The sequence below is a fragment of the Ips typographus genome, linkage group LG5 (assembly GCF_016097725.1).
Source record: "Ips typographus isolate SLU linkage group LG5, UJ_Ityp_2.0, whole genome shotgun sequence".
Classification (NCBI taxonomy): domain Eukaryota; kingdom Metazoa; phylum Arthropoda; class Insecta; order Coleoptera; family Curculionidae; genus Ips; species Ips typographus.
In genome coordinates this window covers 13,726,214-13,798,302 of record NC_138426.1, presented here as the reverse complement: position 1 = coordinate 13,798,302, position 72,089 = coordinate 13,726,214, and the positions used below count along the sequence as shown (strand labels likewise).

The window sequence follows — 72,089 nt, the reverse complement described above, 5'->3', positions numbered from 1 at the left end:
CTTGTGATTAATTGGAACAGGTACAGAAAAAGCTAACTCTATTTTACTTCAGGAGCTGCTAAAGATATATGGTTTAGTTTTCGGGAAAAGAGGAATTTACGTCCGAACAATACCAGAATTCGCAGTTGCGTGTTCCAACCTCAAATATATTGGTTTTGTTAAATACAAATTGGTCTAGGTAGAGGATTAATATACGCAGTTACAGGACAAAATCCCTATTAAATTTGCTCAGTTTCTAGGGCTTCATATTCTATAAAATAGTCAACATAATCAAAATTTTACATTACGAGTGTCCCTAATTATGCCCGATAATTTGCCTAAATTTAATTGCAACAATAATTATCAAATCAGTTCGGCTTTAATTTACATGATTACTATTGTAATTATAGCCTCCCGCATAAAATGCCTACAAAACAAACTCTAACCGGACCTCTAAATAGATTTAAAAGTAACACATGCATTTTCAATCACCAAAAACACAATAAACGGAGCGACATAGATCGATCTATTGCAGTTTTTTACTTGGAAATGGGCTTTTATGTTGCCATATTGGGAACGGAAATTTTCACGCAAAATTTGCCTCGATAATCACACACATATTGCAGAATGGAATGTAGAAGGATAGAGTTCTTATCCAGTTAAATAGAGCTTCTTGAAAATACGCGAAAATTTAGTTTATGTTTGAAAATTTGTTGATTTTAAGTCCACATGTGCGGTATTTGCGTAACTGACAGTGACTATTTTGAGACACTCGTTGCTTTGACCCTAAATTACTCCCTTATTTGACAAGTTATGTGAAAATGTTATAGAAAACAAAAGATAGAGCATATTTCAAGCTTTCCAAAAATATCACCACATGAGTTGATTGATAACACCGTTTGGCCGCTAGAGAGCATCAAATTTTCTTTATCATAATATCACATATTATATTGTAAATATTGTTTAGTCAGATTTCATGTATCTCTTAATCCGGCCGAGCTTCTGGCAAAGAAATGGTTAAATTGTTAAATTTTAGGTCTAACTCTGTTAGTTTTTGAGATATCAAAAAACCAACTGCACCAGCGTCTTTTCCGGGAAATTTTAACATAAAATGACACCGATATGACAACTGTAACGTGACAAATAAAAAAGTTGTATTTTTTGACGGTTCCATGCCGCCATTTTGAATTTTCTGTCAAAATATTGACTTGCACCTCATTTTAAAGGAAATTTCACATAATTTCAAGAAATGACAGACAAAATGGCGTCCCCGGTCGCCATTTTGAATTTTCTGTCAAAATATTGACTTGCACCTCATTTTAAAGGAAATTTCACGTAGTTTCAAGAAATGACAGACAAAATGGCGTCGCAGGCCGCCATTTTGAATTTTTTGTCAAAATATTGACTTGCACCTCATTTTAAAGGAAATTTCATGTAGTTTCAAGAAATGACAGACAAAATGGCGTCGCAGGCCGCCATTTTGAATTTCCTGCCAAAATATTGACTTGCACCTCATTTTAAAGGAAATTTCACGTAGTTTCAAGAAATGACAGACAAAATGGTGTACCAGGTCGCCATTTTGAATTTTCTGTCAAAATATTGACTTGCACCTCATTTTAAAGAAAATTTCACGTAGTTTCAAGAAATGAGAGGCAAAATGGCGTTCTATGCTGCCATTTTGAATTTTCTGCCAAAATATTGACTTGCACTTCATTTTAAAGGAAATTTCACGTAGTTTCAAGAAATGACAGACGAAATGTAGTCCCCGGCTGCCATTTTGAATTTTCTATCAAAATATTGACTTGCACCTTATTTTAAAGAAAATTTCACGTACTTTCTAGAAATGACAGACAAAATGACGACTCTTTAGCTCTTACGGTTACCTAGATCCCAGTACATGTTAAAAACCAATTTGGGACACACTGTATAAAGCCCTTAAACGGTTAATTTTAATATGTATTGAGCTTCGTATATCCATTTTGCACAATTTGTAAAAGCCCAGGCAACCAATTAATTTGCTAGAAAAATAAAAGTTTTTATCAGTAAAACAGCAAGTAATTTGCAACTCATAAAAATGTAGCACTAAAAAGTTACTTTAGTGTAAGAAACTTACAATTATATAACATTACAGGTTTTTGTGTAATTTATACGCAATCTCCTAATCAGGTTTATTTTGATCATTACGTCAAACGAGGACTTAAGTGATAACGTTACGAAAATTGATTTTTTTGGTTTTAAGCACTGGCAAATAGGATTCAAGGGAAAAAATGAATCTTGCAAGTCATCAAAATAATATTCTATTTTCGAATAATTCAAAATATAATACAGCTACAGGATGGTCAATGTTCAGACAAAAAATAGCTAATTTCCTCGGTTCGATGCGATTTAATACAAATTTATTTATGTAAAAAATCTTCAATAATGATTTGCACAGATAACATAACCTGATGCTACATTAAATTTTGTATAAAATCTATGTACATACTTAGTTTGCCACTCAGCTCACCCGATATCCTTTTAACTTTCGAATAGTTAATATAAATTGCTATCATAAAATTAGTTTAATTACATTTGGTTCTACGATAAACCTAAGAAAAAGCACTACTGTTTTAGAATCCATTTCGAATTTGATCATAAGAAGCATAGTGATAAAAGTGTTTTAGTGAAGATGTCTTTGTTGGAGGAACCTAAATTTTTAATCAAAAATTACAATCCACAAGGTTGTGATGCTTTTGAGGCTTCTAACAATTTGAAAGCTGTGGCACCAAATCAGTTTACTGAGCTTAAAACGTTGCTGGCAAGTTTGGCTGAGTTGCAAACTTCCACTCTAACCACTCAACCAATTGATGGGTCTTCTCTAAACCAAATCATTCCACATTCAACAACGCTGAAGTTTAGTAACAATTTTGGCATTGCAGAAGCTGTCGAGAAACTTCAACCAGAGTTCAAAAGAGCCATGAACTTAAAACCATTGTTTGTGCAAAGTATTTGGTCTTATCCTAACAATAGTTACGTGAACAGTAAAGGTAATAAAGTTGTGTTTTTAAAAGTGTCGTCTGATCAGCAAATAGTAGTACCACCATTGTTTGATGCTTTGCTATATATTTTTGCACTTAGTGACGAGAAATTTAGGCAACAACACTTTCACCAACTAGTCAGTTATTACTTCAAACAGCTGCAGTCACAACTGGAAATCACCAGAAGTTATCAAGAAGCTCTTACAGATGCTCTTCTTCCTGTAGTTAAATTGAAACTTGCTGTGGAACTAATCAAAGAGGATTCTGCTCAAAAAAAACTTGAAGAACTTAGTACCAACTTGGAAAACTATTTCAAATACCCCATACTAAATCAAGAGGACATTTACGAAATCGTACAAAACAAACTTTCGTCGAATATTTACGATTTACTTGACTACAAACTGAACCCTTTAAGTGAAATAAATGGACATTTGGGAGAGTATTTCCATTTAACTATACAACTACGTCACGAAAATGAAATTAAACAATTTAATCTGTTCGCCAAAATCCTTATGTTCTTTAACGAAACTTTTAAGGAAATAATAGAAAAGGGAGCAGGAAAAAAAGAAGACTTTTTCTACAACGTTTTGTGTCCAATGTATCGTTCTTATGGACTTGATGATCTAATGGATTTTGCCCCTAGGTGTTATTTGTCCAAACTGGCTAAAATTGTGCTAGACGACTTAACAAAAATGAACTACAACAGCATGGACTTAAACCAAGTACTAGATATTGACAGTATCAAAACAATTCTAAGCAAAGTGGCCAAACTTCATGCATGTTCTTTTATACTTGAAGAACTTCTTTCCAAAGAAGCTGGAAAAACTATAAGATTTGAAAAGGATTACTCTGAATATTTTGAAGAAATTGTTTTAATCAAAAATGGAAATTTTAGCAAATTTGTTAATGGCATGTTACCTGGTCTGTATAGAAAAAGAACCCAGCCTGATTGATGGATTGAACCTAAACAAAAATGAACTGTCTCAGAAATTTCTAAAGTTAATAGACTCAATTTACAGAAAAGTACAACCTTCACAGAAATTAAGAAACGTGATTAATCATGGAGACTTATATGTAGGAAATATACTTTTCAAACACCACGACAATGGCACCCTAGAAGATGGATTGCTGGTGGATTTTCAAGTATTACGTTTGGTTCCTCCTGGTTTTGAAGTCCTATTTTTTGTCACATTGTCTAGTGACAAGGAAGCCAAACTCCACATAAAAGAGTTACTCGATTATTACTACAAACAACTCTCAGGACATTTGCAGCGCTTTAACTTAAATCCAGACGAAATTTACTCCAGGGAACACTTTGACCAGGATATCAAATATGCCAGATCAGCTTCCAAAATTGTTGCATTTCAGTACGGACAGTTAATATATCTGAATCCCGATTTAAGGAAGGAAATCACTCGTGATAACGAAAAAATGAAATACTACTACGAAGACAACAAATTTGAATTAATGGAGTTGTTATGGGAGGATTCGGATTTTAAGGAGAAAATTCTTGATTTAGTGAAACACATCATTGATGTAATAAAGGATGGGGATGTATAAACTAGTAGTATAAGTTGTTAATTTTTTGCTCAACAAAAAATATTTACAACTCAACAGCCTGAATACATGCAATTTTCCCAACAGGTCAATTGATTGATTGTATTGGTTGCCAGGAAAAAAAACACGGAAAATTAATTTTATTACTGCAGCATATAACATATTGATTGAATGCTTTTTTTCGGAGGTAATAAATCTCTTTAAAACGTAATAAATGCGGTTTGGTTTGAAAATTCAAATATTTTATTAAACTGCCGGCAATTTGTAATCAATCAAACTATAGTTGCCCAAAAGTTTATATAAATAATAGTTATTGTTTTACATTTTTTGCTTGTAATTATTGTATTTAAAATTGTCATGTTAATAAATATTATTCAAAGCAGTGTTCAAAGTAAATCTTGTTTTATTTCTAGGCATTTTCTTGAATTTTGCCAAATAAGCTTATTACGGCGGGTTGAATGGGAATTTCAATGGGAACTAGATCGGGCGGTCCTGGAGGCACTTAACCTCAAAAAATTCGCAAAAATGGCGGTTAAATGCACTAATCATTCATTTTTCCCTATTTAGGACCCAATTATCACATTTTGTGGGAAAAAAGGTCATAACCTCAATTTTGGTGCAATTAAAACGAAATCCACTATTTTGGTGGTATATTGAACCATCCTGAAAAATACTACAAACTTTAAGCTACTTTTTGGTAAAAAAATTAAATTTTTAAGTTAAAAACTGAAATTTTGATGAATTTTCAAAATTTTGTCTTCAATTTTGCCAATTTATTGATTTTCGTCCCATAAACATTCATCTGTTTGATGAACAATATTAAACAAAATTGAAGACTGACATTTTTCAAAAAATTACACAAAATACTACAAACTTTGTGCTACTTTTTGGTAAAAAAATCAAGTTTCTAAGTTAAAAACTGAATTTTTGGTGAATTTTCAAACTTTTTCCAATTTATTGATTTTCGTCCCATAAACATTCATCTGTTTGATGAACAATATTAAGCAAAATTGAAGACTGACATTTTTGAAAAAATTACACAAAATACTACAAACTTCAAGCTACTTTTTGGTAAAAAAATCAAATTTTTAAGTTAAAAACTGAAGTGTTTACTTATCAATTTTTCGTTAATTTAGCTCGTCTTATTGGGTTTGATTTGATTTTTGTCACTGATAAAAATAAATTAAATCATTAATTTACAAACTATATTAAAATCATAAATTGCAGCCAGAGAGCAATTTAAGTACATTTTGACAAACAGGTGAACCTAATACAATAGAGTAATCCAGTAAGTAATTGCCCAGTCAATTGCAATAATGGATACGGTCATTATGGTGCAGTTTGCTAATTATTGTGCCCGACGCCATTCATATTTAATTGAACCAATTAAACAACAAATTATTTCACCTCACAATTCTAGTTCAAACAGCAATGTGAACATCAAACAAAGTTCTAGTGCGGAAAACCTGGCTTTACAGAATTATGGTCACACACCTCTTAAGGAAGTTAATATAATGATGTGTGATGAAATTAACATCTTATTAGGTCCAACATTGTGTGGAAAGGTTTCAGTTATGTAAATTATATTCGATGAATGACATGGAATTTAATTCTAAACCTTCTTCTTGAATTATTATTAAATTAAAAGTTGCCTAGATTGTGAACAATGTTGTGTAATAAATGTCACAAATATTTGAAAGTCTGCTTTAACTTTTTTGAGAAAGAGTGTATCGTCTGCGAAAACATTTACCTAAAAGACCTGCAAATACATTTCTAGAGTTCTGAAAACTGTCATTTTAATAATATTCAGGCTAATTTTTAATCATTCAAATTTTACACTAATTGCCACGTAATAATGTAATTGGATTTTCCAGAAAAAAGTCAAAACGATTTGCTATTTTGTTGATAACACTTAGTGCAATCGAAATTACTTTCAGTTTGTTCCAATTGCAGTTTTCTGTCTGATATAATAAAATATCATCCAAAAGTACCAGCTAAAATTGTTTCAAAAAGGATAATTAATTTGCTCCTGCTTCCGTCAATTTAAATAGCAATTTATCTCAGTCGTTAGTTTGCTAGTTAATTAATTTTTTGCCTTCATTTTTCAGTTAGGGGACTTGCAAATATCTGTTTACAAAAGTTATTTTTGGAGACATGCAGCTTTACCTTGGTCATAAATCTGCGTTTAGCCTCATACCATCTTTGGAACCATTTTTATTCCTGTAACTCAAAACAAAGAAAAATATACGTTATGAAGTGATCAATCTTCAAGAGGATTTGCCCGTCAGTTTTTCCGTTTATTCTAAAAACGAAAAATACTCACCCCCCTTACTCTCAAATTATTCCTGTTGCGACTTTTACGTATTTAAACGAAGATCTGCTTTATTTGATTTTACCGTTTAAAATGAGAGAAGATTTATTTACTTTAATTTAGGGGGAGTTTATAAACCTTAAACGTTAATTATTTTCAGTTTATATTTATTTATTACTCGTTTTTTAAAATACTGTAAATTTCAAGCACAATGTTAATAAAAAGTGTCATTACTATTAAAACAATCATATAATTAAAAGCCTCATAATTTCCGGAAACACATTCAATTAAATTCTACATTTAGCTTAATAGATATTACAATAGTTTCTAGGGAAGTTATGACAGTGTCTAAACTCAATTTTAACATTTGCAACTTTGGTTAAAATTGTAAGCTTAAGGGTTAAAACACTATTCCTGTCTGTTCGTTAATGTGATTTTCTCGTTATAAAACCACCCTAAAAACTCTTTATACTTAATTAAAATTGTACTTTTGCCCTTCAGCCCCCCGATACAGTTACTAAGTATATACCCCAAAAAGGGGTATAAGGTCGGCCACTCAATATGCAAATTAAGCCGCAATTTCAAAGTCAAAACTTGCCTGGATCGATCATTTTCATTCAGTTTAATCCGTCCGTCTATATTAAAAAATTATTCCGGTGTATATTTTAAAATTTATACAAAATTTAATTTTAAGGGTAAAGGATTATTTTTAAGCTATGTCAGTGGGTTTGATCATCAATAATTTTGTTGTTGTTTTATACTTATAGTGTAAATTGTCAAAGCTGCAGTTTTGCTAACTCACTGTTTGATAGAACTTGAAAAAATCAACAAAATGAGTCAAAACTAGTATCTCCAGCTCTACGCGTTTTCGAGATATTAAATTTCAAAAAATAGTTAAAAAACGACTGTTGAAAATAATAAAAAAATCTTCACTGGAACGTCCTTTGGTTTAATATGTCTTTTGCTGTGCATTAGAACCCTCATGGAGCAAAATAAAAAGTTGCCAAAATTGCACTTTTTGCAAAAATGTCAATTTTTCAATTTTTGAATGATTGTAACTTTTTTATTTGAACTCGTATAGATTTCCCTCCACCGCCATTAGAAAAAGGATACAAAAAACTACAAAATGAGGCAAAACTGGCCTCTCTAGCTCTTCATGTTACCGAGATATTGCATTTCAAAAAGTAGTAAAAAAACACCCCTAATACCCCCCCATTCTTTCAATTTTTTTGAAAAATTAAAAATTTAAAGTGTTTTTTTTTGTACTTATTTCACTTAATTTAAGGTCCTTTGGTATAAATATGCCCTTTACTGTGCATTGGAACGCTCCTAGGGCAAAATAAAAAGTTGCCAAAATTGCACTTTTTGCAAAAATGTTAATTTTTCAATTTTTGAATGATTGTAACTTTTTTATTTGAACTCGTATAGATTTCCCTCCACCGCCATTAGAAAAAGGATACAAAAAACTACAAAATGAGGCAAAACTGGCCTCTCTAGCTCTTCATGTTACCGAGATATTGCATTTCAAAAAGTAGTAAAAAAACACCCCTAATACCCTACCGTTCTTTCAATTTTTTTGAAAAATTAAAAATTTTTAAAGTGCTTTTTTTGTACTTATTTCACTTAATTTAAGGTCCTTTGGTATAAATATGCCCTTTGCTGTGCATTGGAACCCTCCTAGGGCAAAATAAAAAATTGCCAAAATTGCACTTTTTGCAAAAATGTCAATTTTTCAATTTTTGAATGATTGTAACTTTTTTATTTGAACTCGTATAGATTTCCCTCCACCGCCATTAGAAAAAGGATACAAAAAACTACAAAATGAGGCACAACTGGCCTCTCTAGCTCTTCATGTTACCGAGATATTGCATTTCAAAAAGTAGTAAAAAAACACCCCTAATACCCCCCCGTTCTTTCAATTTTTTTGAAAAATTAAAAATTTAAAGTGCTTTTTTTGTACTTATTTCACTTAATTTAAGGTCCTTTGGTATAAATATGCCCTTTGCTGGGCATTGGAACCCTCCTAGGGCAAAATAAAAAATTGCCAAAATTGCACTTTTTGCAAAAATGTCAATTTTTCAATTTTTGAATGATTGTAACTTTTTTATTTGAACTCGTATAGATTTCCCTCCACCGCCATTAGAAAAAGGATACAAAAAACTACAAAATGAGGCAAAACTGGCCTCTCTAGCTCTTCATGTTACCGAGATATTGCATTTCAAAAAGTAGTAAAAAAACACCCCTAATACCCCCCCGTTCTTTCAATTTTTTTGAAAAATTAAAAATTTAAAGTGTTTTTTTTGTACTTATTTCACTTAATTTAAGGTCCTTTGGTATAAATATGCCCTTTGCTGTGCATTGGAACCCTCCTAGGGCAAAATAAAAAATTGCCAAAATTGCACTTTTTGCAAAAATGTCAATTTTTCAATTTTTGAATGATTGTAACTTTTTTATTTGAACTCGTATAGATTTCCCTCCACCGCCATTAGAAAAAGGATACAAAAAACTACAAATTGAGGCACAACTGGCCTCTCTAGCTCTTCATGTTACCGAGATATTGCATTTCAAAAAGTAGTAAAAAAAGACCCCTAATACCCCCCCATTCTTTCAATTTTTTTGAAAAATTAAAAATTTAAAGTGCTTTTTTTGTACTTATTTCACTTAATTTAAGGTCCTTTGGTATAAATATGCCCTTTGCTGGGCATTGGAACCCTCCTAGGGCAAAATAAAAAATTGCCAAAATTGCACTTTTTGCAAAAATGTCAATTTTTCAATTTTTGAATGATTGTAACTTTTTTATTTGAACTCGTATAGATTTCCCTCCACCGCCATTAGAAAAAGGATACAAAAAACTACAAATTGAGGCACAACTGGCCTCTCTAGCTCTCCATGTTACCGAGATATTGCATTTCAAAAAGTAGTAAAAAAACACCCCTAATACCCCCCCGTTCTTTCAATTTTTTTGAAAAATTAAAAATTTTTAAAGTGCTTTTTTTGTACTTATTTCACTTAATTTAAGGTCCTTTGGTATAAATATGCCCTTTGCTGTGCATTGGAACCCTCCTAGGGCAAAATAAAAAATTGCCAAAATTGCACTTTTTGCAAAAATGTCAATTTTTCAATTTTTGAATGATTGTAACTTTTTTATTTGAACTCGTATAGATTTCCCTCCACCGCCATTAGAAAAAGGATACAAAAAACTACAAAATGAGGCAAAACTGGCCTCTCTAGCTCTTCATGTTACCGAGATATTGCATTTCAAAAAGTAGTAAAAAAACACCCCTAATACCCCCCCGTTCTTTCAATTTTTTTGAAAAATTAAAAATTTAAAGTGTTTTTTTTGTACTTATTTCACTTAATTTAAGGTCCTTTGGTATAAATATGCCCTTTGCTGTGCATTGGAACCCTCCTAGGGCAAAATAAAAAATTGCCAAAATTGCACTTTTTGCAAAAATGTCAATTTTTCAATTTTTGAATGATTGTAACTTTTTTATTTGAACTCGTATAGATTTCCCTCCACCGCCATTAGAAAAAGGATACAAAAAACTACAAATTGAGGCACAACTGGCCTCTCTAGCTCTCCATGTTACCGAGATATTGCATTTCAAAAAGTAGTAAAAAAACACCCCTAATACCCCCCCGTTCTTTCAATTTTTTTGAAAAATTAAAAATTTTTAAAGTGCTTTTTTTGTTCTTATTTTACTTAATTTAAGGTCCTTTGGTATAAATATGCCCTTTCATGTGCATTGGAACCCTCCTAGGGCAAAATAAAAAATTGCCAAAAATGATACATTAGTGATTTTTTTTTGCGCTTATTTCACCTAATTTATTATTAATGTCCAACTGCTTTTAAATCTTTTTGTGATCCCATAGAACTGGACAGCTCGACACTTAAATACGGTGAAAAACCGTCTAAAGCTGAAAAGTGAGTCAAATTTTAGGAGTAAAGCGGACAGCTGCGGCAGGTAAATACCTAGAGTTGGCTCATAATTTATTTCTGCGAAACGGCACGATGAAAACGTACAGAAAGCAGTGGATAAATAGCCGGGGCTGCCTAATTGCAAAATACGAACCCCTGTCGTCCCGTGACATATCCGCTTTACATAGTTAGTGCCGACCACCAAATTTCAGCGCTCGCATTAATCACCGAAAGTTTAATACGTATTGTCGCACATATTATGACGATGGGGATTTCAGTTTATTAAACGTAAAACTTTAACGAACGTTTGTTTTGTACTAGCTGCCCCTCGTTAAATCTAAATAAATTGTCACGACGATGACCCGTTTCTCCGTTTTAGTGATGTTCGTTTGCCGACCGCGATTGTTCTCCCTTTTTCTGCCCTAATAAAACACATTGATTAATACAGAAAGCACAACACACGGAAATCACTTTGAATCATCAAATATTCATGAGAATTGAGAAATTCTTTTGTCAACCCAGTATGACACTGAGGGTGGTAATTTTTAACAGTTAAAAGTTAAATTTTAAATCTGTTTGAATCCCCCAAATGCAAACCTTGTTTCTTTCTTTTCTTTTTTTCTTTAGAAAAAATTGGTTTTAAATTTCTGGTAGGGTCACCCCGTATATTTGATGGTAGTCTAGATCAAATTAATCCTCTGTTACTTTAAATTTTTATCTTCTTAGCAGCCTTCGTTTTAAGTCCCCCTTGGTTTTAAGGTTTTATGGTGCAAACAAAGTGTGACGTCACTATGACGTAATTTGACAGACCCGCAACTAAACCCAGTGTCAAATTGCGTCATCATGACGTAGCAATCCCGTTGTTTGCTCCATAAAGGCTCAAAATAAAGGGGACCTAATTAATTAATTTATATTTGCAGGGACAGTCACACAGTATACCAACTTTCTTAATTCAAACCTGTATATTACCCTCTGTATATCATTTAAATTAAATAAATTAATTTAAAGACTGCTCATAATTTCGTTTGAGGGAATGATATAAAATAAATTTAAATAATTTTTTTTAATTATTCATCACTCATGTTTTTTGAAAGGTTTACCCACCTATAAGTAGGGTAGGAGTAGAAATAAAATCAGTAGTTTTCGAGATTCCAGACTTTTTGGACACCCTGTATAATGATTTAAAATGTCGGAACTAATTTTGCAAATCTCGTTCATAATAAAAGTATTAGCATTTTAAATGAGTAACTTTTCTAATCATTTCTTCGGAAACTATTAAAAGGTGCATAAAACCAAGTCGGCCATCTTAGTTACGCCCGATAATCTAACATAAGCAAACTTCCGTTTCAATTAAACTTCTTTGCTAATCTGGCATTAAAGTAAAGCCGTAGAACACTTACCGTCTTTACGATCCCCTTGAAATTTCTCCCGATTTACAATCAGGATTCCTGTAGAGTTTATTAGTTTTAGTTCCTTTTGTTTATACTCTAACACTGTATAGACAAAAAACATCAATCAATTTTTTTATTTGAGTTGACAACAGATTAAGAATTAAGTAAATAAAATGATACAAAGTTATTCATCAAACTATACTTAAACCACCTGGTATGTACCCATTTTAAGGTTAATTAGGTCAAAAAAAGTAAATTGGAAATGTTATTGGCATTTATTACAATACCGACACTGCATAGTACAGAGTGTTACATTTTGTGTATTTAGTATTGAAAATGTTACAATTTGATTTGATTTTTTTCAGGTCAAAAATACTGCAAACCTTGTTAATTTTAATTAAGGTGGCAAACGTGATACGGAAGAAAAACTGAAATTTATTGCAAGCAAAATATAAAGAGTGCTTATTGTTTGAGCCGCCGCCAAAGGAAATATGAAGTGCTAAAGCTTACAAAGCAAGATACTGATTAAGCAATCTGAAAAAGGGTCTCGCTGAACTTGACGCGCCACTTGGCAAAACCCTTTAGAAAGCGTCAGCCTGAAAAGTAGCAATCCGAGTAAAAATCCTTTTTTAATTAAACTTCTTTTCTAATCTGACATTAAAGGTGAGCTTAAGAACACTCACTCGAGCAAAAACTTCGTTTACGACCCTCTGGAAATTCCGCCCCACTTCCAACAACACAAAACTCTTACTCATGTAAAGTTTAATGGCAATAAGAAGTCTTTTGTCCCTGGTCCTCCGAGTTCGTTCTCCAAACTCCGGGGCTCCTTAAATTTATCTCGCTTTTCAATTATGTCTTGCTTCTTCGGTTTTACGTCATATTCGCAAGTTTACGTTAACGACTCCTTCTTAGAAACTGGATTATCTTTCTGAGCTCACTGTCAGGAAGTTTCAAATTATGACCCTGAAATACTTTTTAAACGACAATAATTACTTAAGAAACTAGGCTATTCGAGTTTGCCGAAACTGGTTAAATACCAGCATGATGGTAAGAAAGAATATACAGCTTTGAGTTGCATTATTTAAAAGCCCTTTTACGTGCTATTTGGGCTGGAAAGGTCCTGTGGGTGACAGTTTCTAGTGAGTGACGTAGAAATTCAAAACTTATCCATGCCACCGACGATGCTGTGATTTAATTAACAGACTAACATTTTCTAAATAACAGCAAAAATCAAGATAAAGCACGTTTATTGACAAAGAATTTTCATATATCAATCAACCAATTTAAAAACCGAGAGGAGGTTTATTTTTTTTAAGTCTCAAAATGAATTATATTATATAAAATTCGTGGCCCTCATCACTGTTATATGTCTTAAATATTTTAAATTTAAAGACAATTCCAGAATAAATAATTAAGTAACTTTGTTAAAAATAATTGAATCAGAAAACTCTCTACCCTCATCGATCTGAAAGCTGCAATTAAATAAGTTTCCATGTTGAGATCAGACGCTAAAGGGCGACAAAAAGGCGTCGCAATATTGATTAAGGGATATTTGAATGGTCTCCTATTCTATTTTCTAGCCTTTTAGGAGTATGAGTACAAAGTAATCTATTTTGCATTTATTGTTGAAACTTAGAGAAAAATCTGGTCTAGCAATAAAAAGTGTAGAAAAAAAGTGATAAATTGCCGACACTTTGATGCTTGTGAAATATGAAGATAAAGAATGAAAGGAGAAAACGATAAATCTAACAATATGTAGCCTGTCTTTTAGGCTAATAGTTAAAGTAAAACTTTCTCTTTTGGTAAAAATAACGCATAAATAAATTCAATTAAAACAAAAAAATAGATCATACAAATAATTGTAAAATAAAACATTACTAAATTGAATATAAGGGTTATAGATAATGATAGTCCAATAAATCTCGCGTTGCAATAAAACGTTTCCACTTTTCCAACCTTTCCAGTTTTCCTGATTAAATCGCTTTTTTACGACTATCTAGTAAAATCTGAATATTTATGTAGCAGATAATGGGGCGGTGCTACAAATCAGAAAGCTCACCCATTAAATTTAAGATTTGCGTCAAAGGGCTTCCGCCCTGCCGAATTTGCTTGCATTTTTCACTTTTATCTCGCAGTCGCTACCCTGAAAATAGGGCATAATTATTATTCTTAGGACAACTGATATTTTTCATTTTTATGCAGTTTGGGACATTTATTTTTGTTTGCGCAACAATTAATCAATTTGTTTTCGTTACATTGTTAAATTTCTTTAGTGTCATATGCTTAAACTATGATTTAATATGAATGTTTGGTTGCCTAATTCTGACTGACAGGACAACACAAGAATTGTTAGGTTATTTATGTTTGGTAACCAAAGTTTAAGACGTGACTGTTTTTGACAATGTCCACTGGCTTTTACAGTGTTGCAACCTCTAAAATTGAATTATCCAGGTCACGTGACGTGTATTTTGCAATTTAAGTTTGTACAACTGTCTAAATTTAATTTATCAATTTTTCTAAGTTTAAACTGCGTTTTGAAGGTCACGTGACTGTTTTTGACACTGTCAACTGGCCTTTACAGTGTTGCATGCTCAAAAATTGAATTATCAAAGTCACGTGATGTGTATTTGGCAATTTAAGTTTGTACAACTGTTTAATTTAATTTATCCATTTTGCAAAGTTTAAACTGCGTTCTGAAGGTCACGTGACTGTTTTTGACAATATCAACTGGCCTATACTGTGTTGCATGCTCAAAAATTGGATTATCAAAGTCACGTGATGTGTATTTGGCAATTTAAGTTTGTACAACTGTTTAATTTAATTTATCCATTTTGCAAAGTTTAAACTGCGTTCTGAAGGTCACGTGACTGTTTTTGACAATATCAACTGGCCTATACTGTGTTGCATGCTCAAAAATTGGATTATCAAAGTCACGTGATGTGTATTTGGCAATTTAAGTTTGTACAACTGTCTAAATTTAATTTATCCATTTTGCAAAGTTTAAACTGCGGTTTGAAGGTCACGTGACTGTTTTTGACACTGTCAACTGGCCTTTACAGTGTTGCATGCTCAAAAATTGAATTATCAAAGTCACGTGATGTGTATTTGGCAATTTAAGTTTGTACAACTGTCTAAATTTAATTTATCCATTTTGCAAAGTTTAAACTGCGTTTTGAAGGTCACGTGGCTGTTTTAGGTCACGTGACTGCTTTTGACAATGTCAACTGGCCTATACTGTGTTGCAAGCTTAAAAATGTAATTTTATCCAAGTCATGTGACGTGTATTTTGCAATTTAAGTTTGTACAACTGTCTAAATTTAGTTTATCCATTTTGTAAAGTTTAAACTGCGTTTTGAAGGTCATGTGACTGTTTTTGACAATGTCAACTGGCCTTTACAGTGTTGCAAGCTCAAAAATTAAATTATCCGGATCACGTGACGTGTATTTTGCAATTTAAATTTTTACAACAGTCTAAATTTAATTTATCAATTTTCCAAAGTTTAAACTGCGTTCTGAAGGTCACGTGACTGTTTTTGACAATGTCAACTGGCCTTTACAGTGTTGCATCTGTCTAAATTTAAAATACCAATTTTTCAGCTGTTTTTTTTAAATGATAGGTGTCTTTATTTGACACGTGCTAACTTGGTTACTATGACAGTTAGAAGATTCGTTCAAACGTCAAAATATAACCTGTAATTTCAGACAACCGTACAAAAATTATGTTTTGTTTGAGTTTGGAAAAACAGACATTGACAAATATTTTATTGAATCATTTATCCTTATGACATTTTGACAAGAGTCAAAATGTCACATACAAATTGTAAAAGCAGACATACTACTAAATATTTCTGAGGCAGTTTAAGGAATATAAATTATTAAAGGCAATATGAGGCATTTTGAGCATTAATAGAAGTATTGTGAGGTATTTTAAAGACATTTCAAGGTATTTTGTATGCAAAAAGGCATTCGCGATCTACCCCTCGTCATAACCTATTAGGGCAGCATTTTTATTTAGGACTTATTTCAAGCGAATTACAATTACAATCACATCTGTTATTGAAAATGCTTAAAACCTGAAGGAAGTAAATGTGAAAACCCTTTTTAATTGAAAAAAGTTTATTCTTTCATTCTTTATTATTTTAATATAAGGGTTAGGTTAGAATAGATTCTTTTTAACTTTAATGGTTACGTCTTTTGATAAAGCTACTCAAATCAATAAAATATAGGGTTGTATATAGTTCAGAATGACGTATTTTAGCGCCTAACATACCATAAAATGGGCAGGCCAGTAAATTGCTTTCAATGGGCCATTAAGACCTCAACGTCAGTGTTTACTGGAGGAGTGGGCAACCCTGAGAAAAACCTAAAGGGCATTGTAAATGTGGCCTTCACTCCCGGCCAGCTCGGACGATAACGTTCTAAAATGCTGATGAAGCCGTGTCGTAGTTAAATTAGCCCTTTAGGGTGTGATTTAGCCGGTTCGTTAACTGCAGCTTTAATTTCTTGTATATAACAGTGACTCAAAAGTTAAACCGCTAGAGCCAAATTTATCGCTATTTAGAAATTAACTGTACCTGAGTTCAGGTACAAAGGCCTCAATTATCGAGTCTAATGGGATACAGAAAATCTTATTATGTGCCCCGATAGCTTTATCGGGTATTGATTATTCTACCAGCGTTCCCTATTATTTAATTAAACGTAAGTGCACCCTGTTGCTGTCTTTTACGATGTTCAGTAAATCTGAGCGAAAGTTAATTATTCAGCAAATTAATATCAAAAATTATTAAGAAAGTATTTCAGTCTGATGTTCTTTAAAACATTGTTATTAAAAATAAGTAAGTAAGTAAGTAAGTATTTATTTAGCATCAATGCTACAAAAGATACATGTTATAAAAAGGTCACTTAACTATAAGAATAAACTAAAAGCTTTGAGTCTTATCTAAATGGGAACACTAATGTCTAAAACTAAACAAGCAATGTAAAAATAAAGTAAAACACACACTCACAAATTAAAACTAAATAAAATGAACAAATCCTACAACCTATCTATAATAAATTTTTTTAAAAGCCTCCTGAACTGTTTCAAATTATCGCAGGTTTTAATAATCACAGGTAGTTTATTAAATTCTATTAAGCCTTTATACAGCACAGAGTTGAGCAACTGATTCGTGTTACATCTGTTTGTCAGTATAAAATCTGTACGATTTCTTGTACCATAATTGTGTACATCTTCAAAAACTGTTAACTTATCGCAGATATAGTCAGGTAAAAAACGTTTCTTTAATTTAAAAATAAACAAATAAACACTAAACATAATTCTTTGGTTGACAGACAGCATATTTAGGACACTCAACATAGACTTCACAGGAGTATAATGATTACACTTTAAAATCAGTCTCATTGCTCTGTTTTCAATTATTTCCAATTCTGACAAGAAAGTTAAAATACTAGTGCAACCAGACTAAAATCGATCGTGTTAGACAACATTTCTGTTCGATTGTCATTATTTTGTCCGTCAATTGCATGGACGGATACATGCATATTCATTTGGTGGCAATTTATTGGAAAATTCGAAACATTTTCACGCAAACTGATTTTTTATGATACGTCGTTACACCTCTCGTATCCATAAACGTATTTTATTTAAATGTGTTTGTTACGGATGTGCGTAGGTTGGGGATTTAACGGGCGTAAGGGGTATGAGTTTATTGCTGCAAAAAAAAATTACAAGCAGAACATCGAAATGTTGACTAATTAATGAAATTAATTTTTTTTAATGTCTCTCATACAGGAGAATACTTTTTATGAAATAATTTATGATGATAGCCTCTCTGAAAGAGTTCAGAGTTACATTTTAGGGAAATCTAGGTCAAGCCTATTGGGATTATGTTGAACAACTTGTCACAGCTCTTTCTTGATTTCGACTTTTAACAAAACAAGACCGAAAACTAATCTGGAAATTATGACAGACTTTTCAAATTGATTTATTTGTTTTTTTCTGTTTCTTAAACTGTCACAAAAATATGGAAAAATATTTTAGGTGATGCTAAAAGTTATAACTAGGGTAAAATTAAAGTAAATTTTTTTACAATAATTACAGTTTGATTAATTAAATATTCACTGGTTATGTTACTTATCTGAATTTGAATAGTTTTAGTTTGTGGTAACTATTTAATTACCAGAAGCGGTTATCTAGAATTTTGGGCCTAAAAGTCAAAGGCAAAATGCATAAATTACTGCTGTAAGCATAACAGCTTGCAGCCCAAAACCAAGGCAGTACTAATCGTATTAGAGCTTTAGGTGCAAAGCCGCAGCATTAATTTATTAAGGCTTTCGCTTTCCATTTACGTGAACCATATTATCACTGGTGTGTGAGAACAATAGTAACTTAACCTAATAACTCTAAGTGTATGATTATAAAATACACACAACATTTTCGTTGTAAAAGCTTTTGCATTTTAAGGCTCGATGCAAAGCTTTTTAATAAAAATTATAAAATACGCGGAAAAACGTCAAATCTTCTATTTTAGCTTTACTTTTAGTTTAGAGATGCTGCACATTTATGAATGTTACAATGTTTTTTTTTTTGGTTATTAAAGCATTTTTAAAATTTACGTGACCGAGTCCTTTTTATAATTAAGAGATTAATTAGTTTATTTTTTATTGATTAAAAATTTTAAATTTGTTTTATTTGCAATACAGCTGTATGACGGACAATCAAATTAAAATGAAATGACGTTACATAAACTGACGTCGCAAAAAATTGCACGTTTTTTAAAAATAGCATATTTTTTGACACACGTTGCTTTGACCCTAAATTACTCCCTTACTTGACAAGCTACGTCAAAATGTTATAGAGAACAAAATATAGAGCAGATTTCAAGCTTTCTAAAAATATCCCCACATGAGTTGATTGATAACACCGTTTGGCCGCTAGAGGGCGTCAAATTTCCTTTACCATAATATCACATATTGTATTTAAAAAATTTTTTAGTCAGATTTCATGTATATCTTAATCCGGCCGAGTTCCTGGCAAAGAAATGGTTAAAATGTTAAATTTTAGATCTAACTCTATTAGTTTTCGAGATATCAAAAAAACGACTGCACCAGCGTCTTTTCCGGGAAATTTTAACATAAAATGACACCGAGACGTCAACTGTAACTTGACAAATAAAAAAGTTGTATTTTTTTACGGTTCCAGGCCGCCATTTTGAATTTTCTGTCAAAATATTGACTTGCACCTCATTCTGAAGGAAATTTCACGTAGTTTCAAGAAATGAGACAAAATGCCGTTTCAGGCCTCCATTTTGAATTTCCTGTCAAAATATTAACTTGCACCTCATTTTAAAGGAAATTTCACGTAGTTTCAAGAAATGACAGACAAAATGGCGTCCCAGGCCGCCATTTTAAATTTTCTGCCAAAATATTGATTTGCACCTCATTTTAAAGGAAATTTCACGTAGTTTCAATAAATGGCAGATAAAATGACATTCCAAACCGCCATTTTGAATTTTCTGCCAAAATATTGATTTGCACCTCATTTTAAAGGAAATTTCACGTAGTTTCAAGAAATGGCAGATAAAATGACATTCCAAACCGCCATTTTGAATTTTTTGTCAAAATATTGACTTACACCTCATTTTAAAAAAAATTTCACGTAGTTTCAAGAAATGAGAGACAAAATGCCGTTTCAGGCCTCCATTTTGAATTTCCTGTCAAAATATTGACTTGCACCTCATTTTAAAGGAAATTTCACGTAGTTTCAAGAAATGACAGACAAAATGGCGTCCCAGGCCGCCATTTTGAATTTTCTGCCAAAATATTGATTTGCACCTCATTTTAAAGGAAATTTCACGTAGTTTCAATAAATGGCAGATAAAATGACATTCCAAACCGCCATTTTGAATTTTCTGCCAAAATATTGATTTGCACCTCATTTTAAAGGAAATTTCACGTAGTTTCAAGAAATGGCAGATAAAATGACATTCCAAACCGCCATTTTGAATTTTTTGTCAAAATATTGACTTACACCTCATTTTAAAAAAAATTTCACGTAGTTTCAAGAAATGAGAGACAAAATGCCGTTTCAGGCCTCCATTTTGAATTTCCTGTCAAAATATTGACTTGCACCTCATTTTAAAGGAAATTTCACCTAGTTTCAATAAATGGCAGATAAAATGACATTCCAAACCGCCATTTTGAGTTTTTTGTCAAAATATTGACTTGCACCTCATTTTAAAGAAAATTTCACGTAGTTTCTAGAAATGACAGACAAAATGGCGTTGCAGGCCGCCATTTTGAATTTTCTGTCAAAATATTGACTTGTTGGTGCAACAAATTTATAAATCATTGAAATTGTGATCTAAAATTTGAACACGGTTTAAAGGGCAGTCAGGGACAAAACCGCCTGTGAAACTCACTTGGAGTGACTGAATCATGTTTTAAGCACATTTTTGGAATCCTAGTTAAATTTCCTATCTAATGACATAAATAACCACTACAAAATCAGGTAAAATCAGGGAGAATTATGGTGTCAAAATATAAACTGCCAGAAACATAGTTTGAACAGTCAGGAACCAAATCGACTGTAAAAGTGACTTGGAGTGAGAAAATGACTATTTTAAGCACATTTATGGAATCCTCATTAAATTTCGTATCCAATGTCTCAAAAAAACACAACAAAATTTGGTACAGTCAGGAAGAAAAGTCAAAGGTTGAACTGCCAGAAACCAGTAAATTACAGGTAAAATAAAATATTTTCTTTACTAGTCATTAAGTAAACGGGTTGTATACAAGGTGTTTCATGAAAATTAACCTTGTATTCTAAGCTCAAACATAATCTCAGTGTAACGCATTATTATTGTTGAAATTAATAAAAAAATAGAGTAATACTATATCTTCAATGCATTTGAAATAATCTGTAATTAAAGATATTGACAATTTAGTATTTTTTAACACTCTGTATCTCTACAGTTAAGCATTATAGAACCACTGTTACTAGATTTTAGGTTGTTTTGAGAGACGGGGTAAAAATAGTCAAAACCCTTAATTCAGGGATTAAAGTCATTGTTTCTGCCATAGAAACAAAAAAAATCAACGAAGAAGGCATCGAGTGAGTAATAGTCATTACGTGCGTGTAGAATACTTTACTTTTTTACGATAACTGTCAAAATTCCACTCATAAAGCTATAAAATAGATTTGGCACTGTTTATATTGATTTTACTGGATTTTAATCCAGTTTTGTGGTTTCACAGCTTTATGGATTTTGACGGTTGTCATATTTAAAAATGTTATAAATGCCAAGTATGGTGTAAAATGCATCCAATCAAAGGCAAACTGATTTCGTTACTTTTCAGGGATGTTTTGTTTTGTACCTCCATGGGAGTGAGTTTGTCAGTTTTTAGGTTTAAGACAGAACTGTGACTGGTGGCCAAATGTCATAACTGTCAAAATTATACCTATAAAGCTATAAAGTATGTTTGGTATTGATTATACCGATTTTACAGGTTTTCCATCTTTATGTAAAGAATTTTGTCGGATTTAAAAATAGACTAAAACTAAGTCAAAAACAGATGTTACATATGCCAAAAATGCACTGTTGAATTCTTATCTGGTTATTCGCGATTTATTTTATTGATTCTCACATACTGGCATGCATTATTCAAATATGCGTTACAAGCAAGGCAGAAAACTGCTAAAACATTTAAAATTCACTGAAATTCTAAGCTGTAATGTTTCAGTACAGGGCGAGATAAAAATGATTGATGGACGTAAATCCAAAGGACGCGGAGAGTCCTTAACTTCACTTTAAACAGGTCAACCTTAAATTATTGTACTTTGTCATTTAATTTATTATCTGTTGCTTAATTTAATATTATTATAATGTCCTAGTTGTTCGGAACAGTAATGGGACATGACAATTGCAGCTAAGAGGCTTAAAGGACTAAAGAGTGATGATGAACAAGTTTATTACCACAAGTTTAAATATTTCTTCTTATGTTATGCTGATGTATAAGAGATTCTATAAAAGGGCACATTAATAACAACTTTTGTGTTAAAAACAAATCTCTGCACAGTGGTCATAGTTTGTGATTGGTCAAGAAAAAGCAGCAAGCTGAAAGCTGCTTTTCTTGACCAATCACAAACTATGACCACTGTGCAGAAATTTGTCCCCGTGACTTACGGAAATACATGCAGACTTACCATAAGTCAATATAAAAGAAGTATTTGCTACAGTTGTTAAGTAAGAAAAGTCCATTAGATCCTCACAAATTCTACAAAACAAAATCTCCTGCTCAGTAATGTACCTTGAACAAAACTCTTTTATGTTCGCCTGAACCATTTAATTAACATCGATCTCTAATTTCTTTGATAAAATTCGTATAATCAATTTGAAGATAAAAGCTCCAAATTAAGGGAGTTTTGCGTTTGTTTTCCCGCTGATGGACAGCGGAAGCTTTAAAGCAGATTAATTAAACGGGTTTCTCTTTATTATTGCCGCAATTCTAAACGCTCCCGAGTTGCGATAATCCTCAAGTTAATCACGAAACTTGTGACTTTAATAAAAAATTAAAAAAAGCTTAACCGGTTTTAACAAAAAAACTTACCAAGCAAATAACACATACACAAAACAACACTGACAATAAAATTGTGAAACTTCATCATCACTGCGTCATAAAACGCTCCCAAAAGTACGGTATTAACATCACATTTCAACGACGGCAAAATAGTCGGAAAAGACCGCGCCGAATTGATAAACGCTTCGCGTGGATACTTTCCACGATTTTCCCAGCGGGGCAAAGAAGATCCACGCGGTCCGGATTCTGGATGCCTGGATGCCCCGTTTGTGTGGAACCGTCGGCGCAAGCGCCCTCTCCTAATTCGATTATTGGTAATAGCACATAATCAAGAATTGCTATCAATAATATTTAGAAAAGTAATTTTGAACCAACACCATTCCGTATCCGTTTCTCTAACCGAAAGACTTTTTACATGGTGAAAACCTCTTCTATGTGTGGAATTTATAACTTTGCCGGCTTACGTAAGTTACATATTTTACGGGGGTTTATTTTCTGCGGCTTTCAAAGTTCCGGCGCTATAAATGGGACGACGGCAATCGTAACCGTGCCGGTTGCGAAAAGTTTAAAAACTTACGTATTTTTGTGGACCGTAAAACGAAACGATCCCGCTTTAGAGTTGATTTGTTGGCTGACAGAGAATTGAGCTATTTCACCGGCCAAATCCTCGACAGAGCAGAGATATTACAATCTTGCTTCAAACGAAAAAAGCCCGATTAAATCCACGAAACAACGAACAATTTATTGTTCCAAAATGTAGGTAATTGAGTAACAGGAGAATGGAGAAAGTTTCATTACTGACGAGTTTTAGTGGTTTTTAGAGATTTATAGCGTTGAAGTTATCTTTATGTGCAAAGAGACGTAAAACTTCTCACTTGACTTTCTGTACCACTTTATTACCAAAGAATATCTCAAAAATGTTTGACAAGAATGGTTGTTAAACTACTGATAACCGTATTAATTTATCGCTCCAACACACACAAAAACTAAAAGTTATTTGGCAACATTGTACTTCCAGTGACGTTTTGGTTTTATACATGTGTGGTAAAAGAAAAACGGACCATAGAGATAACAGTGCAACGGACAGAGAACACTTTGCTACAATGTTGTCAAGTTTTCGACTAGATTACTTGTCAAATTCATTTTGTTATTGGAATATGCCTATTTTTCATTTAATTTGATGATCTGTTTGCCCTAAGTAAATTGTTGGTTTTTTTCTGTATACAGTTAACAATAACTTAAAAATCAAACTAAACTTAAGTATGGGTAGTAACAATCAATTGCTTGACAGCTTGAAATATTAAATATTATTTGATTTTAGCAAATTGCAAATATAAATTTTGTGTTCACTTGAATTTCAAGTATTATTACGGGTGTCCCAAAATTTGAGCAACAAACCAAACCTAAGTCACAAAAAAAAATCAAAATGTATGTATACGTGGTTGGATAACTTAAATACAGGGTGGTCCAGTTTTAAGTGTCAATAATTTACCATTCGATAGCCAATCAAAAAATAAGTTGACTGGCATTATGTCATTTTTCTGAAAAACGTTTCCTAAGGAAGATACAGTCCAAGTTTCAATTTAAAAAATCGTTTTATAGTGTAATACTGAACATTCAACACTTAACACTTGTGAGAGTCCAAATTTGTACTGAATAGTCTAAAAACTTGCTATTTACTACTAGGAATAGTCTTATAATTTGTTTTCTCAGTCTGCCATGCTGGTGAGCCATCCGAGTGTCTGAAACTGGATTTCAAGAACTAAAAACAGTCTGGAAATCAAGACAAAGATTATATTGTGCATGCAACTTATTTTTTACTACTAAAAATAATCTAAAAGTCGACTTTTAGGGCTAAAACTCACTATACTAGGACTAAAAAGACTCCCAAAGTCTATTTTCAGGACTCAATTGGTGTACAACTCAATTTTCTAGACTGGAACAAGTCTAGAAGTAAATTACATTTTCGGACTATTTGATTTTTAAAAATTAGTTCTCAAGACTAATAAGAAACTTGACTTGATTTTTCAGTCTTAAAAAGCACTAAAAACAGTCTGAATTTCTTAGAGATGCTATAATTTATTGCACCTATGAGTGTAGAAGTCAATTTAATAGTGAAGAAGCTTGAAATAACATTTTCAAGACTATGGACAGTGTACAAACTGGCTTTTAGGCCTGATAAGTCAAAAACTTTGTAAAGATAGTCTCGAAACTCGATTTGAGGCACTGAAAACAGCCTTAAAGCACTAAAAATAGTTTAGATTTTTAAAAAATATTCGAATTTTTAGCACTGAGGTGTCTAGAAGTCGATTTAATAGTGACAAAGTTTGAAATGCCATTTTAAGTCTATGAATAATGTAAAAATTGTTTTTTAAGTTTGCTATGTCAATAACTTGGTGAAGATGTCTTGAAACTCCAAGCTGAAAGCAGTTTTGAAGCACTAAAAATAGTCCACAATTCTAAGAAAATGAAAAGCAAAGTAAAAAGCACAAAAAGTTAGTTTTTAAGACAATTTTCATGAATCTAATGTCAAAATATGGAAATTTGTCTTCAAATTTCAAAAACTTACTTCGATTGCAAATTTTACGCTTATGATGTTACATTTCATTAGTTCAGAGTCACTTTTTGGTGTTCAAGTAAATTTTTAAGGTTTAAATGTATAGATTTGTAGTAAAAAATTCTAGAAAAAGTAGTTTATTATGTCTACCAAAAGACCTTTTTTACTCCACCTTAAGTCTCCAAATTTGCATTGAACACTGGTTACAAACGCAATTTTTAAGCTTCTGAAATCAATTTTTATCTTTTCTAAGTCGATTTTCAAAATTAAAGTCTTTTAGTTTGTCTGGAAACTATGAAAACTGGCTAAAATATTTTTTTTTAAGTTTCCTAAGTCAATTTTCCGTTTCCAAGACAATTTTTAAGTTGGGTTGGGTTAGTTTTGGGTCTTTGAACGTAATAATTGAATTGTCTCATAAACGAAGTTTCAAATCAGAATTTTACTATAAGAGATAATTTTTTTTTCATCGTGAACAATGAAATTGAAATAAACTGTAATTTTTGAAAAATCTTCCAAAACCATCTTCCTGTAGAATTTTAGTAAACGTCATTCATAATGACTATTAATTTCATAAATGCTTGTTTGATCAAAATTGCTCCAACGGTCTGGCAGTTATGACAAAAAACTGATTTTTAAAACAGAAATTTGAAGGACTGTATTTTCCTTTTTTCAGGGAAGCATTTTTCAGGAAAATCATATAATGCATGTCAACTTATTTTTTAATTGGCTATGGATTGGTGAATTATTGACATTTGAAACTGGACCACCCTGTATAAACAAGAAGTCTCAGTACTTTTGGCTTATTAGTTTCTATTTTGATTTAACTTGTGTTGATATGTACCACATAATAAATACAGAATTAGTTAGATCACAACAATGTGATATTTGTTTTGTCGAATTGTTTTGCTATACTTTTAAAATTAATGGAAATTCAAATAAATGAGATGGGTCTATTGATATAAATTTATTAGGTTGATTGTTATTAATATAATGATATTTTATATTAAAACTGTAAATAATTAGAGAATTATGGTACGCGACGATAATTAATAATAATAATAATAATAATGACGTTAATATGAAGGATCATTCATAATAATTATTGGAAATAGGCAATAAAATATTAATGTGTAGACAATAGTTTTCAGTTGAGTTAATGATTCAATGCGGAATACTGATTAGTCAAAAGGACAAAACTTCAGAGTTATTGTATATTTCGTAACACTATTGCCTGCATATTAGTAGGTTTTCATTAAAACAAACTCACCACTTTACTCCCTAATCAACCATTTTTCAGATTAATATGCAAAATATGCTCTGACTAGACTTTGATCCACTTTAAAATTTAACACCCACGAAGCTTCCTCTCTCAAAATCCCGAAATATTGACTTGGTGCATTAAAGATATAGGTCAGGGCTTGGTTACTGAATAAAATAGTCTTTTGATGTAAACATGAACCCTAGTCAGAGAAAGGGAATAATTAAAGACTTTAGAGAGGAAATTTAATCTCAGAAATCCACATTTTCTTGCTAAAAACCATGCGCATATGAGACCTGTGAATAATGGCTATGTTAGTATGTGTTGGAAATGGTGGTAATAAGTGGCAATGACCAGCAATAAATCGCTAATTAACTGGTGCAGTTTGATTTGCATTCGTTAAATATATGCAAATAGGATTTGATGGATTTACATTTAGCTGGGAGCCGGACAGCAAAGTTTCTAGTTCAATGGTAATAGAATGGCAAATTGACTGCCAATTTGGTCATCAATAACTATTTTACAGATTATAATTATGTTAGCACACTAAAAATAACATTTTGATTCTCTAGTACATATTTTGTGTGTGAATATGTCATTTTTTTGGTTAAAAAATCTCAGAATATCAAATGGGCTAATATCGAACAAACCAATATTAAGTCACGACATTTCAGGAAAGTCTAATATAAATCACCACACACACAATGGAGAAAAAACGGAGAATTTAAGTACAACAACTCAGGATATTGTCGAGGGGATATCCGTTCGTAACTGGAGCGGAAAAAGAGGATATATAGGAAGAAAGATGAAGGCAGTCTTTTATTTTGATTATAGTACGTTAAAATGTAGCAATATTGTCGCAGGTTGGTCCTTTCATGTTCCTTTTTCCTTTTGAGTGCTCGTCGCTTATAAGGTTTATCAAACTACCTGCCCTTCGTCGCGACTAGATTAAATTCTTTTGAAATAAGCTGATTTTGGCGTTCCTAAGTGTTTTGTTACATTTGATGTAACATAAATCAAATGGTTATATTGGGAATATTTTTCTAAAAATTATGCAATGTACTCAAGCACTTTTTCCTTACGCTGAATGTTTGAATAACAAGCCAAAATCAATTAAAATTTCCACTGATTGAAATTCCCTCCCATTGTACTATAAAATTAAATCGGTCATTTTTTTAAAGCCTCAACCACATATGTTATCGGTAAACTCTTTACTTTACCAGGGAAATTTGAGTAAATTGCTGATAAATTACAAATATTGTGTTTTCGGCAGTTCAAATTTTGACTCGCTTTTCTCCCTGACTGTACCGAATTTTGTAGTGTTTTTTCAGGTTATTAAAGAGGAAATTTGATAAGGATTCCAAAAATGTGCTTAAAACAATCATTTTCTTACTGAAAGTGGGTTTAACAGGCCATTTTGTTCCTCACTGACTTTTCAAACTGTCTTTATGGCAGTTGAAACTTCGACACCGCTTTTCTCCTTGACTGTACCAAATTTTGTAGTGTTTTTTTAGGTTATTGAATAGCAAATTTAATGAGGATTCCAAAAATGTGCTTAAAACTATCATTATCTCACTATAAGTAGGTTTGACAAGCAATTTTATTCCTGACTGTCAAACTGTAATTGTAACTTCCTGTAATACAACTCATGTTTTAAAGAGTTAAGTTATTTTGACAATTGTCAGCTAATTACTGGTCAATTACAAATTGTTTAAATAATAATAGCCAGATTCGCGTCATTTATCTCATCATAAAAACATACTTTTCCAATTCTACTATACCTTACCAGTAAAATATATTTTGAATTGCCAGAAGCCTCTGAAACCTTCTTAAGCTTACTATGAATTGTTTTTTAACGTGGCAGAGGCCTCTGACAGCCATTTTGTATTGCCAGAGGCCTCTGAAACCTTCTTAAGCTTACTATGAATTGTTTTTAACGTGCCAGAGGCCTCTGGCAGCCATTTTGAATTGCCAGAAGCCTCTGAAACCTTCTTAAGCTTACTATGAATTGTTTTTAACGTGCCAGAGGCCTCTGGCAGCCATTTTGAATTGCCAGAAGCCTCTGAAACCTTCTTAAGCTTACTATGAATTGTTTTTAACGTGGCAGAGGCCTCTGACAGCCATTTTGTATTGCCAGAGGCCTCTGAAACCTTCTTAAGCTTACTATGAATTGTTTTTAACGTGCCAGAGGCCTCTGGCAGCCATTTTGAATTGCCAGAAGCCTCTGAAACCTTCTTAAGCTTACTATGAATTGTTTTTAACGTGCCAGAAGCCTCTGGCAGCCATTTTGTATTGCCAGAGGCTTCTGATACCTTCTTAAGCTTACTATAAATTGTTTTTAACGTGCCAGAAGCCTCTAGCAACCATTTTGTATTGCCAGAGGCCTCTGAAACCTTGTAACATGAAGAGCTAGAAAAACAAGTTTTGGCACATTTTGTAGTATTTTTTTATTTCTTTTCGAATTGCCAGTAAATTAAATTAATAATTCAAATAAAAAAGTTACAACATATCAAAAATTGGAAAAATGACTTTTTTGGTCAAAAGTGAAATTTTTTAATTTCGTATTTTTCCAAAAAATTTAAAGAATGGAGGTTATTATGGTTTTTTTTTTACCAATTTTTGAAATTAAATATCTCTGTAACGTGAGGATCTAGAGAAGCCAGTTTTTGCTCATTTTGTAGTTTTTTTATAATTTTTTTAATGACGTTTTAGTGAAATCTATAGGAGTTCAAATAAAAAAGTTACAATCACTCAAATAATTTTGTTCCAGAAGGGTTCCAATGCCCAGCAAAGGACATATTTATACCAAAGAACTTTAAATTATGTGAAATAAGCGCAAAAAAAATCTGCGAATAACTAGCCAAATAGAATTATTTTTTGATGTAGATTATCTTAAGTTCTCTTAAGACAAGTCTATTAATCTTGTTAAAGTGCTTAGGTCAATATGGTGTTTAGTTTACTGAAGGAAAACCCTTCGGCAACGTTGTTTCACAGAATGCTGGCAAACTTTCCAGAAAATCGATCGGATTTTAAGTTTGAAAGACAGCTAAACTGTAGTAATTAAGTGGTTTATTGAAGCGGGACCACGTTGAATTTTGTCCATTAAACTTTATATTTTGCTTTTGGCTAGAGGTTTTCAATGCCATTCGGGGAATTTTCTGGAAAACAACCCGTCGACAAAGCTACAAAGCTGAAAATAATTAACGTCGACGTGAATGGGAGAAAGCCGTTGCAAGTCAGTAAAGTTTGTAAATTTTAGTAAAAAGGACTACTAGGAAGTCTGATAAATATGATGTTTATTTGAAGTTTTCAAGAATTTAATATGGAGTAAACAGAAGAGGAGCAAGAAATTACAACCATTTGGTAATTAATTTTCAAGTAAGACAACTTTCTGTAAATTAATTAATTCCAAAAACAATTATTGGTATAATATATCAAACTAAAAAAATGGGTATTATTAAGGGCTTTTAAACAAATAAATCTTATAGTAATTATTAAAGTACACTCATTTGGTTTTTATGCTAAGAAATTACAAGGTTGATTAATGAAAAATGCAGCCGATTTTTGACCAATCACAAAGTGTAAGATTATATGAAATGTGCAAAACAGTTTAAAGATCCGAAAGCAAAAATGTGTATTTTTACACGGGTGCAAAGCAAATACCCGACTGGAACAAATATGACAACAGTATAGAAAGTTAACCGTCTGTTTCCCATACAAAACCATCATCATCCAATATAACCCAAGGCAAGGCTTTCCTAAAATTCCTTTCTGTCGTTGTATGGAGAGAATTTGGGGAAAATTCAATATTTCCGCACGCCACCTCGATGATTGGATCTTTTATTCACACCCCATAAAATATGCATTTGTTTAAACACGGGGATAAGCCGATGTCGAACTTGAACCTTTTCGCGTCCAAAATGGGTGTTTTGGCAATAAAATTTCAGCCCGAAAAAAAATATTGTGTTTACGACCCCATTAGTCAAAAAATATATTAACTTTTATGCAGCCAAAACCATTACAGAGTCACATAAATCGCAGTCTGTATAATGGCTTTATACTGGTAAGTAAAAAAACACATATTGGAGGGAATTATGTCGTACAATATAGTAACTATGTAATTAGTTTTTTAGTTTTTAATACCCACACAACAAATAAGGTATTTTCAGGTGAAAAATACATGCCAGGCATATGACTAGCCGCATATGAATTTGAGAATATGCCTGGCATATACCCGGCTGCTATACAAATTTTACAGTTTTTAAATATTCCAATATATGCCAGGGGTATGTCTGAGAAGTGAAAACTCTTCTCTATTGTATAGAATTGAAAACAGTTTCGTAAAATTGTTACAAGATAACATTATTTCAAACTGAATGATTAAATGGGAATAATAAAAATATAGTATACACTATAAATGGATATAAGAAAAGCAAAATATTAATATGTCTTATTTTAAAACCTTACATTTTCAGAGAAGATTACAATGCGTAAACCAAACAAAAATTACAAAAAGTCATGAAATTACAAAAAAAAACATGCCTGACACATGAACTAAACGGACAAAGTAATATGCCAGGCACGTATTGGGAATATACTTTCATGTACTGGGCACATATCTGGCATATATGTCTGAAAGTAACTGCCAGGCATACAATTTTGCTATGTGGATAGTGATGGACGTAAATTTACCGTGACCCATTATTAAAATGGCCTTTTTTTTTAATGGCCTCTGGCCATTCAAAATGGCTGTCAGAGGCCTCTGGCACGTTAAAAACAATTCATAGTAAGCTTAAGAAGGTTTCAGAGGGCTCTGGCAATATTAGGAATTTTATTGAAAAATTCCACTTTTGACTAAAAAAAGTCATTTTTCCAATTTTTGAAAGGTTGTAACTTTTTTATTTGAATTATTAATTTAATTTACTCGCAATTGGAAAAAAAATTAAAAAAAAACTACAAAACGTGCCAAAATTTGTTTTTCTAGCTCTCTCTTATAAAAATGACAATCGTAGACACACAAATTATGCTTCGTAATAATTCAGGATAATACATTTTTTTTTACTTTGTACTACCACACAATAAACAATACTTGCCTTCCAGACAAATTTAAAAATCTACCAATTGTAAATATTCAAATACCTTTCTAAAACTCGTTTCATATTTGCAATTTTTATTCCATTTACATTCGCTTTTCTATCGTAAAACCTTATCATCAAAGGGCAACAATTTGGATTTACCTTCCAGCATAAAGCGTTGAAAAAGCTGTAAAACTGTATGTTTGGTATTTTAAGTAGTAACGGAAAAATCCAACGTTTCCCAGCAAATTTCATCTATAATCCCGATGGAATTCCTGCTTTAACGTTTTGAAAATAACTCATTTCAGTGTTAATTTAACGTCCAAAATTTCATTTTGTTCTTCCTAAATTTGCAGGAAACAATAAGTTTTCGTCTCCATTTAACTCGAAACGTAGTTTATCTAGTGTTATGCTAATCTGTCAATAAATGCGGTTCGAATATTTCATTTCTGTAATCGTATAGGGAACCAAAATTCGCATTTACTGTCTTCATTACTTCCAGAAACGTGAAATATCGTATCGGCCGTAATTAATTTCGAACACCCGCCCAGTAAAAGTCGTAAATTTTCCTGGTTTCGGGAACACGGTTTAAATGGCCTCGATGACTATAAAACAGGACACTTAAGCTTATTTCTAGTGTAACTAAACGCATCTGGGTGTCCTGAATTAAACGTTGTGACCGTCAATAAAATTGTCAATTCAACACCATAAGAACGTTAAAGGAGAGTGGTAATTTGGAAACTTTATATTTTGTTCCTTCAGCAGGGTTGTTGTGAAAATTGCCCTATAATACACAAAAAATATCCAGACAAAAAGCAATTTATCTGCCTTTTCTTCGACCTAATAAATTTCCATCTTCAATTGATCTCCCCAAGACAAACAACCAGACATTCATAAGCTGGTTTTGCTGTTCGGCAATTTATTATTGTTATTTTCTGCTTCGATGCAGTCAATATGAAGGGTATTTTATTTGGAACACTTATAAAGTCCAATTTTGGTACGTTACACAAAGGCACAAGTTAAATTGTACGAGTAAGTAAATTGAATACGAGAAAAAGAGCGACTGTTTGTCAAAGTCAAAACATCTATTTATCTCTCACTGACACCTAGAAAGATATCCACAGTTGGAGATTGCATATTCTTAAAAGCTACTTCAAATGGCACAACAGTTTACGGTAATATTTCTACTTCGGTAAACACGGTTAACGAACACAAAGGAACGTTTTTGAAAGAAAATCTGTTACTTTAGAGTCTTTATGTATTTGTTGCCACTGTTTTCATTCTGCTACTGAAAGATTTATAAACGTTTTGCTAGAGGATTACCTCAAAATTGACACAAAATACGCCAGTGTTTCTACCACTGAAAATTTCTATGTTTACAAGGAGAAAAAGGGTTAAAAGTTAAAAATGTTTTACTGTCAGAAACAAACTAAAACATTGAATAAAAGCCGAAAATTGAGAGGAATTGGACAAGAGCCATACACGCAATTGTTAACGGTCTATTGTTGAACTATTCCGATCTATTATTATCGTCCCATTCTAATGGGTCGCATTGCTCTTATTAATTGCTGTGCTTTCTCTATTGTATTGTAGCCAATGGTACGTAATTTCCTTCAAAAGAATTTTCCTAAATTCTTTACATAATTCACTATTGTGAAGTGATAAAATTGAAAAACAAAATATTATATAGTCAGTTCAGTGACTGTTGACTGTTACGTCACAACCACCAGCAAAAAAACGTATGTCGGTGATTAAATTGATTGTTTGTCAAAATGATTACAGATTTAGGTTATAATTTAAGGCGTATAAAACCAATCAAATTTTATAAAAAAACAATTCTTAGACGGTGTAGAACACTTGTAGAAGCTTCTGGCAAATTTTCAGTTCTATTTAAGAGCCTCTGGCGAAACTGAACAATTCTTAGAAGCTTAGAGACCTTGTATAGGCCTTTGGCGAATTTCAACATGACTCTAGAGACCTCTGGAGATTTGTAGAGAGTTTTCAGTCGAATTTAGGGGCCCCTGGCACTTTCTTAATGGATTTAGACGCTTTTGACAATTTAAAATAACTCTTGGAAGGTTTAAGACACTTGTAGAAGCCTTTGGCAATTTCTAGAAGGTTTGCAGTATTATTTAGAGAGCTCTGGAACTTTCAAAATAGTTCTAGACTTCTAGAGGCATCTGCCAAATGAAAACAATTTTTTCAGTTCTATTTAAGAGCCTCTGGCGATTTTAAATAATTCTTATAAGCTTAGAAACCTTGTATAGGCCTCTGGCAAATTTCAATATGACTCTAGAACATCATTTCCATAAACATTTACGTGCTAACTGTCAAATTAGGGATCATAAAACTCTAAAGTATATTTTGTGACTAACGCTGCATTAAAATTGTTCCAAATTGTGTTTTTGAGGTTGAGCAAACTTTGACGTTTGTGACAGCAACCACGTGATACTGCTAGACTACTTAATTGCACAGTCACGTGACAACTATAGAAATAATGACCAAGGATGATGAAAACCACGATTTGCCTCGAATACTTTAAGAAAACTGTTCCGTGCTGTGATATTTAGAGTTCCATGCCCAAATTGGACAAAGTTTGTCAGTTTTAACGTTTCTGGCAGTGGTCACGTGATACTAGAACACTATTTACCTAAAGAGTGACCTATAAACTGTCAAATTACGAATCAAGAAGCTATAAAACTCGTCTTGTTTCAACTAAAATATATTGAATAATAAAACTGAATAAATATTTTTTATGATTTGGTTGAGCAAACTTTGACTACTGTGACAGCAAACACGTGATACTGGTACTTTACTTAATTACACAGTCACGTGACAATTATGGAAATAATGACCGAGGAAGCTGAAAACCACGATTTGCCTCGAATACTTTGTAGAGGGTTTTAAGTCGAATTTAGAGGCATTTTCTTATTGGATCTAGACGCTTTTGACAATTTAAAACCATTCTTGGAAGGATTAAGATACTTGTAGAAGCCTTTCGCAATTTCTAGAAAGTTTGCAGTATTACTTAGAGAGCTCTGACACTTTCAAAATGGTTCTAGAGGCATCTGACAAATGAAAACAATTTTTAAAAGGTTTTCAGTTTTATTTAAGAGCCTCTGGCGATTTTACACAGTTCTTAGAAGCTTAGAGACCTTGTATAGGCCTCTGACGAATTTCAACATAACTCTAGAGACCTCTGGAAATTTGTAGAGGGTTTTCAGTCGAATTTAGAGGCCACTGGCACTTTTTTAATGGATTTAGACCCTTTTGACAATTTAAAACAAGCCTTGGAAGGTTTAAGACACTTGTAGAAGCCTTTGGCAATTTCTAGAAGTTTTGCAGTATTATTTAGAGAGCTCTGGAACTTTCAAAATAGTTCTAGACTTCTAGAGGCATCTGACAAATGAAAACAATTTTTTCAGTTCTATTTAAGAGCCTCTGGCGATTTTAAATAATTCTGAGAAACTTAGAAACCTTGTAGAAGCTTCTGGCAATTTTCAGTTCTATTTAAGAGCCTCTGGCGATTTTAAAATATTCTTAGAAGCTTAGAGACCTTGTATAGGCCTCTGACGAATTTCAACATAACTATAGAGACCTCTGGAAATTTGTAGAGGGTTTTGAGTCGAATTTAGAGGCCACTGGCACTTTCTTAACGGATTTAGACGCTTTTGACAATTTAAAATAACTCTTGGAAGGTTTAAGACACTTGTAGAAGCCTTTGGCAATTTCTAGAAGGTTTGCAGAATTATTTACAGAGCTCTGACACTTTCAAGTAGTTTTAGAGGCAGCTGACAAATAAAAATAATTATTAAAAAGTTTAAAACACTTAGAAGGTGTCAGTAGCACTTAGAGTTTTAGGTAGATTCAAAATGGTTCCAGCTTCCTCTAGCAATTTAAAATAATTCTGGGAAAGTTTAAAACAGTTATAGAAAGCTTTTCAGAAAGTTTCAGTGTAATTTAAAGATCTTTAGCACACTCAAAACGGTCTTAGAGGCCTCTGACAATTTAAATCAACTCTGGGAAAGCTTAAGACACTCAGAAGATTCTCAATTGCATTTAGAGTTACATGGAACATTCAAACGGTCCTAGAGGCCTCTGGCAGATTTAAACAGTTCTAGGAAAGTTTAAGACCCTTATAGAGAACTGTGGATCTTTTCAGAAAGTTCTCAATAGCATTTAAAGGCTTTTGGTATATTCAAAACAGTTCTAGAAGCCTCTGACAATTTAAAACAACTCTAGAAAATTTTAAGACATTTCATAAAAGCTTCTGGCACTTTTTAGAAGGTTGTCAATAGTATTTACAGGTCTCTGACACTTTCCAAATGGCCTTAAAGGTTTCTGGTAATTTATATAAATTCTTGAAATATCGTTTTTGACGTCATAATGACGTAATTTGGCAAAACCATAATTTGACCGATTGTTAAATTACGTCATTGTGACGTCAAAAACGTTCTGCTGGCGCCATGGAGCGTGAAAACAAATGCGGCCTGTGTGTGTACTACTTTTTAAATTTCCTTTAACTGATTAATCACACAATATCTCATTGGCCAATTATACTAAAGACAATACATCCACTAATTTAACTTTACTGCGCTAATTGTTTATCTCCGTTCTACGATTTGTCTTTGGCAAATTCAATTTGCCGAAACTTACTGCGTAATTATCCAACAGCTGGTCTAGAAACTGGGCAAGTAAACAAGAACAACGTTAAACAATTAATTTTCCAAGTTTATATTGTTAGAAAATGCCCGCGCCCTTCCGGGTAGATATCTTTTAATATACTTTTTGGAATTTCTTCTCTTTAAAATTGTTATCGTTTGAGTTTTGTTTCAGCATGTTAATGGGAAAGTAGACAGAATCCGCGAGTGGCTTAATCGCTTTTTAACGTTTGTTCAATTTACACCAACTATATGCAAATTGGTAGTTCAGGTTAGTTTAGGGCTGTAGTTCGTTAAGATGAGGGTGCTTAATAGAGACGAAACTCATTCTTAGACTCGATAATAAAGATCTAATAAGATAATATTTGCATTTTCAGTTTCTAGGAGTTTCGTTACTGTTAGCACTTTTTGATAACGTTTCTAGTTTTACAGCCACATTGTACGAAATTGTTTCCTAAAGTTTTTTATAGAGTTCAGAATCTTTTTAGAATTTTCTGGCAATTTTAAAAAAATGTTAGATATTTCAGGATCTTCTTAGAGGCTTTTGGCAATTTTAAAACATTCTTAGAGAACTCAGGATATTTTTAGAGGCTTCCGCCATTTAAGAAAAATTCTTAGGAAGTTCAAGAATTTTTTAGAGGCTTTTGGCAATTTTAGAAAACTTTTTATAGAGTTCATGATTTTTTTAAAACTTTCTGGCAATTTTAAAAAATTCTTAGATAACTCAGGTTATTTTTAGAGGCTTCTGCCATTTAAGAAAAATTCTTAGGAAGTTCAACAACTTTTTAGTGGCTTCTGGCAATTTTAAAAAATTCTTAGACAACTTAGGATCTTTTTAGAGGCTTCTTTCATTTAAGAAAACTTCTTAGGAAGTTCAAGAACATTTTAGAGGCTTCTGACAATTTTAGAAAATTTTTTAAAGAGTTCAGAATCTTTTTAGAACTTTCTGGCAATTTTAAAAAATTCTTAGACATTTCAGGATCTTCTTAGAGGCTTTTGGCAATTTTAAAACATTCTTAGAGAACTCAGGATATTTTTAGAGGCTTCTGCCATTTAAGAAAAATTCTTAGGAAGTTCAAGAACTTTTTAGTGGCTTCTGGCAATTTAAAAAAATTCTTAGACAACTTAGGATCTTTTTAGAGGCTTCTTTCATTTAAGAAAACTTCTTGGGAAGTTCAGGAACATTTTAGAGGCTTCTGACAATTTTAGAAAATTTTTTAAAGAGTTCAGAATCTTTTTAGAACTTTCTGGCAATTTTAAAAAATTCTTAGACATTTCAGGATCTTCTTAGAGGCTTTTGGCAATTTTAGAAAACTTTTTATAGAGTTCATGATTTTTTTAAAACTTTCTGGCAATTTTAAAAAATTCTTAGACAACTTAGGATCTTTTTAGAGGCTTCTTTCATTTAAGAAAACTTCTTAGGAAGTTCAAGAACATTTTAGAGGCTTCTGACAATTTTAGAAAATTTTTAAAAGAGTTCAGAATCTTTTTAGAACTTTCTGGCAATTTTAAAAAATTCTTAGACATTTCAGGATCTTCTTAGAGGCTTTTGGCAATTTTAAAACATTCTTAGAGACCTCAGGATATTTTTAGAGGCTTCTGCCATTTAAGAAAAATTCTTAGGAAGTTCAAGAATTTTTTAGAGGCTTTTGACAATTTTAGAAAACTTTTTATAGAAAAATTCTTTTTGATAACGTTTCTAGTTTTACAGCCACATTGTACGAAATTGTTTCCTAAAGAAGAGAGTTGAATATAATTAAAGAATACTATTTAATCATGTCAATTAATAAAAAAAAAAAGATAACTTCTGGAGCTTGCATTATTTGTCTCCAAACTACGTCAAAAAAATGAATTTTTATCTAAATTTATTATTAAAAGTTTAAAAAGTACGGAATTTGTACATTTAAAAGCACTACCAACATTTCCACGTAATTTTCCATCAAAATTTCCATTTAAATTAGAAATGAATTAATCTCTAATTCCCCAGTTATTGTGTCTATTATTGCCGACCAAAATATACAATAATCCCGATTGGTGAGCAATTGCAATGCCTCTCCACAAATAAAATGAAAAAAGGGGTTTTCATCATTTTTGGAATAGAAAGTATATGGAAAAACTAGATTTGGTTGAATTTGAATAGATTATTTCGCAGATATTTTTAATAAAAAAAAAAAAATTAAATATGAAATCTCCTGGTCAACTATCGCTTACGTGGACTATTCAAAAAATGAATTGCCACCCTAAAGGAAATTACCCCTCCCGGTATATTCGCGCCATTATCTTTAATGGAAATAAAAACATCTATTCTAGAAAATAGAGTAGGATATCCTTCGTCTCGGTAATAGCGGCTCTTGAGAAAGCGAGAACTGTTTACATTGCGACATCGATCACGTTCTCCGGGAGAGTTTTTGAGTTTTCTCCAATAAGAAAGTTGTCACAGAGCAAATATTTGAATATATAAAATAGGAATATGCAAAAAGCTTCGGATGAGGCATTGAAGACTTGTTTGCTACACAAGGTCACCTTTCACGTTGTCCATGTTTACTCCGTTATGTTGTAAAATTTGTAGAGGATTTTCAGTCGAATTTAGAGGCCACTGGCACTTTCTTAATGGGTTTAGACGCTTTTGACAATTTAAAATAACTCTTGGAAGGTTTAAGACACTTGTAGAAGCCTTTGGCAATTTCTAGAAGGTTTGCAGTATGATTTAGAGAGCTCTGGAACTTTCAAAATAGTTCTAGACTTCTAGAGGCATCTGACAAATGAAAACAATTTTTAAAAGTTTTTCAGTTCTATTTTAGAGCCTCTGGCGATTTTAAACAATTCTTAGAAGCTTAGAAACCTTGTATGGGCCTCTAGCAAATTTCAATATGACTCTAGAGACCTCTGGAGATTTGTAGAGAGTTTTAAGTCGAATTTAGAGGCATTTTCTTATTGGATCTAGACACCTTTCACGTCACCTTTCACGTTGTCCATGTTTACTCCGTTATGTTGTAAAATTGAAAAATTTGTTTATCATATAAATAATAATATATTTGCTAGAAATAATGGCAACTCTAATTAGGATAGTGTACTGTTTCCCAATTTTGCCATTGTTAATTACGATAATGTAGAGAGGGAGATAATGAGAGAATGTGCTTAATGACCCCTTTATTAATATATTGACGTATTGTCGAAAGATATGTTTTTCGCTAAATTGGGCCATTTTTCTTTAACAAAACAATATCATAATTAATAGGAAAATTCTACAAATTTAACTGAATATATTGTTATTATTATACAGTAATTATATAGGAATTCAGCGGTGAATAAATGTAGAAAAATAGTTTACTTTTTTTGTCCTAAATGTATGTATAATACAGGGTGTCCCACGACGAAAAAAAGTATACATAGGAGAGTTTTGAAAATTTGGCAGGATACTGATGTGGGCATGCCCAATCTAACTAAAATATTTTCAAGATGGTTGTTGCACTTCCGTTTATACCGGAAGTCAATCACAACTTTCTTATTTTAAATAGAACACCCTATATATTATTACATATTTGGATTCCTAACAAAATTCTGACCAACTTTTGTGTACAATGCCCTATGCCTATCTCTAACCGTTTTCGAAATATTTGATGTTTTTCCAAAAAAGTGACAGTTGCAACGCTCATCATATTTTTGTACTCTGTCAAAACCTTAATTCATTTTGTAATGAAACTTTGGGTTATTGTAAATAAAAGATCGTTTTATTAAACTGAGGGTGCGTAATGAGTCATTTGTATACAGGGTCGTCAAAAAAAAATCATAAACTTGCCACTAAAAAAAATGAAAAATTTCAAGTTTTTGAAATAGAAAGGAAGGAAGTTCAAGAACATTTTAGAGGCTTCTGGCAATTTTATAATTTTTTTATAGAGTTCATAATCTTTTTAGAACTTTCTGGCAATTTTAAAAAATTCTTAGCCATTTCAGGATTTTCTTAGAGGCTTTTGGCAATTTTAAAAAATTCTTAGGAAGTTCAAGAACTTTTTAGAGGCTTTTGGCAATTTTAGAAAACTGTTCATAGAGTACATGATTTTTTAAAATGTTCTGGCAATTTTAAAAAATTTTATACAATTCAGGATCTTCTTAGAGGCTTTTGGCAATTTAAATAAATTCTTAGATAACTCAGGATCTTTTTAGAGGCTTCTGCCATTTAAGAAAAATTCTTAGGAAGTTCAAGAACTTTTTAGAGGCTTTTGGCAATTTTAGAAAATTGTTTATAGAATTCAGGATTTTTTTAATAATTTCTGACAATTCAAATAAATTCTTAGACAACTCAGGATTTTTTTAGAGGCTTCTGGCAATTTCAGAAAAACTCTTACATTATTCAGGACCTTTTCAGAAGCTTTGGACATTTAAAAAAATAATCTTATACAGTTCAGCTCTCAGAAGCTATTGGCAATTTTACAAATAGTCTCAGATAGTTTAGGACCCATTTAGAGGCTTCTGGCAATTTTAGAAAATTCTTAGACAACTCAGGACCATACTTATACTAAAGTAGAACTTAATGTCAATCAGCACCACAATATTTATTTCATTTTTTATTCTTAAGACATTTTTCTTACCTCTTAATTTAATTGATTATTCTTAGTTAGAAGTAATTTTTTTTATCCTAAAAAGTACAGTAATAACAAAGTATTTTAAAAACCCTGTGTTTTTCACTATTTGGCAAAATATTTAAGAAAGCATTTTAAGGAGCTCTATTAATATATTAATTTAGGTATATTATACATATTCACAGAATAATGTTTGCTGACAAGATTTATATAACTTTGTTATTACTAATTGAATAACTTACTACTACACCACAACTAATTCGAGAAATAAAACACTTCACTTAAATTACCTTGCCAAATCAATAAATCCCAGTTAACACTTATGCCACTTGAAAGACTTCCACTACACAACAGTCCTTTCTATCATTTTTTAAATAAAGAAGAAAAGCCGAATCCATTAGCGAATGGTGTGCTAGCATCTTCACGTTTATCCAACCAATCATTTTTAATCAAATCACTACCCTTCTCGCCAATCATAATCGTCGGAGCATTAGTGTTGCCCCTGACAATTTTGGGCATAATCGAAGCATCGATCACTCTCAAGTTTTTAATTCCGTGCACTTTCAATTCGGGTGAAACTACTGCTTTGGGATCCGATTTCGGTCCCATTTTGCAAGTACTGGTCGGATGGAATATCGTGGTAGTGTAGGCTTGGGCCACACATGCCCAGTACTCGTCAGTACCAAATGGTAGATGCTGGCAGGCTGGTAGTGGAGTGGTGATCAAAGCGTAACCCAACTTTTGCAAGGTTGTCGTTCTTAACAGGTTCAGTGCTTGTTTTACTCCTTCTACGATTCTACGTAAGTCGATTTCCTCATAGAAAGTGTTGGCGTGTATCACTGGTGTACCATAAACTGGATCAGTGTTGTTTAATCGTACTAATCCACGACTTTCTGGACATAACAAGATTGGCCTCACTGTCAGACCATCATAGTAGGCTAAAGGTAGTACTGCAGTTTCAGATGTTAGGATAGGGTCAGTGTAGAAGTTCTCTAAGTTTGTAGCATCTATAGAGTATTGAATATCCGGTCGTCCAGGTTCGTCTTCATATTTCGTTTGAACGAAAGCGTTAGCCTGTAACGGACCTGTAGATGCTAAAGGTCCTCTATGAGTGTCTCTGTAATAGTATACATCTCTTTGTAGCTGTTCATCACTGGCTGTAGTTGCTGTTAAATTTGATATGGCAAACACCACACCATCTATGGTAGTGTGATCTTGAAGATTGTACCCTACAGCTAAATCTTTGATCACTTGGATGTTGTTCTCTCGAAGATGTTCTGCAGGTCCAACCCCACTTAACATCAAAATAATTGGTGAGTTAATGGCACCTGCCGATAGTATAACTTCCTTCCTGGCAATCACTCTCTGAAGTTTATTGTTTCTCATATATTCTACACCATAAGCGGTTTTGGTGGTTGGATCAATCAACACCCTGTACACGTGAGCTTTGGTTTGAATAGTCAGGTTAGGTCTCTTTCTTCTCACTGGTCTAATGTAGGCCACATTACTACTAACTCTTTGACCATCTCTAGCAGTATGTTGCAAAAGCATAGTACCAATCATTCGTTCTGTATTCTGATCTATCAAAGGCAGACCCAATTCTTGGTAAGCCTGCACCAAAGCCAAAGTATTCCTGTCTTGGTAAGGCAAACGTGCCACGTACTGGTACCCTTCAAACCCATGGTATCGCTCATCGACCAGTTCAGGGTTTTCGTTTTTCTCCGACTTGATAAAGTACGGCAACACATCCCTGTAGGACCAGCCAGGGTTGCCCATCTCCTCCCATTCGTCATAGTCCCGAGGATGAGCTCTAATATAGATCAAGTAGTTGATGGTGGAGCTACCTCCCATGACTTTGCCTCTAAACCAGGAACAACGGCCGTTTCTTCTAGCCAGACAACTGTGAGCTGATGGTTGAGTTTGGTAACCCCAATCCAGACTCGATCTGTCTACGGCTGGAGCGAAAGCTGGTACAGCGGCCACTTCTGGTTCTTCCGCACCAGCTTCAAGAAGAAGCACCTGAAAAACGTTGGATTTTAGTAATTGGTAGTAGTGTTATTTTGTTACTGAAAATTTAAGTTGGTAAGAGTGAAATTTGCTTGAAATATATTTTTAGAGAACGAACTAACCTAACTGAAAATCTCCTTTCTTACCTGTATGTCGAGTCTCTAGTACCCCCCCATTCTTTAAATTTTTTTGAAAAGTGAAAAATTTTAAAGTGTTTTTTTTTGTGCTTATTTCACTTAATTTAAGTTTTTTTTGTATAAATATGCCCTTTGCTGTGCATTGGAACCCTTATAGAGCAAAATAAAAATTTGCCAAAATTGCACTTTTGACAAAAATTGAATTTTTTGACTTTTTGAAAAATCGTAGCTCTTTTATTTAGATTCGCAGGAAATTTGTTCCTACGCCATTCGAAAAAGCATAAAAAATACTACAAAATGAGTTAAAAATGGCCTCTCTAGCTCCTCATGTTCCCGAGATATTGAATTTCAAAAAGTACCTAAAAAACCTCTCTGGTACCCCCCCATTCTTTCAATTTTTTTGAAAAGAGAAAAATTTTAAAATCCTTTTTTTTGTGTTTATTTTAGTTAATTTAAGGTTTTTAGTTATAAATGTGCCCTTTACTGTGCATTGGAACCCTTATGGAGCAAAAAAAATATTGAAAATTTTGACAAAAAATGGCATTTTTCGAATTTTTGAAAGGTTCAAAGTGGTTATTTCCCTTAATTTGAGGTCCTTTGGTATAAATATATCCGTTGCTGTGCATTAGAACCCTTATGGAGCAAAATAAAAATTTGCCAAAATTGCACTTTTGACAAAAATTGAATTTTTTGACTTTTTGAAAAATCGTAGCTCTTTTATTTAGATTCGCAGGAAATTCGTTCCTACGCCATTCGAAAAAGCATAAAAAATACTACAAAATGAGTTAAAAATGGCCTCTCTAGCTCCTCATGTTCCCGAGATATTGAATTTCAAAAAGTACCTAAAAAACCTCTCTGGTACCCCCCCATTCTTTCAATTTTTTTGAAAAGAGAAAAATTTTAAAGTGTTTTTTTTGTGCTTATTTCACTTAATTTAAGGTTTTTTTGTATAAATATGCCCTTTGCTGTGCATTGGAACCCTTATGGAGCAAAAAAAAAAATTGAAAATTTTGACAAAAAATGGCATTTTTCGAATTTTTGAAAGGTTCAAAGTGGTTATTTCCCTTAATTTGAGGTCCTTTGGTATAAATATATATATAAAAGCGATGTGACAGTTTGACCTGCCAGAATCACAGTTTGCAAGAAAAGTCATAGACAAAATCACTTGTAAAACCCACTTGGAATGAGAAAATTACTGTTTTATACACATTTTTGGAATCTTCATTAAATTTCCTATCCAATAACCTGAAAAACACTACAAAATTTGGTACAGTCAGGAAGAAAAGCGGTGTCAAAATTTGAACTGTCAGAAACACAGTTTGAAAGGACAGTCAGGGCCAAAATCGCCTGTAAAACCCACTTGGGACAGAAAAATTACTGTTTTAAATACATTTTTGGACTCCTCATTAAATTTCCTATCCAACAGTGTGAAAAAACATTACAAAATTTGGTACAGTCAGGGAGAAAAGCGATGTGACAGTTTGACCTGCCAGAATCACAGTTTGAAAGAAAAGTCATAGACAAAATCACTTGTAAAACCCATTTGGAATGAGAAAATTACTGTTTTATGCACATTTTTGGAATCTTCATTAAATTTCCTATCTAATAACCTGAAAAAACACTACAAAATTTGGTACAGTCAGGAGGAAAAGCGGTGTCAAAGTTTAAACTGTCAGAAACACAGTTTGAAAGGACAGTCAGGGCCAAAATCGCCTGTAAAACCCATTTGGGACAGAAAAATTACTGTTTTAAACACATTTTTGGAATCCTCATTAAATTTCCTATCCAACAGTATGAAAAAACATTACAAAATTTGGTACAGTCAGGGAGAAAAGCGATGTGACAGGTTGACCTGCCAGAATTACAGTTTGAAAGAAAAGTCATAGACAAAATCACTTGTAAAACCCACTTGGAATGAGAAAATTACTGTTTTATACACATTTTTGGAATCCTCATTAAATTTCCTATCCAATAACCTGAAAAAACATTACAAAATTTCCTACAGTCAGGGAGAAAAGCGATGTGATAGTTTGACCTGCCAGAATCACAGTTTGAAAGAAAAGTCATAGACAAAATCACTTGTAAAACCCACTTGGAATGAGAAAATTACTGTTTTATACACATTTTTGGAATCTTCATTAAATTTCCTATCCAATAACCTGAAAAAACACTACAAAATTTGGTACAGTCAGGAGGAATAGCGGTGTCAAAATTTGAACTGTCAGAAACACAGTTTGAAAGGACAGTCAGGGCCAAAATCGCCTGTTAAACCCACTTGGGACAGAAAAATTACTGTTTTAAACACATTTTTGGAATCCTCATTAAATTTCCTATCCAACAGTGTGAAAAAACATTACAAAATTTGGTACAGTCAGGGAGAAAAGCGATGTGACAGTTTGACCTGCCAGAATCACAGTTTGAAAGAAAAGTCATAGACAAAATCACTTGTAAAACCCACTAAAAAGCAATTTTATATTGTTGATTTGCCTATACGGTAACTATACGGATATTCTGTGTTTTACCTCTCTGTAAAGTATCAATTATAGAAACTTTAAGTTTATCCAATTGCTGCTAGAAGCTTTGATATGATCTATGCCTAAATTATCATGAGAAATCCTTTCTCAAGCAACTTTGTTATTAATATTGGAAATTTCCGAATTACTGTAAAGTTTACGTATGTAACTAATTTTAAGCTTTATCCTTAGGGCCTTTATCTATCAAACCTTGAGAATGATATTAAGGCAACAAACACGAAAATCACGATGCCATGAAATTTGAAAATGTAAATTTCCCAGGCGCCTTTATATCAATTATCTGTTTAATAATTCTCCGCCATTCACGTCGCGACGACAATGAAATGGAGATTGGCCCCACTTCACCTTCACCCAAAATTGATTTCTTGTCAAATCTCTCATCAGCCCCGAAAATTGGCCGGTATATCCCATTTTTCAGCGGTTTTCAGGGTAAAAATACCCGCTAAAAACACTTCAAAACACGCCCGAATCCTCGATCGGAACTCGAAACTTTAGGGGAGGCCCCTAAATTGTTGTGCGAGACTTTTTAGACGGTAATAAACGGGAAATTTAATTAATAGCCTTTTTAGACGATGCCTAAAGGAATAAATTATATCGGAGAGAGGCTTTCTGATCTTATTTTTTTCCTGAAAACCGGATTGGTGGATTGGAAGAGTAATTAAAAATTTGTGTTAGAAGTAGCGCCAAACTTCAAAGTGGGCACTAATTGTGTGATTAAAATTTAAATTACTTCACGTCCTAGAAGAATTACTAACTTCATTCTGAGGTACGTTAATTAAACTGCATGGAAACATTTATAAAGTTATTAGCAAAACTGACGTGCCAATAAGGTGTTCAATCTGTAATGAGTTTGCAAAGAAAAAATGAAAAATCCACACCGATAATGACACGTTTTGCCGTAATTGTTTATTCCAAGAGCAAACGTGGTGAAAGTATGTTGATGTAAAAAAACTATGAAATTTATTGCAGACCAACATAGAGAACAAAATAAAAATGTCTGAAAGAATGTACGTTTGCTTATGTCACGAGTTGTGCGGTTATTACACTGTTGCCTACTGTTGGACTTTAAGAATAAAAAATCGACTTTTTTAAATAAAAACGGGAGTAATTTTTCATACTAATTGATGTTGCGAGAAAAAACTGGATGAATAAAGGTAACGGCTGGCAGAGAAGTAGGTAATTTGGGAAGAATTTGTTGGAAATCTTCCACTAAAAGCAGGTTTAATTTCCAATTAACTTTTGCCAGCATCCTCCTAGAAGCCTTTTAGTTAACTTGGGAAAAAGTAATTTGCAGCACGAGTTGTTTTAATGTGTTAATTTTAAATTGCACAAAGATTCTATTTTTCACATGCTATCATGATTATCGGTTATACAAGTATATACTATTTATTATAATATATAATATTTTACTTTAGCAGGAAAATTTGAATAAAAAAGTTCAGTCAAAAATCATCATATTGTATTTCAAAAAGTATTAAAAAAAAGACATATAATACCCCCCTATTCTTTCAATTTTTTTTTGAAAAATTAAAAAATTTAATGTGCTGTTTTTATACTTATTTCACTTAATTTAAGGTCCCTTGTTATAAATATGCTCTTTGCTGTGCACTAGAACTCTTCTGGAGCAAATTAAAAATTTTCCAAAATTGCACTTTTTACTAAAACTGACATTTTCCAAATTTTGAATGATTGTAACTTTTTTATTTGAACTCTTATAGATTTCTCTCAACCGCCATTAGAAAAAGGATACAAAAAACTACAAAATGAGGCAAAACTGGCCTCTCAAGCTCTTCATATTACCGAGATATTGCATTTCAAAAAGTTGTAAAAAAACACCCCTAATACCCCCCCGTTCTTTCAATTTTTTTGAAAAATAAAAAAATTTAAAATGCTTTTTTGTACTTATTTCACTTAATTTAAGGTCCTTTGGTATAAATATACACTTTGCTGTGCATTGGAACCTTCCTAGAGCAAAATAAAAAATTGCCAAAATTGCACTTTTTGCAAAAATGTCAATTTTTCAATTTTTGAATGATTGTAACTTTTTTATTTGAACTCTTATAGATTTCGCTCAATCGCCATTAGAAAAAGGATACAAAAAACTACAAAATGAGACAAAACTGGCCTCTCTAGCTCTTCATGTTACCGAGATATTGCATTTCAAAAAGTAGTTAAAAAAGCACTCAAATACCCCCCCATTCTTTCGATTTTTTTGAAAAATTAAAAATTTAAAGTGCTTTTTTGTACTTATTTCACTTAATTTAAGGTCCTTTGGTATAAATATGCCCTTTGATGTGCATTGGAACCTTTCTGGAGCAAAATAAAAAATTGCCAAAATTGCACTTTTTGCAAAAATGTCAATTTTTCAATTTTTGAATGATTGTAACTTTTTTATTTGAACTCTTATAGATTTCGCTCAATCGCCATTAGAAAAAGGATACAAAAAACTATAAAATGAGACAAAACTGGCCTCTCTAGCTCTTCATGTTACCGAGATATGGCATTTCAAAAAGTAGTAAAAAAACACCCCTAATACCCCCCCGTTCTTTCAATTTTTTTGAAAAATGAAAAAATTTAAAATGCTTTTTTTGTACTTATTTCACTTAATTTAAGGTCCTTTGGTATAAATATACACTTTGCTGTGCATTGGAACCTTCCTAGGGCAAAATAAAAAATTGCCAAAATTGCACTTTTTGCAAAAATGTCAATTTTTCAATTTTTGAATGATTGTAACTTTTTTGTTCGAACTCTTATAGATTTCTCTCAACCGCCATTAGAAAAAGGATACAAAAAACTACAAAATGAGGCAAAACTGGCCTCTCTAGCTCTTCATGTTACCGAGATATTGCATTTCAAAAAGTAGTAAAAAACACCCCTAATACCCCCCCGTCCTTTCAATTTTTTTGAAAAATGAAAAAATTTAAAATGCTTTTTTTGTACTTATTTTACTTAATTTAAGGTCCTTTGGTATAAATATACACTTTGCTGTGCATTGGAACCTTCCTAGGGCAAAATAAAAAATTGCCAAAATTGCACTTTTTGCAAAAATGTCAATTTTTCAATTTTTGAATGATTGTAACTTTTTTATTTGAACTCTTATAGATTTCGCTCAATCGCCATTAGAAAAAGGATACAAAAAACTACAAAATGAGACAAAACTGGCCTCTCTAGCTCTTCATGTTACCGAGATATTGCATTTCAAAAAGTAGTAAAAAACACCCCTAATACCCCCCCGTTCTTTCAATTTTTTTGAAAAATGAAAAAATTTAAAATGCTTTTTTTGTACTTATTTTACTTAATTTAAGGTCCTTTGGTATAAATATACACTTTGCTGTGCATTGGAACCTTCCTAGGGCAAAATAAAAAATTGCCAAAATTGCACTTTTTGCAAAAATGTCAATTTTTCAATTTTTGAATGATTGTAACTTTTTTATTTGAACTCTTATAGATTTCGCTCAATCGCCATTAGAAAAAGGATACAAAAAACTACAAAATGAGACAAAACTGGCCTCTCTAGCTCTTCATGTTACCGAGATATTGCATTTCAAAAAGTAGTAAAAAACACCCCTAATACCCCCCCGTTCTTTCAATTTTTTTGAAAAATGAAAAAATTTAAAATGCTTTTTTTGTACTTATTTTACTTAATTTAAGGTCCTTTGGTATAAATATATCCTTTGCTGTGCATAGGAACCCTTCTAGAGCAAATTAAAAATTTGTCAAAATTGCACTTTTTGCAAAAATGTCATTTTTCCAATTTTTGAAGGATTGTAACTTTTTTATTTGAACTCTTATAGATTTCACTTAACTGTGTTTCTGGCAGTTCAAATTTAGATAGACTATTGGATAGTAAATTCCATGAGAATTCTAAAAATGTGCTTAAAATCGCCATTTTCTCACTACAAGTGAGTTTTACAAGCGATTTTGTTCCTGACTGTCAAACTGTGCTCAAAGGTTTCAAAAATCAAGGTTTTCTTACATAATTCAATACAAAACGTGTTTTTGCGATTGAAAACAGTTATTTTGACAGTAGTCACGTGACTGCCCAACTAAATTATCCTCCAAAAACCACGTAATATCTGTGATTAATATCAAAACTGTCAAAATTTTGCAACAATTACAGTTTAACATAGTTTTCGAAACAAGACTTGTTTCTGAGAAGCTTTAGACAAGTTTTTTGCTGTATTGTTGTAATCTCTACTCGTAAATGTAAACTACAAAAACCTGGACGTTGAAATGACATGAGGATTACGACAAATCACACCGATTTCCAAACTGTTGACAATCAAACTGGCATTCCAACGTGCAAATACACATTTTCCTATTTTCATCAATTTTTCAGAGCCAGAAATCCTGAGCCGTATTTTCTCGTTCAAAAACGAGGATATAAAGCAATAAAATTCAATTCGGCCTAAACGACGGTAGCGAAACAAAAAATAATATAAAACACTAGTTTCCATCGCAGGCACAAATGCTTTAAACCGGACACAGAAGCTTTATTCCAGAGAGATATAAATTTTTCCTCCCTGCAGCTCTATCTACTGTATTGAGCAATTGCGCTTTGTTTGAGCATAAAGCAACCGATTAAAGCGGAAAAATCATAACTGCACAGATCTCAGTTCGTTTCATAGAGATAACGGTAACATTTCTGAACTGAAACGAAAAATAGACCTTTTATGGTGTTATTAAAGTAATTTCTTCATTGTATAATTAATGTAAGTTTGCCTGACGTAAGAATTAATGCAATCCTGTTGAAAATAATCTTGTTTAGGTTGGTTAAAACAAAAATGACTCCTTTTTTAACTCACAATTTAATTGAACAACTTCAATCATTCTGTGATAGTAATAACATTTTAGTGTCTAACCAATCTGGTTTTCGACAACGTCATTCTTGTGAGTCTGTGATAATTAATATATGTGATAATTTGCTAAAAGCTGCGGACAGTGGTAATTTTGTATTGGCTGTGTTTCTGGACTTTAGAAGAGCTTTCGAAACTATCGATAGATTTACATTAGTGAAGAAAATGGAAAAGTTGGGAATACGGGGTCCAGTTCTGAATTGGTTCAAGTCATACTTATTTGAAAGAAGTCAAAAAGTCAGATTTAAGAACAGTGTGTCTAATCCAATAAATACAGTGTATGGGGTGCCGCAAGGAACTGTATTGGGGCCTTTATTATTTTTACTGTACATTAATGACATTGTTAGCGTAATTAATGGTAGTAATATTGAGTTGTTTGCAGACGATACAATGTTATATGTAGTTGGAAATGATGTAAGTGAAATGGCTAGGACAATTAACAGTGATTTGGACCGCATTTTTGAATGGTTATGTGTAAATAAATTAAGCATTAATACCTCGAAATCTAAATTTTGCATATTTGGGAAAAAATATATGTTGCGTAGTCTTCATATAGAAAACATAAACATTAAAATCAACAACGACAGGTTAATACATGAAAGTAGAATTAAATATCTTGGAGTTATGTTGGATTCTGAACTAACTTTTCGTCCGCATGCTGACTATATCATGAGAAAATTTTCCCAAAGAGTTGGATTTATTTATAGAGTTGGCAGAAATCTTTCTATGTATACCAAGTATCTTATGTATAACTGTCTGGCGGCACCGTATCTTAAATTTTGTTCTGCATTGTTATACAATTTGCCAAACTACAAAATAAATGAATTTCAAGTAATTCAAAATAGAGCATTAAGAACAATTTTAAATTGTAACAGATTCACTCCTGTAAAGTTGATGTCGAGTGTTACCAATGTCATGTCGGTTAAACAAGGAATTATCTATGATTTTCTCTATAAATTAAGAAATAAATTACTACCTGCCTATATCTGTGATAGAGTAACATATTTTAAGGACGTTCATAATTATCAAACAAGAAATTGTAACGATTTTATCTTAGTTGATAGGTATCGCTCAAACAAAATGGCAAACTCCATCTTATGTAGAGGACTATCTGAGTACAATAAGCTACCAAATGATTTGAAAAACTGTGATAATTTTAAAAATTTTAGTACAATGTTGAGGAATTATGTGCTGTCCAACGTGTAAGGTAGTCGCCTCATGGATTTATCGGTTAAATTTTTTTAAAATGTATTGTATTGTAAATTGTATTTTAATTCTATTGAATATTTTGTATTATATGTTTACACTGTTTACTTTTTAATCGTTTTTTGTATATAGCATTTGGCTAAATAAATAAACATTATTAACAACTTCTAGTATATTTTCTACAATGAAAAACTAACTTCGGGCCAATAATTTCAACTCGTCTATCATCCAATTAAACCGAACTCGTTTCAGTCGACGCGTAGGCGAACTTTTATTTAAAACGCCCTGGAATCATCCATTAAACTCACGGCCACGTGTGCAATAAAATTCACTTTTCTTCCATGATCTAATAGAGATAAAACTTTGGCACGGCCAGCTTTAAATGGCCGATAATAATTCTCTTGGGAAATTCGGATGGACCGCACTTTAACTAATGCCTAGTTTCTTTTGAAATATTCAAAGGGATGGTAATGCGTCAAATTTACGAGGAGCCGAAACCGCTTAACGGGTTTACCGTACGTTATTCGCATGCAAGATTTTTCGATGGCTTCTACTTGGATTAAAATGAATTTGCTGAGTTTTTCCCCGACTTTCAGCCGATAAAATGCACTTTGCGTCGTTTGACAGGCAACCTAGTGCATCCAATTATATTTGGTTTTGATAGCAGGGTTGGTCCGTATATTTAGACTTAGTTTTTGCAGGAAGAAAAAAACTGTTAATAATAAAGTTGTCAAAAATCCCCAGAAATGTTTATGTAAATAAAAGGTTATGGCAAAAGTGAAAAAAATAAAAAGCTAATAAATTTGTAATAGAATACCCTGTATATTTTCTGATTATTTTATACATCTTTTTCTTGAGATATGTATATCTATATTTAAACCTGCCTATTTCACTAACCCGCCATAGAGCAAAATGAAAAATTTCCAAAATGTGCATTCTCTACTTTTTAAAGAATCGAAACGACAAAGTGCTTTTCTGGCGCTTACTTTAAAGTTCTTTGGTATAAATATTCGCTTTGCTGTGCATTGGAACCCTCCTAGGGCAAAATAAAAAATTGCCAAAATTGCACTTTTTGCAAAAATGTCAATTTTTCAATTTTTGAATGATTGTAACTTTTTTATTTGAACTCTTATAGATTTCTCTCAACCGCCATTAGAAAAAGGATACAAAAAACTACAAAATGAGGCAAAACTGGCCTCTCTAGCTCTTCACGTTACCGAGATATTGAATTTCAAAAAGCAGTTAAAAAAGCACTCAAACACCCCCCCATTCTTTCGATTTTTTTGAAAAATTAAAAATTTAAAGTGCTTTTTTTGTACTTATTTCACTTAATTTAAGGTCCTTTGGTATAATATATCCTTTGCTGTGCATTGGAACTCTCCTGGAGCAAAATAAAAAATTGCCAAAATTGCACTTTTTGCAAAAATGGCATTTTTTCAATTTTTGAATGTTTGTCACTTTTTTATTTGTACTCTTATACATTTTTCTAAAACGGCATTAGAAAGAGGATAAAAAATACTACAAAATGAGCTAAAACTGGCCTCTCTAGCTCTTCATGTTACCGAAATATTACATTTCAAAAAGTAGTAAAAAAACACCCCTAATACCCCCCCGTTCGTTCAATTTTTTTGAAAAATTAAAAATTTAAAGTGCTTTTTTTGTACTTATTTCACTTAATTTAAGGTCCTTTGATATAAATATGCCCTTTGCTGTGCATTGGAACCCTCCTAGGGCAAAATAAAAAATTGCCAAAATTGCACTTTTTGCAAAAATGTTAATTTTTCAATTTTTGAATGATTGTAACTTTTTTATTTGAACTCTTATAGATTTCCCTCCACCGCCATTAGAAAAAGGATACAATAAACTACAAAATGAGGCAAAACTGGCCTCTCTAGCTCTTCACGTTACCGAGATATTGAATTTCAAAAAGCAGTTAAAAAAGCACTCAAATACCCCCCCATTCTTTCGATTTTTTTGAAAAATTGAAAATTTAAAGTGCTTTTTTTGAACTTATTTCACCTAATTTAAGGTCCTTTGATATAAATATGCCCTTTCCTGTTCATTGGAACCCTCCTAGGGCAAAATAAAAAATTGCCAAAATTGCACTTTTTGCAAAAATGTTAATTTTTCAATTTTTGAATGATTGTAACTTTTTTATTTGAACTCTTATAGATTTCCCTCCACCGCCATTAGAAAGAGGATAAAAAATACTACAAAATGAGCTAAAACTGGCCTCTCTAGCTCTTCACGTTACCGAGATATTGAATTTCAAAAAGCAGTTAAAAAAGCACTCAAATAACCCCCATTCTTTCGATTTTTTTGAAAAATTAAAAATTTAAAGTGCTTTTTTTGTACTTATTTCACTTAATTTAAAGTCCTTTGGTATAAATATATCCTTTGCTGTGCATTGGAACTCTCCTGAAGCAAAATAAAAAATTGCCAAAATTGCACTTTTTGCAAAAATGGCATTTTTTCAATTTTTGAATGTTTGTAACTTTTTTATTTGTACTCTTATACATTTTTCTAAAACGGCATTAGAAAGAGGATAAAAAATACTACACAATGAGCTAAAACTGGCCTCTCTAGCTCTTCACGTTACCGAGATGTTGAATTTCAAAAAGCAGTTAAAAAAGCACTCAAATACCCCCCCATTCTTTCGATTTTTTTGAAAAATTAAAAATTTAAAGTGCTTTTTTTGTACTTATTTCACTTAATTTAAGGTCCTTTGGTATAAATATATCCTTTGCTGTGCATTGGAACTCTCCTGAAGGAAAATAAAAAATTGCCAAAATTGCACTTTTTGCAAAAATGGCATTTTTTCAATTTTTGAATGTTTGTAACTTTTTTATTTGTACTCTTATACATTTTTCTAAAACGGCATTAGAAAGAGGATAAAAAATACTACAAAATGAGCTAAAACTGGCCTCTCTAGCTCTTCATGTTACCGAGATATTGCATTTCAAAAAGTAGTAAAAAAACACCCCTAATACCCCCCCGTTCTTTCAATTTTTTTGAAAAATAAAAAAATTAAAGTGCTTTTTTTGTACTTATTTCACTTAATTTAAGGTCCTTTGGTATAAATATGCCCTTTGCTGTGAATTGGAACCCTCCTAGGGCAAAATAAAAAATTACCAAAATTGCACTTTTTGCAAAAATGTCAATTTTTCAATTTTTGAATGATTGTAACTTTTTTATTTGAACTCTTATAGATTTCTCTCAACCGCCATTAGAAAAAGGATACAAAAAACTACAAAATGAGGCAAAACTGGCCTCTCTAGCTCTTCGTGTTACCGAGATATTGCATTTCAAAAAGTTGTAAAAAAACACCCCTAATACCCCCCCATTCTTTCAATTTTTTTGAAAAATTAAAAATTTAAAGTGGTTTTTTTCTACTTATTTCACTTAATTTAAGGTCCTTTGGTATAAATATATCATTTGCTGTGCATTGGAACCCTTCTGGAGCAAATTGAAAATTTGCCAAAATTGCACTTTTTGCAAAAATGTCAATTTTTCAATTTTTGAATGATTGTAACTTTTTTATTTGAACTCTTATAGATTTCCCTCCACCGCCATTAGAAAAAGGATACAAAAGACTACAAAATGAGACAAAACTGGCCTCTCTAGCTCTTCGTGTTACCGAGATATTGCATTTCAAAAAGTAGTAAAAAAACACCCCTAATACCCCCCCGTTCTTTCAATTTTTTTGAAAAATTAAAAATTCAGAAGTGCTTTTTTTGTACTTATTTCACTTAATTTAAGGTCCTTTGGTATAAATATGCCCTTTGATGTGCATTAGAACCCTTCTGGAGCAAGTTAAAAAATTGCCAAAATTGCACTTTTTGCAAAAATGTCAATTTTTCAATTTTTAAATGATTGTAACTTTTTTATTTGAACTCTTATAGATTTCCCTCCACCGCCATTAGAAAAAGGATACAAAAATCTACAAAATAAGGCAAAACTGGCCTCTCTAGCTCTCCATGTTACCGAGATATTGCATTTCAAAAAGTAGTAAAAAAACACCCCTAATACCCCCCCGTTCTTTCAATTTTTTTGAAAAATTAAAAATTCAGAAGTGCTTTTTTTGTACTTATTTCACTTAATTTAAGGTCCTTTGATATAAATAAGCCCTTTGCTGTGCATTGGAACCCTCCTAGGGCAAAATAAAAAATTGCCAAAATTGCACTTTTTGCAAAAATGTCAATTTTTGAATGATTGTAACTTTTTAATTTGAACTCTTATAGATTTCTCTCAAACGCCATTAGAAAAAGCATACAAAAAACTACAAAATAAGGCACAACTGGTCTCTCTAGCTCTTCATGTTACCGAGATACTGAATCCCAAAAAGTAGTTCAAATCAAATCAAATTATCTCGATTCGGTATAGTTGCAAAACTATAGGAAACAAGGGATGAGTTACATAAGTATTCTAATTAATTAGTGTTGAGTAATCAGGGATTCGCTTTTGTTCAATCAAGGACACTGAATTGACTTTGCACTAATTCTAGATTGCTGAATAACCTATATTTTCTAATATACTCCACGGTTAAAAAAAAAATTAATTTGAATATGAAGCGTAGAATAGTTTCTTATTTGTGTTTTGTTTAATGTGTGTGCATTCTAGACTGGTTAGTTTAGATAACTTTCTGTAGTATAGCTTGAAGTCATCAACTATTTGTTTACCCTGAAACAATGCACAATGACTAAGGACAAAGATACCCAGGCGTTTATTAATTATTAATATGGTAAAACAAAAAAGGAGAGCAACCTAATCTGCATAGAAACAAGGAAAATATAATAGGTGTTTCGAATATGCTTTTTAATGATGGCAAGCTTCATGCGAACGAATTAATTGCAGGCAAAGCAAATTTGATTGCAACATTAAACCAAGGTTTAGCCTTTCGCACTGGGAAATAGGAAAAACCTGGACTTATTTCATTCTTTTTCACTGCAACAAGTAATTCAATTTCAGTGTTAATGTTCAGGAACGGCACGAAAACCATTGATCTATTTGATAAAGTACAAAGCGGACACCATTCAAATCACGTTAAATGGCTTTGGGCTTTTGATAAAAAATGAACATTGTTTGTTAGGCTAAACGTCCACGTATCGAGTGGTGAAAGGCGATTTTTGTCACTGTAATGGTCGATTTAACCGCGTTTCGATATCGCAGAAACACGGAACAATTTTCTGTTGCCGTATGAAGATAGTGATTGAAAATCAGTTATTTTAACTGTAATAATACATTTTTAATTAACCCTGAAAGAACAAAATCTGTGTCGCTTTGATGTGTGTTACAAAGTGGGGCCCAATTACGACCGCAACCCTAAAAAATAAATTACTTTCTAATGTTTGGGAAATATATCAGGCAAAAAAAGAATTCCCTAAAGCCAGAAAAGCGGTATATCACATTACGTTTTTATAATCAAACTAAAAAAAATTCTGGATGAAATATTTCAAATATTAAATTAACCTGGTAATAAAAATACTAAAACCTTCATAAATGTTTACCTTTTATACAGGTTTACTGCCAGATTATTTCATTTAAATCCTAGCATAAATAAACAATAAAACCACGTACAAAACGTCAAGTGCGAGATAATGCAATTAGATACATTGCAGAATTAACCCTGCACTATTCAAACCGCACAAAACTCCCACAAATCAAACATTCACTTCTTTGTTGTTTTTTTTTAAAATTGCTATAATAATATGTTTTCACTGGCAGCCTACATACATTCATGAATATTTTAAATAGTCTGCGTAATCACATACAATTTCTCTCTCTAGTTTTAAGCCTTGCTAAGTTTTGTTACGTTAATTTTAATAACTGACAACCAAAATGTCGTACTTCCTTCTTTATGCATAATTTCGCTAACTAATGCACTTCCTGATTTCAGTAATTATTTTCGTTAACCAACCTAAATCCTTACCCAATAATTATTATATCGACGATGTAACGAGAAACAGGAAGGAGGAAAAACCGGTTTTTACTACGAGTTTTGTAGTATCCTTGTAGTACTATCGTAGGAGCGTCTCAATTGACGGCGATCTTCGATCTTCATTCATGAAAACGGTACTGCTTCAAGGCATATTTTAATGAATAGGATTTGCATGGCTAATCTTCAAGTTGGTCATTTGATCTGTATTATGATACTTTTATAAAATAAGAGGTTGGTAATTGTGAGTTATTATAATCAAATCGTTTGTGAAAGATGTAATGTGAGAGGTGCGTGAAATCTGACTGCGGATTTGGATTCAGCGACCCCAAATTAGTCAAAAACGAGTGGTCACTCAAGGGGTCCAAGTCAAAAAAATAACAAAATTACAATTAGTGCGACGTTGCCAAGCGAGAAACCAAACTTTTTTGCTATTTAAGCTAGAGCGTTCGTCTCAACGTCATTTTATGCTAAAATTTCCTGGAAAACACGCTAGTGCAGTCGGTTTGACGATATCTCCAAAACTGACAGAGTTAACCACGTTTTTGCAAAAAACTCGGGCTGTGTGAGAGGTGCGTGAAATCTGACTGCGGATTTGGATTCAGCGACCCCAAATTAGTCGAAAACGAGTGGTCACTCAAGGGATCCAAGTCAAAAAATAACAAAATTACAATTAGTGCGACGTTGCCAAGCGAGAAACCAAACTTTTTTGCTATTTAAGCTAGAGCGTTCGTCTCAACGTCATTTTATGCTAAAATTTCCTGGAAAACACGCTAGTGCAGTCGGTTTGACGATATCTCCAAAACTGACAGAGTTAACCACGTTTTTGCAAAAAACTCGGGCTGTGTGAGAGGTGCGTGAAATCTGACTGCGGATTTGGAGTCAGCGACCCCAAATTAGTCGAAAACGAGTGGTCACTCAAGGGATCCAAGTCAAAAAATAACAAAATTACAATTAGTGCGACGTTGCCAAGCGAGAAACCAAACTTTTTTGCTATTTAAGCTAGAGCGTTCGTCTCAACGTCATTTTATGCTAAAATTTCCTGGAAAACACGCTAGTGCAGTCGGTTTGACGATATCTCCAAAACTGACAGAGTTAACCACGTTTTTGCAAAAAACTCGGGCTGTGTGAGAGGTGCGTGAAATCTGACTGCGGATTTGGATTCAGCGACCCCAAATTAGTCGAAAACGAGTGGTCACTCAAGGGGTCCAAGTCAAAAAATAACAAAATTACAATTAGTGCGACGTTGCCAAGCGAGAAACCAAACTTTTTTGCTATTTAAGCTAGAGCGTTCGTCTCAACGTCATTTTATGCTAAAATTTCCTGGAAAACACGCTAGTGCAGTCGGTTTGACGATATCTCCAAAACTGACAGAGTTAACCACGTTTTTGCAAAAAACTCGGGCTGTGTGAGAGGTGCGTGAAATCTGACTGCGGATTTGGAATCAGCGACCCCAAATTAGTCAAAAACGTGTGGTCACTCAAAGGGTCCAAGTTAAAAAATAACAAAAAAATAATATAATTATTGATAGTTGTTTGCACTAAATTGTTTTCATCGAGTAACTGTAGTAAAGTTCTGTAGTAAGGACACAAGTGCTCTTTTTGCGTAAAACTACGAACAGTGCGGTGATTTACGGAAATACTGCACATTTGAACTGTATTAAGTAACAAACTCTAAATAGTATTCGCAAATATTCAAAGTATTATCTTTTGATGATTTAGACTGCTTTACTACTCTTTAATATTTAACAAAACTTGAATATTTAATCACAGAAAGTATATAACATAGCTAAGAATATTTCATATAATATCTTCTGTATCAAAATTACAAAATCATACATCTTATTGTTTCTCAAAAAGTGTTCTGTCTTATTGAAATTATTGACGGCAATTTATACAGGGTGGTCCAATTTTAAGTGTTAATAATTCACTATTCGATAGCCAATCAAAAAATAAGTTGACTTGCATTATGTCATTTTTCTGAAAATCCTTTCCTAATGAAGATACAGTCTTCCAAATGTCTTATAGTGAAAAACTGAATATTTAAGACTTGTGAGAGTCCAAATTTATACTGAATAGTCTAAAAATTTGCTATTAGCTACTAGGAATAGTCTTATAATTCGTTTTCTCAGACTGTCATCCTGGCCGAGCGCCTGAAACTGGATTTTAAGAACTAAAAACAGTTCAAGACAAGATTCAAGACTAAAACCGGAAATCAAGACTAAAAATTAGTTCTCAAGACTAATATCGTAGTATTTGGTACCAAAAATTTTTACTTTTATTACTGAAGAAACTTGACTTTTGGAAATAGTCTTAAACTCGATTTTCCAGTCTTAAAAAACACTAAAGACTGTCTGAATTTCTTAGAGATGCTACAATTTATTGCACTTATGAGTGTAGAAGTCAATTTAATAGTGAAGAAGTTTGAAATAACATTTTCAAGACTATGGTCAGTGGATAAACTGACTTTTAGGCCTGACAAGTCAAAAGATAGTCTTGAAACTCGATTTGAGGCACTGAAAACTGCCTTAAAGCACTAAAAACTGTCTAGATTTTTAAGAAATACTTGAAGTTTTAGCACTGAGATGTCTAGAAGTAGATTTAATAGTAACAAAGCTTAGAATGACATTTTAAGTCTTTGGAGAAAGTAAAAATTGTTTTTTAAGTTTGCTATGTTCATAACTTGGTGAAGATAGTCTTGAAACTCGATTTTCCAAGCTGTAAGCAGTTTCGAAGCACTAAAAATAGTCCAAAATTCTAAGAAAATGAAAAGCAAAGTAAAAAGTACAGGAAGTTAGTTTTCAAGACAATTTTCATGAATGTCAATGTCTTGTCAACTATTTTCAAAACTAAATATTGAAATTTGTCTTTCAATTATGAAAGCTTACTTCAAATGCAAATTTTAAGCTTTTGATGTCACTTTTCATTAGTTCAGAGGTACTTTTTGGTGTTCTAGGTTGATGTTTTTGATGTTCTTGGTGAAAAATTCTAGAAAAAGTAGTTTTTATGTCTACAAGTTAATTTTCAATAATAAAGTAGCGCGATTTGCATGAAAACTGGTTACAAACCCAATTTTTAAGCTTCTGAAATCAATTTTTATCTTTTCTAAGTCAATTTTCAAAACTAAAGTCTTTCAATTCGTCTGGAAATTATGAATACTGGCTAAAATAAAATGTTTTAAGTTTCTTAAGTCAATTTTCCGCTTCCAAGACAATTTTTAAGTTGGGTTGGGTTAGTTTTGGGTCTTTGAACGTAATAACTGAATTATCTCGTAAACAAAGTTTCAAATCAAAATTTTATAAGAGATAATTTCTTTTTCATCGTGAACAATAAAAAACTGTAATTTTTGAAAAATATCCAGAGACGTAGAAAATAAGGCAAAAATATAAAAACCATTTTCCTATATCTACGCTACTGGAAAATTTTAGTTTCTGATTTTTTAAACTGAAATTTGAAGGACTGTATTTTCCTTAGGAAGCATTTTTTAGGAAAATGACATAATGCATGTCAACTTATTTTTTAATAGGCTATGAAATGGTAAATTATTCACATTTAAAACTGGACCACCCTGTATATTCATGAAAACAGAAAAAAAGATATATCAGTTAAACTAAAATTCTTCAGCATTAATAGAAAACATTGGTAAACTTTCTGGCTATATCTTTAGAAAGCCCATTTTACTGGCTATCAATTGACGGATAAATATTCATATTATATCAGTTAATAAGACAGTTATCTAAAAAACAGTATGAGGATATTTCCCAATTCAGTGACAGTTAACTTCAACCTAACAAAACAATAGCTAACCTCTGTATATTACTGCAGTCTAAATAACATTTGTCATTTATTTTTATTGCAGTAGCTATAATTATAACTAAAATATTCAAATTTGCTTAATCAAGATTTAGGTCACACTGTATATTTATAAATTGCGTTGGAATTTACCATACGTTATGAACTACTAGTCAGATATAAAGTAATATCAGGGTCAGGTTAATTTAATCAATAACAAGTGTCCGATTAAATTACCATATGTCAAACACAGAAATCGTAAGTATGAAATTAATAAAAGTGTTCTATACATTTTCATTACTCTAGCAGAAAACACAGTAAACATTCCGACCAACAAAATATTAATCTTCCGGTGAAATATGATAACGTGCCTTGCAAAAATGGTTAATTAAGCTGAAAACAGGGAAAATCCGTCCCTAATGATATAAATTATTTTTCCAATCGGCACATTACTGTTGGGAAAACTGACAGCGATTTCGATTCATCCCTTGCGGCTTTCCAAGCGATATTTACGAATACGAAGACCTGTCTAAACGTTATAAATGAGACCGTTCGGATATTAATTTTTCAAACTGTAACTGGCAAAACGTGTTCCGGAAGTCGAATTCATTCGTCAGCTGTTTTAATATAAAATGCAAAAGACGAAGATTATTTTCTGAGGCAAAACCGTATCCAACAAGATTTAGTGTTCTATGTAATATTTGTAAAAGTATCTGATCACTTCGAGGCAGTAGTATATTAATTTTAAATTAAATTTCAATTATACGTAGAAACTATTTCAATTCACACGCTAGTTGTATATGGAACCACCTAACAATCCAGTACAATACCGAAAGTACCCGACAAAATTAAATTGGTGATAAATTTAACATTCCAAGTGTACTGGTGGTACACGAAGGTCGTTTTTAACAGTAAATGGGTCGATTTATGGTATTCGAATGTAAGGTGGGTCTGTAAACGCCAATTTGCAACTTTCAACTGATCGTATCCCTATAATTTGTTTCAGAACATTTTCAGTCATTTGGAAAGATAGTATTGAAAATGTTTGTGATTGGTCAAAAAAAGCAGCTTGCTACTTTTTCTTGACCTATCTAAACTAATTTACAAATAATAATGGCAACCAACTGAAGTCAAGTAATTCAGTAACTTGTAGTGTAAACTACCTCTTTTTAACTTTGACTGTTCGATCCCCTCTCGTATACTAAAAAATAACCAACGCAATAAGTTCTGGGTGGAAGTTTTCGGCTAAAGTAAACCACAGTTTATCGACCAACAGGGAAATCGGTTTTGTTGGGGATTACCAGGGCGGTTTTCTTCGGATCGGTTTATTAATCAGCTGGCTATCGAGGAAAAAGATAAATCGATTGCGGTGATTTATTACCATGCTGTATCTGGTTTCAAGTTTAGAGCCGTGTTTAAAATGTAAATGGGAAAACACCAAAATTGTAAATATGAACAGAATTGGAAAGTTGTTTTTAAAAGTTTCCAAACGCTATTTTGTTCCATTTTTGCATATCATTATTCGTGGTTTATAACAAAAACTACATAGGGAAAATCTTTTAAAACTTTCTTATTATACACTAAAAAAGTAGTATATTAGATGTTTTTTAGTTTTAAAGCACGAAAGTTTCTTTTTCAGAACGTTTTTGTGTGTCAACTATACTCATTTATGTAACAAAAATGTACCAACATTCAAGTGAACAATATAGTTCATTACCTAGTGTTGGTTAACATGGGTTAATCGTACTTTTGTTCATAATAACCGCTGAAACTATTTTTTGTCAGCAAAAATTCTCTCTTGGTCGAACAAATTTACTACGCAAAAATATTCCATTATCCACTTTTGCGAAATAACAAGAGTAGCGCGGAAAAACGGATAACGATGCACTCCTGGGGAAAATGGAATGGAAACTGGAAGATTATATCGTCGACGTAAGAATTGAATTTACCAATAGAATATCCTAGTCTTGGACAAATTGTTATTGCAAACTTCGACTTGAACGAACTTTGGCGTGCTTCAGTAATCGATATTACAGCAATTGCATTGAACAACAAATAATGAACAAAAATAAGGTGGTTTTTTCTTATACATTATACAGTGCGTTTTTTTTAACGCGCAACATAGGATTTCACGTGTTAAATTTTTAAGCCCATGTTAGACCATCTTATTTTGGAACTACAAGTATAAAACTTGACGGGTGGCTATTTCGTACCCTGAAGCTTAAGTAAGTTTACCAATTCGGCCTAAAAAGTGTTAAAAAGCTTGCAAAAAATCATCTTTTTTCGAATAGGTTTTACCGTTTCATACTCCCTATATGCATTGTTGTTCTTTGTTGTTTTTGATACTGGCACGGCAGGTAGCAGGTAAAATTTGGCGTAGAAAGTAAAACAGGGTGATCATTAACTTTATATCAAGAAAGTTAAGAACAAAAGAAGTATTTTTATAAGTGAATTGTTCAAAGTGACCTCCGTTTGAAGCCAAACAGTATTCCAAACAATCATAAAATGCCCTTTTGACGTTCAAAAGATGTCGGATCGTGATGCAGTCAAAATATGTCACTTTACCTGCTACCTGCCCTGCCAGTATCGAAAACAACAAGGAACAACAATGCGTACAGGGAGTATGAAACGATAAAATCTTTTCGAAAAAAAGTGATTTTTTTCCAGTTTTTAATCACTTTTTAGACCAAATTGGTAGACTTACTTAAGCTTCAGGGTACTAAAGACACACCCGTCAAGTTATAGACTTGCAGTTCCAAAATAAAATGGTCTAACATGGGCTTAAAAATTTAACACGTAAAATCCTATGTTGCCCGTTAAAAAAAACGCACTGTAGATAATACAGTAGGAACTACTTAATTAAATCAAATTAAAGTGTTAATCCTTCCTTGTCTCGCAAACGAAAGTGGCATTAAAAACTTGTCGTTCAGATATAATCACTTTCTTAACGTAGTTTTTTATGAAAGTTCTTCAAAGTGGAAAAATAAATACTAGTGTGTGTAATTTTAAAATTATGAATTTTGTAATTTTTTAGTTTCAAAAATTTTCACGTTCTCTACCGACAAAACCGTTACCCTAACCCATCAAGTTTTATACGTCAATAGGAAGCTTATTTCATTGGCTATCCATTGACATATAAAAGTTTATACAAAGTGTGCCAAATAAGCTAGTTATTGACGAATGAACGAAAGAATGCACCAACAAAGTCATGAAAAAATTAGTCAATTTTGACACCCTCTAGCGGCCAAACCGTATAACCTCTCCATTCAAATTGGGAGACTGTTACAAAGCTCATTTCATTGGCTATCCATTGACATATAAAACACTACTAAAAATGGTGCAAATAAACGAGTTATTGAAGATTGAACAAAAGGATGCACCAAAAAAGTCATAAAAAATTAGTCAATTTTGACACCCTCTAGCGGCCAAACCGTCTAACCTATCCATTCAAATTTTGAGACTGTTGAAGAGCTCATTTCATTGGCTATCCATTGACGTATAAAACACTACTAAAAATGGTGCAAATAAACGAGTTATTGAAGATTGAACAAAAGGATGCACGAAAAAAGTCATAAAAAAATAGTCAAATTTGACGCTCTCTAGCGGCCAAACCTAACCTAACCTAACCTAACCTATCAATCCATGTTGGGAACTTTTTAGAAAGGTCATTCCATTGGCTCTCCATTGACGTATAAAACTCTAGCAAAAATAGTGTAATTAAGCGGGTTTTCGAATATTAAACAAAAGGATACACCAAAAAAATTGGTCAAAGTTGACGCCCTCTAGTGGCTAAACGGTACCATTAACCAACCGACTTTCCTACGTCGGTTGGTTAATGTAGAAATTTCTCGAAATACCGATTTTGCAAATGACAATTTTCGTAAGGGTCAAATTTGCCTGAAACACCATCACTATTCCAATGGGTTTTGCGTTATGTTGGCCACTTAGTGCAAGCGAAAATCGACTTACTTTTTTTTTCCAGTCGTGGTAATTCAGAAAATTAGTGGGTATTGTTAGGTTAGGTTAGTTGTTGGGAGTTATTAGGAATTACTGGGCATTACAAGGAATTAGTGGACATTATTGACTTCCTCTAAAACCACAGGTTTTGTAAAAAAACACACAACTAAACGTCAAGCCAACTTTAGTAACATGATCTTGACAATGATAATCTCCTCCCTCTTCAAAGGAAAATTAGCATTTTGGCTTGAGATTACTTCAGTAGGTAAACATGTGACCAAAAAGGGAATTGTATCAAATCAGCATTACTTTGCTCATTAGTGTCACATACCATAAAATAAAATAGGTTTGCGTAATCTATACTCGATCTAGTTCTTAGCAATGGAAAAAGTTCCGAATTATATAAAACTAGAAGTAGAATAAAAAGCTGATTTTTCTTTACAAGAAATCGGCGTAACCATTCATATGTACATAATCACAAAAGCTTTGAATAGCCTATTTCATGCCTTAAGACAACCAATCACCTCCGCTTTATCGATAATCAACTTATGCTTTTTTGCCCATTTTACGTGGTGTAACCATAATGAAAAATTTTTGCAAATTTTGGGCGAAATTATTTCTTTATAGTGGCGTAATGTGTCGTTACACTTCTTATTCAAATTTCATGGTTTGGAATAGCGTAAAGTGAAACGACATTGTGTGATTAGGCGGATTTGGCTTCAAAGCCAATAACAGGTTGCCAAACCTTAGGAAATGCGCTTCCTGGTCACTGACCTAGTGCCTTGACCTATTTAGGTAAGAAAAGTTCTTCGATTTCCTTTACGACATTTTTTTAGTAAGTTGTGCTCACAATTGGCGTAGAGTGTAAATACTATTTCGTTTACCATATCAAGGCTGTTTAGAGTTTAAATCAAAATTGAAAGTACACGTTTAGATCAATGGCGTTGATAACTGTTACCTCTATGTTGCAATAAGTAAAAGATCAATTTGGCTGCATAATTAGGGAAAGTTCAAAAACCCCAGAAGGAAACTACATTGGGGCCATAAATTGTTAATAAAATTAGAATAACAACAAACTGATAACAGAGCAGTGTATGTGTGCCATTTTGGATTTAAATTAGAAACAAGGTCGGTGACTTTTAGGAATAATGGCCTCTTTACATTGTATATATTATACTAAACGTGTAGTAAGTAAAACAAAACTGTAACATGTGGCTACAGATGAAGAAAAACAATGTAAAATGTTTTTTACACGCCCACGTGTCTTTACTGAACATGTGTCACTTTTGAAAATGGCTGATTTTGTTTTAAAATAAACCAACCTAATTTATTCAGCATTTTATTAGCACTTTTTGAAAAGGTTGAAAACTGTAACTTTAACTTTAAATACCTCAGAAACTCTTTATGTTTTGTATGTCACTGTTTAGCTTATTTTGTAGGTCTTATGAGCGGATTGCACCGACGTAATTAAGGGTACCCTAAGGTTCACCTAAGTTGTGATTTGACTGTGACTGCTCATGTGCAATATGTCATAGTCCAATTAAAACCTAGTCCCCTTAAATATGTCGGTGTAATGAATAACCCTGTACAACTGTTGTTCAACTGTACAGGGTGATTGAATTTTGACCACCCCCTTAACTTCCATAATTTTGATTTTAGCAAAAAACGTTAAATACAAAACTAGTAGATATTTAGGTCTAATTTACCCTTAGATAAACAGTTATTTTACAGGGTGTCCCAAATTTGAGTAACGAATCAAACTTATGTTTTTTTAAATACAATGACTAACTTTTTATCCGATATTTGAATTCTACGTCAAATTCTAGACCTAGTTGGTGTAAAATGTGTTTAACACTGTTGCCTCGACTATGTGATTAAGGGTTAATTTAGTTACTGAAATTTGAGACACCCTGTATAATAACTGTTTATCTAAGGGTAAATTAGACCTAAATATCTACTAGTTTTGGATTTAACGTTTTTTGCTGAAATCAAAATTACGGAAGTTAAGGGGGTGGTCAAAATTGAATCAATCACCTTGTACAACTTGTACAGGGTGCTGCATTTTCGATGGTTTTACGGGGTACAGAGAAAACGGTAATAGATAGAAAAAAAGTAGCATACATGTTCTGATCTCTTTTTCTGAGCTGAGATGACTGGCGAAAAGTGGGCGACGCAAACTTCTTTTGTTTCAAAGATACGGGGGGTTTTCGAAAATTGGTAATTTTTGAACCTCTTCTGTATTTCAGTTGCTCTTAAAGTTATCAAAAAAGGAAAAACGGTTTCCGGTAGAAGTTTTGACGTAGAATCCAATGGCGTAGTCAGTTTTTTTCTATTACGTTTAGTTTCTGACATATGACAGTAAGTTATATTTTTTTAAATGGAACACCCTATATTTTTTTAGTTAATTTAATTCTGTTGATTTTTACTTTTTCAACGGTGTATTCCGTTCCTAAAAAAAGCATTTCCTTAACAAAAAAGTACTAAATAATATAAAGGTGTGGTAAATCCAAAACCGACCATAGGAAAACCGTGTAACTGACAGAGAAACGTAGATAATTGCATGCGTGGGACAAAGACAGAAAACGAAAAAAATACCAAGTAGGCCATATTTTCAGTACGCTGTTGCCAAAATCCAATACCGTCGACAAAATGTATTGGATTGGTATTGGATTTTGGCAACAGCGTACGGAAAATATGGCCTACTTGGTATTTTTTTCGTTTACTGTCTTTGTCCCACGCATGCAATTATCTACGTTTCTCTGTCAGTTACACGGTTTTGGATTTACCACACCTGTATAAAAATACCCACAGTCGAAACAAAATTTGGCTATGTTCTTATTAACATGTTACATGTCGTTTATAAACAGTTTTTTCAACTTTCACCTTAAAAATAGTAGAAAATAGAAATGGCCACTTTTCTTATTAAAGTGACGGTAGAACTGTTTGTAACTTAGATTTTTAATAAGATTTATTAAAAATATTTAATTTTCTGATGTGTTAGTTTATTTTATTTCCGATTTTGTTTGGTATTTTAGATATTGGCCTTTTTTTAGCTTAGCAAAGGTCTTTTTTTTAAAATAACAGGATTAACCTCTACAAACTTATATGTTGTAATACACCGTTGAAAAGGTAAAAATCAACAGAATTAAATGACGTAAAAATATATAGGATGTTCGATTTAAAAAAATGTAATTTACTGTCATATGTCAGAAACTAAACGGAATAAAAAAAACTGACTACGCCATTGGATTCTACATGAAAATTTCTACCGGGAACCGTTCTTCCTTTTTTGATAACTTTAAGAACAACTGAAATACTGAAGAGGTTCAAAAATTACCAATTTTCAAAAACCACCCGTACCTTTAAAACAAAAGAAGTTTGGGAACACGTATGCTACTTTTTTTCTATCTCTTACCGTTTTCTCTGCACCCCGTAAAACCATTGAAAATGCAGCACCCTGTACAAGGTGGCCAACTAAGCATGGGAGGTACTGTATTTAGGAAACTAAAAATGATAGATATTTGAAACAAAAAGTTTCTATCTTTAAATCTATGTTTCATAATGATATTTTAAAAAATTTCAAAAAAACAATATTTAAGGTTTTTTGAAAATTTAAAAAATACCATCCTAAGAAAAGCTCTTTAAAAGTTAAGAAACATGTAAACCGTTTTGCTCTATCTTGTACCGTTTCTCTGCTACATTCTTTCAAATATCGAAAATGCCAATGTTTAATAATCAATATCTCGAAAACAACCACATTTAGAGAAAAATTGATTCAACAACAGAAAATCCGTTAGTAGATGCAGCAACGCTGAAAATATTTTAGATGTATTCCTTATGGCCATATTACTTAATAATAATTTTGTTTCAAATCATTTTTGGTTTCCTAGATACATACAGTACTTCGCATTCTTAGTTGGCAATCATTTCTTCATTAGTCAGAAAACCACTGGTAACAATAATAATAATAAATTAATAAAAATAGTTTGACTTGATTGTTTTTGTATGTAATCTATAATCAATATATCATATAAATTCTGACTAACGCCTGTCATTCAACAATTCAACTTTCTTGCTTATCTTAATTAGTTCCGACACAATTCAATTAAATTGTATTGATATTGCAAAAATAAAAATTACTTTTATTATTTTCCTCACTTTGTTATCTCTAAAATGAAAGAAACCATTTTTTATAAGCAAAAAGGTCTCACAATAAAATAAAAAAAGCATATCTCACCTTCCACTCTGGTATTTCCGTGAGTCTATTGGCCACCACACACCCAGCACTTCCAGCACCAACAACGATAAAGTCGTACTCCTGGGTTTGCACGTTTTCGTATTCTGGAGAAGCATTAAAATCATCACCAAAATCATTCTCAAAATTCCCGAAAGCCACGAAATCCTGCGACTGTGGCTGATCTTTAGAATAACCGAACAACTGAGCGATCAATTGTAGGAACACAATGGTAGATGGTTGACATGTGGTGATGGTAGTTTGCACGGAACAGGCCTGCGACAAGTCTGGCGGTATCCACACCATGATTCCAGTTCAGTGTTTGAGAACTGACTGATTGTACGGTGGTTAAACACCATTTAATTGTAATCTTTCATTCAATACGATAACCCTTCCCCATTTTGATCAGAATATAAGCCTTGGGTTCTTGTAGCGCGACCTGAGCACGTGCCCGCACCAAAAGTAAAAGTGTTGAATGTGTTGCGAATTTCTTCGATACGGTTTTGTTGGACTTGAGAAAAAAAATCGGAACTGGCATAGTTCCTTTTTGTTTCAATTTTCGGCTGTTAATAACTATGAAATCTAGGTTGTCAGTCTAGATTTTAATAGACTTAAATACTTTGATTATTGTACTAAGTAACTTGTCCATCAGACAAAAGTAAAACCCTTTTTTACATCTGCTTAATTTTTTTGTAAATTTTTTGACCTTTTTAAAACAGCCTTCAGTGTCAATAAAATTTTGTTGAAAAATTAATGTGACATTGTAGTTTTTTAATGTAAAAAGTCGGTTTTATTTTTTAACTTTTTTTTAATTTAAACAACCAAAATGTTGAGGACATAAAAGAAATATTGAAACTATAAAAAATAACCTCCTGGTTTATCTACTTCCGTGTGTATGTTTTAATTAGGTTTTTCAAAATTGTATGATAACTCACTGAAATATACACAAATTTCTGCTGTAAGTGAAAAAAAAAACATAAATTGTTAACACTGTAAAATCTCAAATTCTAATCTGCGGATGCTGCAATGTTACTGGTAATTTAACCGAAAATGCTAAACGCAAATTTTATTAAAATTATTATTCTTTACCCAGTTTTTTTTTGCGGATCGAAATTACGCAGAACAATTTTTAAATTTCGTCTGCATGATTGATCAAACCGTAGTGGCTTACATAATATTACATGGTACGTAGCTCCTATAAATTTCCGGTTAATCATTTATTTGGTCAAATGGTGTCAAGGTCCATATTATATCAAAAGATGGTATACATGACTGTACCACTATGGTTATTTATCAAAATCTGTAATAAAGTTTCTATTGGCATTTCTAGTTGACTCTTTAATTATACAGGGTGGTCCAGTTTTAAATGTCAATAATTCACCATTCGACAGCCCATCAAAAAATAAGTTAACACACATTATGTCATTTTTCTGAAAAAGGCTTCATAAGGAAAATACAGTTTTTCAAATTTCAGTTTAAAAAATCGGTTTTTTTTGTCATAACTGTCAGACCGTTGAATCAAATTTGGAACAAGCACTCTAGAAATTAATACTCATTATGAATGACGTTTGCCAAAATTCTCGAGAAGCGTAGATACAGGAAGATGGTTTTCATGTTTTTGCCTTATTTTCTAGGTCTTTGGATATTTTTCAAAAATTACAGTTTTTTTTAATTTTATTGTTCACGATGAAAAATTAATTATCTCTTATACAATTCTAATTTAAAACTTCGTTTACGAGATAATTCAGTTATTACGTTCAAAGGCCCAAAACTAACCCAACCCAACTTAAAAATTGTCTTGGAAACGAAAAATTTACTTAAGAAGCCTAAAAAATTTTATTGTAGCCAGTTTTCATAGTTTCCAAATAAACTGAAATTGTTTAGTTTTCAAAATTGACTTAGAAGAGATAAAAATTGATTTCAGAAGCTTAAAAATTGTTTGTAACCAGTTTTAATACAAATCGAGAGACTTTAGTAATAAAAATTGATTTTTCTATAATTTTTGATTACAAATTCATACATTCAACTCTTAAAAATTGACTGGAACACCAAAAAGTGACTCTGAACTAATGAAAAGTGACATCAGAAGCTTAAAATTTGCATTTGAACTAAGTTTTCATAATTTAAACATAAATTTCAATATTTTAGTCTTGAAAATAGTCTTAAATACAGGACATTTACATTACATTCGTGAAAATTTTCTTGAAAACTAACTTTTCGTACTTTTTACTTTGCTTTACATTTTCTTAGAATTCTGGACTATTTGTAGTGTTTCAAAACTGCTTTCAGCTTGGAAAATCAAAGTTATTGACATAGCAAACTTTAAAAAAAACAATTTTTACATTCTCCATAGACTTAAAATATCATTCTAAGCTTTTTTACTATTAAATCGACTTCTAGACACCTTAGTGCTAAAAACTCAAGTATTTCTTAAAAATCTAGACTGTTTTTAGTGCTTTAAGATGCTTCAAGACTATCTTTTAACTTGTCAGGCCTAAAAGCCAGTTTGGACACTGTCCATAGTCTTGAAAATGTAATTTCAAGCTTCT

General features: G+C 32.3%; 3 protein-coding genes across 3 annotated transcripts in view; 1 reads left to right on the top strand and 2 right to left on the bottom strand.

Moving 5' to 3' along the window:
• The window catches only part of LOC145729707 (limbic system-associated membrane protein-like), a 90,201-nt gene extending 67,195 nt beyond the window's left edge, over nucleotides 1-23,006 (bottom strand). The window contains exon 1 of the mRNA XM_081980569.1: nucleotides 22,783-23,006. Within this exon, the coding sequence (XP_081836695.1) occupies nucleotides 22,783-22,840 (58 nt within the window). The 5' untranslated portion in view covers nucleotides 22,841-23,006. The remainder of the gene's footprint in view (nucleotides 1-22,782) is intronic.
• On the top strand, nucleotides 2,538-4,949 carry LOC145729245 (uncharacterized). Its single transcript, XM_081979925.1, is given in 2 exon segments — nucleotides 2,538-3,900; nucleotides 3,902-4,949. Coding segments are annotated over 2 exon segments (1,908 nt in total). The 5' UTR covers nucleotides 2,538-2,647; the 3' UTR covers nucleotides 4,557-4,949.
• Nucleotides 23,007-40,837: 17,831 nt separating the features above from the next.
• LOC145729702 (glucose dehydrogenase [FAD, quinone]-like) lies at nucleotides 40,838-69,903 on the bottom strand. Its single transcript, XM_081980561.1, has 2 exons — nucleotides 69,544-69,903; nucleotides 40,838-42,902 (listed from the first exon to the last, which is right to left on the bottom strand). Exons 1-2 carry the CDS (start codon nucleotides 69,844-69,846, stop codon nucleotides 41,247-41,249), a joined length of 1,959 nt encoding a protein of 652 aa, XP_081836687.1. The 5' UTR covers nucleotides 69,847-69,903; the 3' UTR covers nucleotides 40,838-41,246.
• Nucleotides 69,904-72,089: the final 2,186 nt, after the last annotated feature.

Coding starts and splice junctions, on each gene's coding strand:
- LOC145729702 (XM_081980561.1), bottom strand. CDS start 69,846: ATGGTGTGGATACCGCCAGACTTGTCGCAGGCCTGTTCCGTGCAAACT. Junction 42,903..69,543: donor CGGAAATACCAGAGTGGAAG/GTGAGATATGCT, acceptor AACGTTTTTCAG/GTGCTTCTTCTTGAAGCTGG.